The sequence below is a fragment of the Cupressus sempervirens genome, chromosome 8 (genome assembly GCF_028749045.1).
Source record: "Cupressus sempervirens isolate cs-2001-9-10 chromosome 8, ASM2874904v1, whole genome shotgun sequence".
NCBI lineage: Eukaryota > Viridiplantae > Streptophyta > Pinopsida > Cupressales > Cupressaceae > Cupressus > Cupressus sempervirens.
In genome coordinates, this window is record NC_143125.1 from 645,212,153 (window position 1) to 645,284,241 (window position 72,089).

The 72,089-nt window shown below is 33.9% G+C and overlaps 1 pseudogene; it reads right to left on the reverse strand.

Moving 5' to 3' along the window:
- Positions 1 to 26,574: 26,574 nt before the first annotated feature.
- On the reverse strand, positions 26,575 to 57,111 carry LOC149544078 (uncharacterized; annotated as a pseudogene).
- Positions 57,112 to 72,089: the final 14,978 nt, after the last annotated feature.

Consider the following 72,089-nt stretch of genomic DNA (forward strand, 5'->3'; position numbering starts at 1 on the left):
AAGTATTATTTTTGATAGAGACAGTAAGTTTTTTGGTTATTTTTGTAAAACCTTTTGGAAGAAGATGGGTACTAAATTGAAGTTTAGTTCTAAATTCCATCCATAGACAAATGGATAGATAGAGGTTGTGAATGGAAGCTTGGGTAATTTTTAGTTGGGAATAAGCCAAGTAATTGGGAGACGGTATTGGCACAAGTTGAATTTACATATAATAATTTTGTAAATAGGAGTACAAGGAAGACACCTTTCGAGGTTTTTACTAGAATAAAGCCTAGAGGAGTATTAGATTTCAGAGATGTTGCTAGTGAAGAAAAGAGAAGTGTTGCAGGAGAAGAATTTTCTGATTTTATGGAGTCTTTCCCTAAGGAAGTGAAATTGAGGATAAAACAAACTAATCAGAAGTATAAGGAGAATTTTGATCAGTCTAGGAGACATCATGTTTTTAAAGTTAGTGATGAAGTAATGGTTCATCTAAAGAAAGGAAGATTTCTAGTTGGAAGATACAATAAGTTGAAGATGAAGAAGTTTGGACATTATAAAATGTTGAAGAAATTTTATAGGAGAAATGTTTATGAAGTTGAGTTACTTGATGACATGGACATATCTCTTATATTCAATGTTGTTGATTTATACAAGTATCATGAATCAGATGATGAAGTTACTATATCAAAGGACTGTCCTAGAAGCAAATTGAAGAAGTTAAATTGGTATTGGATCAGAGAATTGGTAAGAGCACAAGAGGAAAATATTATTATGAATATCTAGTGAAGTGGAAGAACAGACCTATGGAAGATGCTTCATGGATTTCTCAATCTAAGTTGGATTTAGCTCAAGTTGTGACATCTCAATGATTTAAGAGAATTATTTATTCCAACCTTGGTTTTCTGATGCAAGAGCATCCTGAGTTTCCCTACTATTCGACATGTTTTCAATTTTTATTTTGCTGCCAAAACTAGGTTCTACTAAAACTATGTTTTTTGGTTTCTAAGTGCCCGTTGTAAAATGTATAACTAATTTTACATAATGGAAGAAGAGCTATAAAATTCAAGGATTGAAGAGGGCCTAGATTAATTTCTATTTTCAAGAGAAAAAGTCCTAACTCCTTATATTTTTGGAGATATGGAAATTCTCCCAGAACATCAAGTTTTGGCAGTTTTGCATGACAGTTTTCTGTGGTCAACTTTTGGAATGGATGCACAATTTTCTTTAATGAATCAGATGTTGTGCACTTAAGGGGTTATATAGGACCTAAATATCTACCCATAGTTCAAATCACAAGTTTTAACTCAATAGGATCTAGGATATATCATGATTTTTTTTGGAAATTGATTTCATGACAGTTAATTGCTGATGCAGGTCGACTTGTGTATTTAATTTTAGATTATTTTCATTTAATATTTGTTGAGAGCTGAATTGTGTCTTCTCCATGTGCTAGAATGATATGTAGTACATTTTGGCTAGTATAAACATATTTTTTAGGCTTAGATCTATATAGTTTTTGGATATTGAGGAGTTTTTAGACAGTTTTGAAGAGGATTGCAACATAGAATTGGAAAGTGCAAATTTTATGTTGGATTTTTGAATGTGAATGTATTTGTTTTTGCCTATAACCTAGATGGCATTATACTTGGGCATGTATGTTAAATATTTGAAGAATCAATAAAAGTATTTTACCCCTCTTCCACCTTTGGTTGTTTTTCTTTGTGTTTTCTTCTGTTACATTAACTCTTGCATGGTGGTTTAGAGAGTTAGGTGTGCCATTGGCCCTAGTTTTCCCTATCCTTCTTTGTATCATATCTCTTGTGTTAGGATTAAACCATGGACAGAAATAAAAATTATGTACAAATATAACCAATAATAGAAAATAATAGATCACACAAAAAAGAACACAAGGCACCAAGATTCAATGTGGTTCACCCAATCTTTGGACTATGTCCACCAAATAATAAGTCTGATATTACTACAATCTAGTGATTACAACCTGATTATTATCCATAATCCTATATAGTTCAATATCACTGCAAGAACCAATTTTTACATCACCACAATGAAACAATTCCTAACCCTAATCCCTTTTATACAAGTATTTTTATGCCACTTTAGGGTTACTAAAACATGTCAGCCATATGTCTGCCATACATTGGCCACAACATTAGCCTGAATTATTTTTTTGGAGCGATACCATAAACTCTAAAAGAATTGATGAAGTATGTATAGTACTTTCCTAATCAGTCACCACAAAATAACAATGATCTCCCACTTGGGGACTGATCAAGCTCCACACTAAACAACAATCTTCCATGTGGAGACTAATCCTATAGCTATACCGCTACCACATGGGGCTCCCATTGGATCAAACCACCCTAGACTATGTTGTTCTTTTATTCATGTTTAGTCTAGAAGACCAACTAAAGTAGAAGAGGAGTTTAGCTTCTCCCTTGTGACTACCTTTGTAAGCATATCTGCTGGATTATTATCTATATGTATCTTATCCAACTTTAACTATCCATCCTCTAAAACCGACCAAATGAAATGGTACCACAACTATATGTGTTTAGTCTTTGAATGCGAAGTTGAATTCTTTGCAAGATGGACACTTTGACTATCTGTAAACAAATAATTATTCCTCTAAGGGTGTCCCAATTCTTCCAAGAATAATTGAAACAATATCATCTCCTTAGCTACCTCTATAGTAGCTACATACTCTACCTCTATAGTGGATAAAGAATTAACCTTCTATAACCTAGAAATCTAGCTCACGACTGCCCCACCAATAGTAAATACACAACCTATAGTACTTCACCTAGTATCAATATTCCCTACCAAATATGAGTTAGCATAGCCCTATAAATTAGTAGTAGAGCCCCCAAAGTGTAAGAACTTATTATATTTTCCTCTCAAATATCTGAGAATCCATTTGACTGCATTTGAATGCTAAATTCCTAGTTGATTCATATACCTACTAACTACTCCAACTGCATGTGTAATATCTTGCCTAGTACATAGCATAACATACATCAAGCTTCCTACAGTTGAAGAATAGGGTACCTTGGACATCTTAGCCTCCTTTTCTTGTGTTTTAAGACACATCTCCTTAGTCAACTTCAAATGACTAGGTAAAGGTGTATTAACAACTTTAGCATTTTCCATAGAGAAATGTTGCAACATCTTCTCAACATGATTAGCTTGAGAGAGAATCAATTTTCTATTTTTTCTATCTGTACAAATCTTCATACTAGGGATTTTTTTTGCTGCCCCCAAATCTCTCATAGCAAATGCATGTGCTAATTAGCATTTTAGCCCCTTAATGTGATCCATGTTAGACCCAGCTACAAGCATATCATCAAAATATAAATATTAAATAATGTAGCTATCATCATCCAACCTCTTAAAGTAGACACAATGATCTGAATAACATCTACTATAACCATGCTCATGCGTAAAACTATCAAATTTTAGATACCATTGCCGAGGTGCTTGTTTCAAGCCATATAAAATTTTCTTCAATTTGCACACTAAGTTCTCCTTACCTTTGACCACAAATCCCTATACCTGAGCCATATATATCTCTTCATCCAAATTACCATGAAGGAAATTTATTTTAACATCAAGCTACTCTAAATGCAAACCTTTAGTAGCCACAAGACTTAAAATAGTATGAATAGAAGTCATCTTAACAATAGGAGAAAATATCTCATCAAAATCAATGCCCTTTTGCTATGCAAATCCTTTCACAACTAACCTAGCTTTAAATATTTTCCTATGTCCTTCCTCTTCTTTCAACCTAGAAATCCACTTATTCTATAAAGCTCTTTTACTTGTAGGAAACTTGCATAAATTCCACATCTTATTCTTCAGGAAAGAGTCCATTTTGTCTTTCATTGTAGACTCCCACTAAATCTTACTATCCACCTGCACAACTTCATCGTAACATTTAAGTTCACTAGCATTGTTAATAAGATAGAATACAAAGAGGGAGAATTTTTTTTTGGAGGTCTAATTATCCTTATTGACTATCTAACATTCACCAGTGTGTGTGGTATTTGTTATTGCAGTTGTTGCACATCATGAGGATGTTGGAATTAAAGGTAGAGTAACTAGGAGGGGGGGGGTGAATCAGTTACTTACAAAAATTCATCCACAGATACCTTAGATGTCTTAAAGATCTAGTTACTATTGATACTCAGTAAACATAACAAAAATGTTGTAACTTGGTAAATTAAACTATTACTTATCTTCAAGCAAACATGCATGCAATTGAAAAAGAAAATGAACATGAGAGACACCAAATTTAACATGGAAACCCAATATGGGAAAAACCACCAAGTAACTAGTCACTAATTTTTCACTCGTCTTAAGTTAGCCTTGTTAGGAGCCAACCCTATTAAAGGATACAATACACACTATTAGGTGTGACTCTATTAGAGGATATAATCACCTTGTTAGGAGTGGCCTTGCTAGAGGTCTTTAGAACAATTCAATTGAACTATCACCTTGTTAGAGGATTTACAAAATGGTTGTTAAATCAACTCTATTAAGAGATTTGAAATTATTGCTATAATAGTTAGAAAGCAACAATGAATTGACCTGAACAAGATGAAACTGAATTTGCTAACTACAAGTCTCTGTTCAGCATCATTAGATTCTCTTTTACCAAATATAGCTTTGCTACTCCTCAATGATCTCTAATCATCCTTCGAATTCGCTTCCACAATAATCAGTCTTCATATTACATTAATTCTGCAGACACTTCCACTTCACACTTAGAATTCACAACTTGATCTCTTAATTATACTATTTAGATTGTCAAGTTAGCCCATTTACATGTTACATTTACCAATAAACCATACATTAGTCAACTACAAATATTACTCTAAACAAGTAAATGTTATTTCATAAAACAATGAAATCCTTTACTGGCCAATCCTGCTCAGTAAATATTACTTCCAAAAATTTCTTAAGTTAACCTTCTTGACTTGGTTAACATTGCAAGATCCATAAAATCCTTTGGTTGCCAAGTCTACTCAGTAAGAATTGAATTCCTTCATGAGAGTTTGGTATGAACTACTTCTGCCACATTTCTTTTGATGATTGAGTGAGCTTGGTAAGAACTGTTTCTACCACACTTCCTTTGATGAACAAGTTAGCTCGGTAAGAACTGTTTACTCAGTAGATACTACAAGATTTCTTTACTAACCTCCTAGGCTCGGTAGATTCTATCCTTTTATCTTGCTAACCATCTGAGCTCGATAGACTCTATCCTTTACCTTGCTAACTTTCTGAGCTTGGTGGACACTGTCCTTTGCCTTGCTAACCTTCTGAGCTTGGTAGACTCTATCCTTTGCCTTGTTGACCTTCTAAGCTTAGTAGACACTGTCCTTTGCCTTGCTGACCTTCTAAGCTTGGTAGACTCTATCTAATAACTAATATGATATTTGTGTGACATCAAAGACAACACACAATTAAAAAATTGTATCCAACAATCTCCCTCTTTGGCATTGATGGCAACACAACATGTCATAGAAAAATGAAATTTGAAAACAAGTCTTTTAATGATAGAATACTTCACTTTCTTCTTCAACTATAGAAAACTCCCTCTTTCATAATAATCTCTCCCTCTTACACAAACTCTTATTATTTTACAAATTTTAGAAAGATATGACAGTATACTATCCCTCTTTGACAACATATGCCAAAGACAACTCTAAACAACTTAATAGCATTATACTTGATGTACTAATTCATATGCAATGTCTTCATTGGTTTGCTACATCAACTTATAGATCTTCAATTCTATTTCTATTGATGCATCACTAGAACTATATTTTAGTGAGCTTCAAATAGGGGAACGACCCCTAACTTACCTCTTAGATACAAGAATGCATCCTTAGGTAAAGGCTTTGTGAATATGTAAGCAATTTGTTCCTTTGTATAGACATATTCCAATCTTATTTCCTTTTCTTACACCAATTCTCTAACAAAGTGATACTTTATGACAATATGCTTGGTTTTTGAATGCATCACTGGATTCTTGGAGATGTTAATTGCACTTGTGTTATTACAAAACATAACAATAGGCTCTTTGATTTCTTGCTTCATACCTTCCAATAATTGTTTGAACCACACAATGTTTGAGGAATTTACTGCTGTTGCAACATATTCAGCCTTTGCTGTGGATTGAGATGTACAATTCTACTTTTTGGTTGTCCAAGAAATCAATTTTTTCCTAAGAAAGAAAGATCCTCCACTTGTGCTCTTTCTGTCATCAATATTTCTTGCCCAATCTACATCAGTGAACACCTTTAAATCTAAATTTCCTCCAAGTTTATACCATAATCCATATTCTTGAGTTCCTTTTAAGTATCTCATGATCCTTTTGATTGCCATCATGTCATTTTCTTTTGGTTTTTCTAAGAATCTTGCTACAATTCCTACTGCAAGGGCAATGTTTGGTCTTGTGTACACTACATATTGTAACTTTCCAATCATAGATCTATACAATGTCTGATCCACCTCCTTTGATTCATCATCCTTGGTAAGTTTTAATCCAATACACATACAAGTCCTAACTGGTTTGCAGTCTTTCATACCAAAATTTTTCAGTATCTCTTTGATGTATTTAGATTGAGTGATGTAGATGCCATTCTTGTTCTATTGAATTTGGAGACCAAAAAAGAATTTGATTTCAATAAACATTGACATTTCAAATTCCTCATTCATTTGTTCTAAAAATTCTTTGCAAAGAGCATCATTTCATGTGAACAAAGTATCATCTACAAATATTTTTGCCAAAAAAGTCTTATTATCTGATTCTTCCTTTATGTAAAAACTATTATTGTCATTAGTTCTTTGAAAACCAATATGAATAAGATAGTTAAGAAATCTTTCATACCATGCTCTAGGGGCTTGTTTCAGACCATATAATACTTTATTCAATTTGTAGACCATGTCCTTCTTGTTTGGGTCAACAAAACCTTCAGGTTATTGAATGTAAACCTCTTCATCCAATATGCCATTGAGAAATGCTGACTTGACATCCATCTAATAAAATTTGAATCCTTTGAATGCAACATATGCAATTAAGATTCTGACACCTTCCAATCTTGTAGTAGGAGAAAAATTTTCTCTATAGTCTACACCTTCTTCTTGAGAGTGTCCTTTGCATACCAGTCTAGCTTTGTTCCTTGATACCTTACCATCTTCATTTAGTTTGTTTTTGAATACCCACTTTGTTCCAATCACATTTTTGTCTTTGGGTCTAGGTACAAGAGTCCATGTTTTATTTTTCTCTATCTGTTCTTGTAGACACCTAAATCTGATTACACCGCTTTGGTAATCTTATTTAGCTATCTCTAAAGGAATCATTAGTTAAATTCCTATTTAATTAATCCTTTTTCCATCCCCTAGCTGATTAATTTAATTAATCATCTATAGTCCTAATTGATAAATCAAATAATCCACCATTTATCAATTAAATCCTATTCTCCCATCTAATTCCAAAACCCTCATTTATTAAATAAATCTATTTGATAAATAAAGCCCTCAAATCTAATGACCCCTAAACTATCCTAAATCCTCCATTTAGCCTAATCCACCCCATCCACCCATACTAACCTAGCTTAGCCACTAACTCACCCACCCTCATGAATGCCATCCACTTGCATATCTCTAACATCCTTAAGCTAATCCTAAAACCAAGCCTAATCCCTCCCCTAACCTTGTCACACTCCCTAAGTAAGCTTAAGACTTTCCTAAGCCAAGAAAAGTTAACAATCTCAACTCCCTCCAAAATATCCCAACCACCAAGCCTTCATTGCTCTTACAAAGCCATAAAGACTCTTACAAACCCAATGAATGCTCTTACAAGCCATTTATGAGGGTCTTTAAGGCCTTGAGCCTCCTTTGTTGACTCATCCATCCCCTTGCCTCCATCCACTCACCCTGTGACATGTGTCACTCCCTGGTTGGTGCCAAACAAGTACAATCCATGTGCTCCCCTTTGAGTGCATCTTAGCCCTCCTTAAGCTTTCATCTCTCCTTACATCTTGACCCTCCATGCCTCAAGCCCTTGGCCTATAAATTGGATCCCCTCCCAAGCCATTTCATCACAATCTATCAAGTAAAGTTATAATGCCATTTTGAGAAGCAAAAGCCATCCATCATACCCTTATAATGCCAAATTGAGAGTTCACAAAGCTACCAATTTGACATTATCCATCTCCAACATTGAAGTAATTGAGCAAGCAAATTGAGCATACATCCACATCAAAGGACACATATACAAAATCAAGGAAGCATAGAGTGTTTCCTCCTTTTGGTTTGCATTCCTTAATTTTTTTCTTTGTCTTATCATAAATGTAGCTTAATTTTATGGGTTTGAATGCTTTTATTTCTAACATTGTGTTCCTTAAGCATATAAATTATAACTCTACATTTCTATCTCTTCATTCATAGCTTCAATCCAACTTTCATTGTCTAGTGCATCTTTGACATTTCTAGGTTCAAAATCAGCAAGTAAACAAGTGCCTTTCAACTTACTTCTTGTCATTGTTCCTTCTAATTTATCTCCAATGATCTGATCTAGTGAATGATGCTTTCTGACATACTTGGCTAACATGGGCTCCTTGCCTTTTGAATGACTTGCATTGTTATCCTTCTGTGTCTCAATTTTTGGTTCTAATTCTGGTTGCTCAAGCTTGGTAGATGCTAAATCAATAGCTTCTATTTGCAACTCAAGTTCTTGTAGCTTGGTAGGTATTGAATCAATTTGAACTTCTTCTGACTTTGTTAATGAAGACTCTAGAGTTGAGGATTCCTAATTAGTAGGTATACTTGGCATTGTATTAGGTTCTATATAAACAAATCTTCTGTAGTTTTTAGGTTCCTTTTTGCTTTCTTCTTCTTTTCTTTTTGCAAACTCATCAACTTTCACATGTGCACTTTCTATGACTATGTGAGTAGATAAGTTCAAACATCTATATGCTTTGCTTTTGCAAGAGTATCTCCAAAATATTCCTTCATTACTTTTTACATCAAATTTACCTTTTCTAGATTCTTTCAAAATGTAACATTTGCTTCCAAATACTTTTAGATAAATTACATTAGGTTTGTACCCATACCAAAACTCATAGGGTGTTTTGAATGAGTCCTTTTTCAGTTGTACTCAGTTCAAGGTATGAACTGCAGTGTTGATAGATTCCTTCTAGTATTTGATAGCAATGCCTTTCTCAATCATTAAGGTTCTTGCACAATCCATGATAGATCTATTCCTTCTTTCTACTATTCCATTTTGTTCAGGAGTTCTAGGCACTGAAATCGATCTTTTGATTCCCCTTTCAATGCAAAGGTTATTGAAATCATGTGTAATGAATTCACCACCTCTATCACACCTTAAGCATTTTAGTCTTTTTCCTATTTCATTTTTTACTCTGGCTAAATACCATTTGAACTTTTCAAATTCTTCTGATGTCTCTCTTAGGCACATGACAATCATCATTCTTGAATACTAATCAACAAATAGAATGAATAATTTTTCATAAGTATAACTTTCAATGCCAATAGGTTCATGCAAATCAGTATGCACAATTTCTAGAACTTCTTCAGTTTAATAGTTCTTGCTTTTAAAACTAGTCTTTCCCATTTTACCAATTTGACAATTCTTGCATAGATCAACCTCAGGTTTCTTTATGTTAGGGATACCTCTTACTTTCCTAAATTTATTGATCTTTATCAAGTTGTCGAAGTTTACATGACATAACCTCTTATGCCATAACCAACTTTCATGAATTTGAGCAATGAAACATGAACATTCACAAATTTCAAGATAAAATAAGTTACCTTTTGTTTGAGTGCCTAGTCCAATCAGCTTTCCTTTGCCATCCAGCAATCTTGCTTTTCCATGCATAAATTTTACTTTGGATCCATTGTTGAGTAGCTATGCCACACTCAACAAATTATGCTTTAGTCCTTCTACCCAATATGCATTATCACATACAAGTTCCTTGGTTAGTGAGATTCTTCCTTTTCCTCTTACACAATAAGGTTCATTGTTACTAAATATTGCACTGCCACCATCATAGTCTTCAAAATATTCAAACTTAGTTTTATCACCAGTTGTGTGATGAGAATAACCACTATCTATGATCCATGTATCATTTTTTCTTATATGAGAAATGAGTGCCATTTCCTCATCATTATCAAACTCATCTTTCACAACAATGTAGACAATTTCATCTTCTTCTTCATCATCAGAATCATTAGAATCTTTAGCCATGAAACATGTTTTCTTAAATTTATCCTTGAATGATTTGAAGTCTTTCTTGCCATTGTACTTGTGACCTTTCTTCTCATCTTTGTTCTACTTATTTGGGCACCTAGCTACAATATGTCCAATTTCTTCACCAAAAAAGTAGATTAGAGGAACCTTACCTTTGTATTTCCCTTTTCCTCTTGAATATTTTCTTGCTAGTAGAGCTTTAACCACCTCAAGATAACTGTCTGAACTTTATTCTAATTCTTCATCACTATCTGATTGTGGATCCTTCATCTTTTTCCCTTTTTCTTTAAGTGAAAGCTTGGCTTCAAATGCTGATTCAATGTTCCTGATAGCTAGAACAAATTGTCATAGTTGTCTAGCTCAGTTGCAATCAATTTTATAACTATGGCATCTAAATTTATTTTATGATTTGCCTCACATCTTCTTTCTTGAATTGTAGAGACTCTAATTGCATAAATGGGAAGTAGAGTTCTAAGAAATTTACTTATAACTGTCTCATCATTGATATCTCCTCCAGATGCTTTGATTGCACTAACACATGCTTTAACTCTTTCAACATACTTTGCAATGTTTTTATCCTCTCTCATCCTCATTTGATCAAATTGTCCTCTCAAACTTTCTTCTTTGGCTCTTCTCACATTATCATCTCCTCCATAGATCTCTTTCAGCTTGTTTCACATTTCAAAGGTAGTTTTGCAATCCTTGATGTCATCAAATTCTTCATAACTCAGAGCAAATGCTATATCTATCATCATGTTGTCGTGAGTCTTCTTTTCAGCAATATCATTGACAAATAATGTACCAAAAGGTTCTTCATATTTTTCATCGAGGTACTTTAGCCTTGTATCACCAATAGAAGCTAGATGAAGCCTCATCAATCCTTGCCATGCTAATAAGTTGTCGCTGTTAAGTCTTGAAATTTCCCTTTTGTAAGACATCTTGATCTTTAGCTCATATCATTGAAATATTTTTCTATAAGCACCAAAAGCTCTAATACCAATTGTTGGAATTAAAGGTAGAGTAACTAAGGGGGGGGGGGAGGTTGAATCAGTTACTTACAAAAAGTCATCTATAAATCCCTTAGATGTCTTAAAGATCTAGTTACTGCTGATACTCGATAAACATAACAAAAATGTTGTAACTCGATAAATTAAACTATTACTTATCTTCAAGAAAACATGCATGCAATCAGAAACAAAATGAACATGAGAGACACCAAATTTAACGTGAAAACCTAATATGGGAAAAACCACCAAGTAACTAGTCACCAATTTGTCACTCTTTTGAAGTGAGCCTTGTTAGGAGCCAACCTTGTTAAAGGTTACAATACACACTGTTAGGTGTGACCTTGTTATAGGATTTAATCACTCTATTAGGAGTGGCCTTGCTAGAGGTCCTTAGAACAATTCAATTGAACTTTCACATTGTTAGAGGATTTACAAAATGGCTATTAAAAAAACTCTATTAAGAGATTTGAAATCACAACTACAATGGTTAGAAAGCAACAATGAATTGACCTAAACAAGATGCAACTAAATTTGTTAACTATAGGTCTTTATTCAGCATCATTAGATCCTCTTTGATGAAATATAGCTTTTTTTCTCCTCAACGATCTCTAATCATTCTTCCAATTTTCTTCCATAATAATTAGTCTTCATATTACATTAATTCCACACATAATTCCACTTCACACTTAGAATTCACAACTTGACCTCTTAATTATACCATTCAAATTGTCAAGTCAGCCCATTTAAATGTTACATTTACCAATATAACATACATCAGTTGGCTACAAATATTGCTCTAAACAACTAAACATTATTTCATAAAACAATGAAATCCTTTACTGGCCGACCCTACTTGGTAAATACTGCTTCCAAAAATTTCCTAAGTTAACTTTCTTGACTCAATTAACATTGCAATATCCATAAAATCCTTTGGCTATCGAGTTTACTTGGTAAGAATTGAATTCATTCATGAGATCTCGGTAAGAACTATTTCTGCCACATTTTCTTTGATGACCGAGTGAGCTCGATAAGAACTATTTCTGTCATATTTCCTTTGATGATCGAGTTAGCTCGGTCAAAATTGTTTACTCGGTAGATACTACAATTTTTCTTTACTAACCTCTTGGGCTTAGTAGATTTTTTCCTTTTGCCTCGTTGACCATCTGAGCTCAATAGACTCTGTCTTTTTCCTTTCTAACCTTTTGAGCTTGGTAGACACTGTCCTTTGCCTTGCTAACCTTCCGAGCTCAGTAGAATCTATCCTTTGCCTTGCTAACCTTTTGAGCTTGGTAGACACTTTCCTTTTCCTTGCTAACCTTCTGAGCTTGGTAGACTCTATCTAATGAATGATATGATATTTGTGTGACATCAAAGACAACAAACAATTGAACAATTGTATCCAAAAAAGGAGTGGTTGAAACATTATCTTTTGGAGTATCATCCAACACTACATAATCATCTTCTTTCTTCTCATGTTGTTGAAACAAATTTTTGTACAATACTTTCTCATTGAATATGACATCCCTACTTCTTAAAATTTTATGATTTTCAAAATCCAAATGCCTATAATCAAATTCATTAATACCATATCCAAAAAATATACATTTCTTTGACTTAACTTCTAGCTTGGTTCTATTTTCAAAATCCATGTGAGCAAATGCTTCATAGCCAAAGGTTTCAAGAAAAGAAGAACTCACCTTCTTACTAGTGTATGCTTCATCTAGAATACCACAACCCAAAGTAGTAGATGGTCCTCTATTAATCAAATACATAATTGTATTGATAGCCTCCTCCCACATGTGTAAGGGCAACCTAGCATGCAACCTCATGTTCTTTGCATGCTCCATTATAGTCATGTTCATACATTCAACCACTCCATTTTCCTGTGGAATCATTGGAACAATTTTTTGTCTAAAAATACCATTAGTGGAGCAATAATCTTCAAATTCATGACTACAATAGTCACTGCCATTATCAAATCTGAGACATTTTAATTTCTTACTAGTCTCATTTTCAACCAAACATTTCCATTTGTTAAAATTTTGAAATAATTTAGATTTTTTTCTAAGAAAATAAACCCATACTTTTCTAGTTACATCATCAATAAATGTAACATAATAATGAGAGCCACTAGGGGAAGATACCTGAGCTGGTCCCCATAAATGTGTATGCACAGGCTCTAATTTCTCCATTTTGTTTTCCTTTCCTATCTTCACAAAACTCACTCTCTTTTGTTTTCCATACACACAACTTCCACAAAAATTCATATTAACACATTTCAAACTTGGTAAAACATTTTTTGAATGAATTACTTTCATTTTTCACTCATGTGCTGAAGTTTATTGTGCTACAATGTTGTATTAGAATTTACAACAACTATTTGTTCCCCTGCTCAATTGTAGCAATTGTTCTTGAACATTCATTTTTCTCTGAAACAATTAAAGTAGAAGGAATAGTATAACCTATAAAAAGATAAAAGGTGCCTACTTTCACACCTTTTTCTACTACAAGGGAACCTTTTGAAACCTTCCAATTTTTATCATTAAAAGTAAATACACAATCCTCATCACCAAGTTGTCCTAGTGAAATTGAATTCCTACTTAGCCTTGGAATATGTATTACCTCATGTAGTGCTAATAATTCCAATTTTTCAACTTAATCTTCACTTTTCCCTTTCCAACAATCTAACAAGACTCATTATCCCCTAAATAAACAAGCCCGAAATCCCCTTAGACATAATCAATGAAATAAGCTCTATGAGGTGTACCATGAAATGAAGCACTAGAATCTAAAACCCATGAATCATCAATACTTTCTAAGGATAGAAGCAAAGAATCCTCTTCAGATTTGTTACTTACCATGTTTTCCTCTTTGTCTCCATCTAGTTTATCTCCTTCATTTTTCTTTTGATTCCAACAATCTTTCTTTTTGTGCCTTGGTTTCCCATAGTACTAGTAGTCATTCGGTCCTCTCATTTGAGACCTCCTCCCCTTTGAATTTTCTCTTGATTTCCCATGAATTCCAGAGTCACTTCCTCTCTCAGTCATTCTACCCCTGCTTTGTGTATTCAAAGAACTTCCTAATGTAGATCCACCTAAGGATTTCCTACAAGTTTCCTCACTCAAAATAACACATATCACATCATCATATTTTAGGGTACTAGATCCAGGAACAAAATTACTCATAGTCATTACCAAGCTATTCCAGCTTTCAGGGAAAGAACACAGAATCAAGAGAGCCCTAATTTCTTCTTCAAAATTGATACCCACAGAAGACAACTGACTAGTAATAGAATTAAACTCATTTAAATGATCTGCAATAGAACCACTTTCTACTATTTTCATATTAAATAAACACTTCATGAGAAATACCTTGTTTGAAGTGCAGGGCTTTTCATACAGTGTTGCTAGAGTTTTCATCAACTCTTCTGTTGTCTTTTCTTTTGTAATATTAAATGCCACCTATGGTGCCAAGCATAATTGAATGCTTCCAAGTGTCTTTCTATTTATAAGATCCCATTCATCATTTGACATAGATCCCTAATTCTTGGCTTTACCTTCTAACGACTTCCATAAATCCTTCTAATAAAGATAGTCTTCCATTTGCATCTTCCATAACTAGAAGTTCTGTGCATTAAACCTATCAACCCTCAACTTACCCTCACCTTCCATCGCTCCCGCTCAACCATTAGAATCCCACTAAACTATAAGACTTTTCTAGAGAGGATAACTAAAAAAGAAATTACATGCAAATATAACTAATAATAGAAAATAATAGGTCACATAGAAAAGAACACAAGGCACCAAGATTTAACATGGTTCACCTAATCCCTAGGCTATGCCCACCAAAGAAAAAGTCTAATAATATTACAATCCAATGATTACAACCTGATTAAAATCTATAATCTCTTACAACTCAATACCACTGCAAGAACCAATTTTCACATCACCACAATGAAACAGTCCCTAAGCCTAAGCCCTTTTATACAAGTATTTTTATGCTGCTTTACGGTTACAACATGTCGGCCATATGTCAACCACAATGTCGGCCATGACCCAAATTTTTTTTTAGGCTGATACCTTGAACCCCAAAGAATTTATGAAGTATGTATAGTACTCTCTTGATCAGTCACCATAGACTAACATCTTGCATCCATGGATTTTATCATGAGGTTTAATCCTTGCATTTTCATATTATCTTAGAGTCATATTTGTTTTCATAGATTAATTTTGCATTGTTATTTCCTTTCATAGATTAGATTTCCTTTCTTGCATTGCTTTGCATTATCATCATTTAGTTTAGCTTGTATTTTCATTTTCATTCATATTTTGATCTTTGAATCTCTTATTTTATGGTGTACTTGCATGGACACAAACTAGGTCAAACTAAGGCCTCCATTACAAACCCTTGCACTCCATGAATATAGAGCTATGTGCTATCATTTGAGACGCCATTCTTGAACAATCTTGAATATAATGACTCATAGAAGTGTTTCAACATTTTAGCACACACACCTAGTGTTGGAATTAACATTGGAAAAGTGAATTTTGAGAGGAGGGGTGAATCAACACTTGAAAAATTTAACCATAAAAATATTCACCACACATCCATCTCACAATTTGCATGTAAATTGAAATATCTAGCTACACATGTTCATCCATAGCATGAAACAAATAACACATAACACAATGAATTTGTTACCTAGAAAACCTCCAATGAGAAGGTAAAACTTGGGTGGGATGACATACAAAAATCTCCACTACTATAGTTGTAGAGCATATATGATGAAAGTTGAAATTGTTTGATAATAAACTATGATCCACCTTGTGAAAGGTTTTCCTTGTTAAAGGATTTCAACACTCTATTAAAAGTGTGCCTTGTTAGAGGACATAAAATCACAATAAAGTAAGCACTCAGTTAAGAAATTTATATAAAACTCTACTAGAATTTGAAACTTGTTAAGGCTACACTGTTAAGAGATTTTTACTGATTTACCTATTAGGAAACTTTAGCCTTGATCCTTTGATTAGAGCCTCTCTGCTAGATATCAAATCTCCTCTTTCCTAATGTATACTTGTGTTAGAATATTATTGCAAGCATGAATGCTGATGATATTCCTATAGGGAAGTATTATAGATATGTTACTATGATGATATGTTACATTGATGACTAATTTTGTCATTGATGTCATCATAGTAGTTTTCTATGGTATCTAAAAGAAGAATAGTGGAAAGATCAAGTTGGTATAAACAACTAGTTATGTATTCTAAAACTACTCAAGGTTATGAGAGTTACTTCTAAGTATCTAGCATATGTAGTTAATGTCAAAAGAACAAAGGATAACTCTAGAAGAAGTTATGTAAGTTTTGTTGATGTCTATTTTAAGATAGATTTTATATAGGCATGTTCTAGTAAACTTGTTATATCTCTTAGTAGAGTTGATATTTTGATGATCGAAGTTGAGGACATGAAAAATACATGTTGGTGATGATGTGGCTAAGCTTTCTCATTATAATATTGTGTGTATAGTAAGTTATTCAAGTTGCAAGGTGGAAGATTAATGTTATTACTAAGTGTAACATGTTCTTAATGTGGTTCTATAATAATTAATTGAGAAGGTCAAACAACTGACTCAAGAAATTGATTAGAGGACTTGGTATAAAGGAAGAAATTTTTTGTTTATCTTAAAAGAGATGATATGATTTTATGATTGATGATAAGCAGTAGAGTGTGGAATGTGAAGTTGAGTAGAGCAGCATGGAAGTGAAGGAAACTTTAATGCCAAGGTTTTGCTGAGTGATATGAGGTTTGATATTTGGATTTGAAGTTCTTGAATTGGTCTACAAGGTTTGATAGTGCTTGGTCCAGTTGATAGGGAAAATGAAAGAGGAAGATAACAATAAATTACTTGTTTGAGCAGTGAGCTCTTCTTGTAGTTGAAATTGCATGTTTGGGTAGTGAGCTCATCTTGCATACATTTTACCTCAACTCGTAATAGGGACTCTAGGTACTAAATGTTGTAATAGACTCCTAATAGGGTCCATTCTCTAACAAGGAATATTTATATTAGTACATCATCTTGTGGGCATCATTTCCACTAGGGTTTTCCCTCTAATCAAGGATTTCCCTACTTAACATATCTATTGTAATTTTCTATGTGCATTTTATTATTGTTCTTGTTTACTTTGGTTAAATGGTTAATTTTTATTAGAGAAGATAAATGTTTTAATTCTCAAATAACTAAATCACGCAGGCCCCCCCCCCCAAGTCATCTTGGTGGACTATTGTTTCTAAGAATTAGTATCAAAGCTTAAAGTCCTTAAAGGAAAAGTCTAACAACTTTGGGAGATCTGTGGTGAACATGTTCAGGAAAGATAGTCCTACATCTGAAAAAAGAAATTTCAAGACTCAAGTGATGGAAACTCCTGATGAGTTATCATTTTTTTGTAAAGAGCAGAGTATTGAGTTTACAGATCTAGAATCCTTCTGTTGTATACAAAAAAATAGTAGCACAAGCGAAGATAGATCTAGAATAGAAGAAGACATAAAGATAAAGGAAGGTATTGATCTACTTACAAAGAGAGAACCATAAGGTAATGAATTGTTTTTCTTGTTCGATATGTAATGTGTTTGTTCATTATGCAACTACTTGTTCTAAGAGACTAAGGAAAACTAGAAAGAGTTTGATTTCTGATGAAGATGAAGAATTTAAAGAAAGTATGGAATGATTCATGAATGATTGTGATAAGGGTAATTTGGCTAAGAAAGGGGAAGCATTAGAAGAGATAGCTTTGGTAACTTTTGTTGATTAAGAGGCTAACCATGAAAATGTCAAATTTATCATTAACAATGATTTATAGAATGAGAATTAGATTGCACAATTGAGATATGATCCTAGAGCAGGAGAAAGAGTTGGGTTGAGAAGAGAAAGAGTTGAGTTGAGAACCCCTAAACAAAATGATGTTGCAAAGAGAAGGAACAAATCAATCATAGAAGCTGCAAAAGCTATGTTTATAGAGAGTGATGTATCCAAAACATTTTGGAGAGAAGTTGTGAATACAATAGTCTATACTATAAATAGAGTTCAAGTCAAGAAAGACACAAACAAGACACCTTATGAAGTATGATTTGGTCACTCACCTGTAATTAAGTAATTTAGAATTCTTGGAAGTAAGTGGTACATCAAAAGAGATGATGATATTGGTAAGTTTGATATTAGAAGTGATGAAGGTATGTTTCTTGATTATTCATTGAAAAGAAAGGCTTATAGATGTTATAATTAGATAACTAAGACTATTATGAAAAGTGCAAACGTGAGAATTGATGAAAAATTCAAGATACAAGAGAGAATAGTTGATTACAATTTAGATGATGATATTGTCACTAAGCCAAGGAATGATGAAGTATTTCTTGAGACTAATGATTATTTGTAGAATAAAGGAGAGCCAAGGAAGGAACATATCTTGGAACCTTTAGTAGAGCCAAGAGTTTAGATAGAAACTCCCACTCTAGGAAAGAATATGATAAATAATCACCCATCTTAATAGATCATTAGAAGTAAAGAAAAAGGTGTAATGAAAAGAAGTAGAATAAATGAAGAACTACGCCTGATATCGAAAATTGAGCCTAGGAATTTAGATGAAGAATGTAAAGATGATTATTGGAAACAAGCTATTGAAGAGGAATTGAATTAGATAGGTAAGAATGAGACATGAGAATTGGTCCCTAGACCAGTAAACAAGAATGTGATAGAAATTAAATTTTTATTCAAGAATAAGATGAATGAGAAAGGAGAAGTTGTAAGAAACAAAGCAAGATTGGTATGTAAAGGTTACTCATAGAAAGAAGGAATAGATTATGAGGAGACTTATGCTCTAGTTGCTAGAATAGAAGCAGTAAGATTATTCTTAGCCTATGCAACATAGAAGAAATTCAAAGTGTATCAGATGGATGTAAATTCAACATTTTTGAATGGGGAATTGGAAAAAGAGGTAGGCATTGAGTACCCTGAAGGATTTCCCTTAACAAACAACAAGGACATAGTATGCAGACTAAGGAAATCATTGTATGTATTGAAGCAAGCACCCAAGACCTAGTATGCAAGGTTAGACAAATATTTGACAAAACTTAGATAAAACAATTTTATGGAAAGTAGTAATTTGTATTAGAAATAAATTGATGATGGTTTGATGATTTTGGTAATATTTGTTGATGATGTCATATTTAGAGGAAATGATGAGGAAAGAAAAAAAAATTGAAGAGATGAAGAAAGAATTCAAGATGAGTATGATAGGAGAGATAAAATATTTCCTAAGACTATAGATTGTACAAAATAAAGAAAGAATATTTATTTCTTAGACTAAATACTTAAAAGATTTACTAAAAATATTGGGTTTGGAAGCATGTAAACCCATTGGAACACATATGGTAAATGGACACAAGTTATCTAAAAAATATGAGAGACCTACTATTGAGTAGACTAAGTATAGATCTATGATCAGAGGATTGCAATATTTTACTGACAAGGCTAGATATAGGAAATGTAGTTGAAATTTTTGCAAGATTCTAGGCTGATCCCAAACAAGCATATTATGTAGCAGTGAAAAGGATATTTAGATATCTGAAAGGAACATCTAAGTTTGGATTATGGTATGAAATATCTAATGATTTCACTCTAAGTGCTTATATTGATGTAGATTGGGCAGATAGTATGGATGATAGAAAAAAAATAGTGGAGGAGCCTTTTTTCTTGGAGGAATATTGGTTTCTTGGTTAAGCAAGAAACAGGATTGTACATCTCAAAGTACATCACAAGCATAGTATGTTGTAGTAGAAAATAGTTGCAATCAAGTCATTTAGATGAAGTAGATACTAAAGGATATAAGGATAGAAATTAGTGAACCTATTGTCATACATTGTGACAACACAAGCATAGTAAATATGTCTAAGAATCTAGTGTTGCATTTGAAGACTAAGTACATTTCTATTACCTATCATATATTGAGAGAGATATTAATAGAAAAGGAAATTAGATTGGAGTATGTGAGCACTAAAGAGTAGATTGTAGATATTTTCACCAAGCCTCTTCCTAAAGAGACTTTTGAGTATTTGTGAGGTAAGCTTGGCGTTACGCCCCTTCCTACATTAAAATAGAAGATGGAAGAGTGCATTAATCTAAGGTAATAGAGCACCATTGTTTGTTTGGACTAAATGTTGATGCTTCTTGTATGGGGGAGTATTTATGATGGATAGATTCATCTAGAACTCTTGTTCATATTGTTTTGAATAGTTTCTTTAGACACTCAAGCTAGTAAGTATCAGTTGTTGCAGAGTTTAATGCAGAGATGTTGGTTGCTAAAACCTTTGAAATTGATGTCAATGGGGGAGAATATTTCATGAAAAACATTATGCTGAGGAAGATGTTCAGCATAAACATAGCACAAAATGAAAATTTGGTAGAAAGCACATTGAGGTATAACAATGGGGGAGAATGATTGATGAAGAGGATTTGAAAAAGAAGATCAACAATCTTTTGTTGGTATTCTTGGAACTGGATGTTTTTCATGTATTTTTCCATCAATGCCAAAGGGGAAGATTGTTAGAATATTGTTGCAAGTATAAATGTTGATGATATTCCTATGTGGGAGTATGGAATATATGGTTTTATGATACATTCATGACTGAGTCTATCTTTGATGTCAACATATCAATTTTATGTAGTATCTAATAGAAGAAGAATAGAAAGATCAAGTTGGTATAGATGGCTAGTTAAGTATTCTGACTACCCAAGGTTATGGGGGATACTTTTTGGTATCTAGCATATGTAGTTAACATCAAAAGAAGAAAGGATAAGTATAGAAAAAGTTATGTAAGTTTTGGTGACATATATTTTGAGATAGAGTTTACATAGGCATGTTCTAGTAAACCTGTTATATCTCTTAGCAGAGTTGATATCTTGAGGATCCAAGTTGAGGACATGAAGAAAACATGTTGATCATGACATGACTAAGCTTTCTCATCATAATATTGCATGTATGATAAGTTATTCAAGTTGAAAGGTGAAAGATTAATATTATCACTAAGTGTAACATGTTCTTAATGTGGTCCTATAATAATTAATTGAGAAGGTCTAACGGATGACTTAGGAATTGATTTGTGGACTTGGTATAATGGGAGGGAATTTTCATTTATCTTAAAAGACATGATATGATTTTATGATTAATGATAAATAGAAGATAGTGTGGAATGCAAAGTTGAGTAGAGTAGTGTGGAAGTGAAGTAAACTTCATTATTGAGGTTTTGTTAAGTGATTTGAGGTTTGGTATTTGGATCTAAAGTTTGTGACTTGGTCTACAAGGTTTAATAGTTATTGGTCTGGATGATAGGATAAAGGAAAAGGGAAGATAATAGAAAATTACTTGTTTGAGTAGTGAGCTCTTCTTGTAGTTGGAACTATATGTTTGGGTAGTGAGCTTATCTTGCATACATTATACCTCAAATCCTAATAGGGTTGGCACATTTCCTAACAAGGATTCAAAGTCTCCTAATAGGGACTCTATGTACTACTCCTATTAGGGTCTATTCTTTAACAAGGAATATTTACATTAGTACATCATCTTGTTGGCATCATTCCCACAGGGGTTTTCCCTAGTCAACCTATTTGGTGTAATTGTATATGTGCATTTTATTATGTTTCTATTTATTTTGGTTAAATGGCTAAATTTATTTAAAGAACATAACTATTTTAAATCATGCATAATTGATTCACACCCTCTCCACCTCTTAATTATCTTGGTGGTCTATTATTTCTAACAAGTTGACCCTCCTAATTAGATGTATCTCTTTTTTCTTTTAAGTGTTCTTATATGTTCTCTCTAATTGATTCTACAATTCATTACTCTCTCACAACCTCCTTAGTCACTGTAGATTTTCTCTATGTATTTAGAATTCTACCTTCACTTCTCACCTACATATACTATCTAAACTCTTTAGGGTTTCTCTTCCTTAAGAAGAGCTAGGTAACCTAGGGTTAGGTAGGAATCAATTATTTTGATTCATCCATTTCATCACTTAGAACATCCCTTAATCTAATTGGTCACATGTACTACATAGGGATTCATAACATACAAATGTATAAATCTTTTAGAATCGTAAAATAATCCTTTAGTTGGCCCAAAAATGGTTTACATAAGAGTTTGTACCATTACAAACAACTATGTCCAAAAAAGTCTACTCAACACTTGAAGGCTCTGATGCTTGACGTCGATTACATCTTCAATGTTGTAACTCATCTCTTGAATGACTCAACATACTTTATTTACTTGGCTCATGAGTGACTCAACACCCACTATCTACTTGAAACTATCTACATATATTACTCAGCATGCTTTGATCACTTAGCTCACATTAATTACTTTGATTGCTCTGATCACTTGACATAAACTATAAATATGACTAATTTTGTTGTCATTCATTGTTCAAAACCAATATGAGGTTAACAATCTCCCCACTTTGACATGAGTGGCAAAAAAACATTGTAATGCATATACATCTTAACTATGAGCATAAGTTAAACAATATATATACTTCACTCAGTTCCCATATGAAATTTCAAAACTTCAACATTTTGTGAAACTAATGACTTGAATAGTCATACCTCTTCAAAATTCTGTAACTCCCCCTGAGTTAACATGATGTACTATTGTTGTCCCCTATTTCAATATAAAAATTATGTACATCATTGTACTTCATTCTCATTTCCCTTTTACTTTCCCATTCCCCTTTCATTCACTATGGCTCCTCATAGCTACTATACCCTTTTTTTGACACTTATGTCATTTGGGAAATACATGTTAGAAATATAAGGTAGGCTAAGTTATTGAGAGGGGAGGGGTAAATGAATAACCAATAAAACTTTATGTTACTTCACCAATTAGTCCTTCATATATTATTTTGATCTAATTGCATGCATGAAAGAATGAAAGTAGTAAAAAATTCATAACACTATTGAAGCAAGATATGGTGATCCCAAAACCTTCCAAATAGAAAGTAAAACTATGGTGTGGATGATACCCACAAGCTTTAGTACTAAAATATAAAGTTAACCTATGAAGGCTTACAATTGACCAGTTCTATTGATCTACCTTATTAGAAGAAATAAGGACCCTTGTTAAAGGATTTACAAACATACAATGAATTATATAATTAGTTAAGAGATTTAGCAAAAGATAGTTAAGTCCACCTTGTTAAGGGATTTAACTAATACACCTATTAAAATGAGTAAGTGGCTGATCTTTGATCTGCATTTCAAATTTTTTTGAATGAGATTCCTTGTATTTCAATGATCACTTGACTATGATAGAAAAATCTTTGTTGTCCCTTATACTTTTTGTAGCCTTCAAATTACACTCATATACTTCTTATATCTTCATAATTACATTAATGGATATGATATAATACTTTATATATATATATATATATAAAACAACTTACTAGACTTAGCTACAATACCAATCAAATCATAATTCACAAAGTTAGCCCAAATACTATAACTTGGGTTCTAAAGAAAAAATCGACGATGTTTTGATACACAACAAGCACTATCAATAATCAAAAAACTCTGGCACTTAGTTGAGCTCAAAGCTCAATCCATATTGATCATTTTTTATTAGCTTGAACTCCATTAGAATTATGTGTGTTGGTGTTTTGAAATGCTACAATTTTGAAATTACCCCAATGAGAAGAAGACACATCTAGGGGCAGCTAACTCCCATCTTCAACATGCCATTTCAGACACCGGGCCGACTATAAGCCTTGACCCTTCTTCTACTTTAGGCTCTGCAAAACCTAGGTGGGTGAACCTCAGATTCAATCAATAAGGTACTAGAGCAAAAAAATACTCTTGAATCTAATAAGAAGATTTAACCCTTATTTCTCCTATTAACTCATGCAATGACCTAGATCTATAGTAGCTAAATGAAAATCTATGAAATTCACAAGCTGAGTGAGGGCATTCTATTGTAGCTCTTCAACATAAAAGGGAAAAACAATTTATTAATAATGTCGAATTCAACATAAATACAAATGTACAACAATAAGAACTAATTGATCCTATAACTTATTAGTGCCTAATCCATTGGGCAATTTTATGAATTCAATACATACATTTGTGATACCAGGACATATTTCATATACCAAAACATTAGATCTATCCTATCACTTTGTGAATTAGACATCAATGTTCATCAAGACCTCGTTCTCATGAAATATCCTTCTCAAATAACTAGCAACCCTATCAAACACATCAAACAGTAACTTGGCCCTTTGTTCCAAAAGAAAAATATATCTAAATACAACCTTAAATGGATGCAAATGGATCTCAATTTTTTGTTCCTAGACCACATAAGACTACAAATTACTGAGATAGGAGACTAGAATCAGAATGAAACTAAAGAAATTCTTTCTCATTTGTATTCATTTCCTTGAATCTATACATTAAGATGCATAAAATCAAAACATAAACACACCTAACACATTAGAACTAGTTGTATTATCTTTCCTACTACTATTCATACAAGAGAGAATATGCTGAAGAAAATGTGGTGTCATAGTATTGGGAATACATCAAAATCAAAACCAAAACATGGTTTCATAGTAGTGAGTAGTTTTTCTCCAAAAAAAAGGAACCAACAAGTTTCACAATGAAAAACTAGAACCCCTTACAATGGATGAGAGAAAGAAAGATATAGAAAAGGGTCAATTCCTAGATTTGATCTAAAGATGACATGTGTCCACCTAAAACTCCCTCCTTTGCAATGAAAGGAATCTCTCTACTCTCTTTCCCCTTTGATCTAATTTGGTTTTCATCAATATTTTGTAACTGACTTGAAAAATCTCCTTTTTAATGATGAAAACCATTCTATTTGCCAAAATTTTGAAAATCTCATGAAATGTTGGTAAAATTTGGGTTTAAACTGAATATACATAATCAAAATCGACCCCAACTTCATTCTTACTATGTTAATCTAATGCTCTAACTAGATTTTAAATTTTTACCAATTCTACTGAGAAGGCCCCAAATTTTACATTTTTGGCTATAACTCGAACCAATGAATTCCTATGCAAAAACTAACCTCATAATTGGAAAGTTCATCTTCTCTCAATTTCAGTGATATATAATATTCCTATACTCACCTCTCAAAAACCCCTTGAATCTTAGTTTGAAAAAATATATCTTTGATATATGACTCAGGTCTACACTTTTAAATTTTTTTTATTTTTTTATTTTTTAAAAGTGAAAACTTTAGAACATAACCTTTTTTGATTTAAAAAGAATTCTAAACATGCATCTCCTCATAAAATAATTAAAAATCACTCTTTGAGATTCTTGAATTTTCTCTTATTAAGCATTTTGGGTCAAACCCTGTTGACTGAGTTTGACACATGTTCTGCTCTTATTGGTCAAACCCCTACCTCTTCACCTACCATCGAGTGCCATGTGGTACCCTCTAATTGGTCTGCTAGGCACCACCACATGGCAGCCTCTCATTTTCTCATAGACTGCTTTGTCACTTGATAGGTCATTGTGCCACATCATCCTTCAGGACCCACTTCCATGTGGTAGCTTGGCACTTGCCCACATTTCTTAACTTCCACACATCTTTGTAATGCAGGCAAGTGCTCATCATTCGATCTTGCCACATGGAAAAATTTGGAGAGCCCATTTCAGAGCTACCTTGTCAACTGCATCCAAGGCCTCCTGACATGTATCAGCTAGGCACATTCCTGCATGCATAGTCAGAAGCTACTAATTGTGCAAGTGGGGAAGCACCATCATGACATGTTTCCCTCTGCCATGTGGCATCTCCTAAATTCGCACTAGCTTGAAGGTCTCTCTAACACTTGTCATCTCCTAGTTTTCCTATAGGTCACCACATGTCGATCTTTGATTTGTTCTTAGGTCCAATCAACATGACATTAGTACTTTGGTTCAAAACTTTCCTTCCATCCAAATTTGATCATAGGCAGGTCCCTCTATGCTTAGTTGTCTTTTTTTTGAAAAGCTTGTGTCTTTAAGACACTTAGCATTCTAGTGCTTTAGTATATAAAAAAATGAAGAGTACTTGAATTGCTGCATGTGGGACTAAAGAGTTACATCCATTCCCACCCTTGCATCTACTTTGTGTATGGGAGTCCTTTACTACCACAAGTTGCTCGTTGGCCTTTTTATATGTAGCAGCTTCCTTGATGCTGCGATTTCCTCAAATTATGTACTTTATTTTATGCTCAATCCTACAGTTTATTTAAACTATCTATGCTCTTTCTAGACTTGTCATAGCAGTCAACATTATTTCATAACTTCTCATTCCAATCAAGAAAGCTTCTTGGCTTTTCTAGATGGTCAGTGCTCTTTCTTGACCTTTCTGATCTATCCACACTTGTCCTTGACCTATCCCACTCGTCAGTACTACTCCTCAAATTCTCTAATATGTCTGTGCTATGTCTAGACTTCTTATGCCAGTCAATTCTTCTTCTTGAAGGTTCAAATTGATCTATACTCCTCCTAGATGGTTTAGAATGATTGGTGCTTCTTCTAGAACTATTCCTCAGAAAAGGTGATTTTTCAACTGTTGAAATAAATTTTCTCAGATGTCTTATATAATCAAGATAGAGCTCCAAATTGCAATGATTTCCACCTTTCAGCCATAGTGGCTCATACTTCTTCTTGCACAGATCCCAAAATTTCTTACCATGGGAGAAATCAACAACTTCATCTGATGTTCCATGCATGATGAGCATAGGATAGTTCACAAGAGAGATTTTATCAATATTCTTCTAGATATCAAACTAGTAGGTTCATTTTACTGGGTACATAACACGTAAGCTAGAGAGTATTAGGCTATGGAGGACAACTACTCTTAGATGAGGTAACTACGTTGCTAAGTCCAAAGTTAGACCACCTCCCCTACAAGCTTTGTTGCTCTATTTCCAAATGCCACTTAGTGCTACTATCAGGATGTGTAGTCCCACAACAATTACAAACTCCATGAAATGCAAAGTTTACATTGCCACAACAATGTCACATCACAAACCTTGTGTTTGGACAAAGCCAGTCTCCTTGTTTCCATGCTTTTCCAATAGTTTCTCCATTGTATTGAATTGACTTTTGAATCAACCCTATATGGAGACACCATCCATCATATTTACCAATATGGGATCTTTTTGTAAAACATCAAAATTTGACACCTACATTCATCTAAAATAGTTTTAACTGATCGAGTTCTTTTGAAAACTCTAAGGCTACCTTTAGCATTCCCTTGAATTCTAGAAGCTACTTTACCTGATGTTTTCTGTGACAATCTCCACTTTTCTCTCCTCTAAATCATGTATTCAGCATTGAGATACAATTTTTTATTTTCATCATAATAAAAAATGGATTGAGTTTGTTAAGTCATATTTTGCTGTGAGGAGATTACCATGCCGTATTGTGCATCATGTATTTACTTGAGTCATTGAGGCATAAAAAATAAATCATGTTTTGGATAAATGGCTTATGATTATGTTGTTTTTGTATAGCTTATAACCACAATTTATTTAGATGAAAACTCAAGATCCATTCCTAAAAATGGATGTGCCTTTGAAAATACCTTTTGAAACCTTTGGCATGAGATAAACATTGTAGGCTTTTTATCAAAAGATGAGATTCCTCATTGAGCTACAAACCTCACACAAAACTCTTCCATCTCAGTAATCAACTTTATTATGTGGTGCCTCATTCAAACTGTAAATCCAAAAAATCATGCTAAGGACATGACTAAGAAGAATACTATGGTGATGCTCATCAATAGATAACATTGCTCGAAAGAGGGCTTTTAACATCATCACCAAATTTGCTTCCTCAAAAGGGTTTTCTAGCATCAATATTATTAAGATCTTATATGAAATGATCATAACTTGTGCAATTTCCCTCTTTGAAATATTTTCATTTCTCAAGAGTTTTATCAATTTGATAAGATTAGCCAAACCCCAAAGTGGGGTAGACTAAATGGTTTTTCACTTTCAAACAACTGAACTGGAAAATTGATCTATTCACCATATGATAATCAATGGAATTAAATTTGAGCACTAATTGATTCTTAAAACTCATTTCACTTCTTATCCACAAATTTTGAGTTTCTACTAATAGGGCATGTTAGCTGGCTTTAAAACCTAACCCTAACAGATAACTAGGCTCTGAAATCAACAACACTGAATCTCTATTTTGTACACTTTTACCTTGTCAAATCTTGTCTCATGATGAATTCTTAGTCAAAATATATTGACTTCCAAAGTTGCTCTTTCAAAACTTCCTACAAGAAAACATGTCAAAAAATAATAAATCGCATTTTGATATGGCTTCGAAAACTAGGCAAACTGACACTTGGGAAGATGAAAATTGGGGCATTGGTTCACTGTCATGGGGAGAATATAAAATTTTGACTTGGGCTCATGATGAATAACAGGACGCATTTGGAAAACAATCAAAGTGGGCTACTCAGAATTTGCATACTGGAAACACTAGTAGAAAAGCATTTTTTGCAAATGGAATTGACCTAGGAAAGTGTGCAAATGGATTCGTTGAGACTTAAAAATTGGCACACATAAAAAAAAATTTAGAGTAAAATGCAGTGGTATGATCCATTCGATCTCATCTATCACAAATTTTGAGATATGACATCACAAATAGGGGTACTAACAAATCTATATTTCTTGACACAGGTAAAAAGTTAGAAATTGTGTTTGGAATAATGTTTGAAAACTGATCAAATAGATTCATCATTAGTTCAAAATTGAAATGTAGTAAGTATCTAACCTCTATAATACAACACAAAAGGAATTTTCTCATTTTATTCAACTAGGTCAAAATTATAACAAGTCCAACAAGGCTTCCCAGAACTCAGAATAAATTGCATCAACATGATATCAATAAATGACCAAATTTGTGGGATTCAAAACCTAGACTAATGGATTCAAAATGACTCAAAATCTGAAACATAGGTTCACTGGTATGGACACTAAATACTCCCAAAGCAGTGAGTCATGAAACATTATTGGGTGCAAGATATTCAGTTGCAAACACAGGCTCCTATCACTATTTGACACTTAGGCGAAAATGTAAATTTTACAAATGCTCAAAATGAGACTTCACAAAATGAATCAGAATGACAATTTAACTTCATGAAATGAGTAGAAACACTAAATTTGAGGTGTTAGAAACATTAGACACCTCTTAAGCTTCAAATGGATAGCCAGGTACACATTCATTTAAAATCACTTATAAGGCTTAATTTTTTTAATGGTACTCAAAATTGGCGCTTTGATTTTGAGTCCCAATAGTGTGACTTGATCAATATTAAGAAACTTGGTAGAAACTGAATCACTCAATTGACACATTATGACTTGGTCAACACTAGATTCACTTCATAACAATCTAAGCTTTGTAGACACTATAGAGCTCAGTTAACATTATAGAGCTCGATTAATATTGAAGTCTTCATCACTTCCATTAGTTATCTTAGTAGAAACTATTATGCTTAAGCTATATTGTTAATTGTCTCTGATACTTGGTAGATACTATTGGCTAATTTTTACAAAATAAATTTTCATAAAGTTAGATATAAAAATCAGAATAAGTTATATGTCTTTCCTACTAGGGTTTTGTTTTTTATCTTTGCATTTTTAAAACCCTATGAGAAACCCTTTAAAAATAAGGCTTTGTGTTCTAATTAAGCATGCTAGGCCTTGTCCTTTTTAAATTTTATTGGGCATGCAATTTTTGAATTCAAAATATTCCTTCTCGATCCCTTTCAAATCCTACCTTCCTATTTCTTGTTCCCAAAGTGTTTATATTGTCAGTGCTGGAGAAGGGACTAGCTAGAAAAGGGTACAATCAACATCATTGGGGTTTAGTATTTTATAGCAAGGCACATGACTAGAAAATAAAAATGCCCTACCAATAGTGATATGGTGCCTAACTAGAAAATAGAAAGGGTGACAGACTTTGAAATAGACAAGAATCATACAATTCTTAGTTGATAATGAGGTTGTGCACCTTTATTAATTTGTTAGAGGCATTGATTTTGGTAATGATGATGGAAATGTAGAGATCTTCCCAGCATCAAATTTTTAACAGTATTAAGGAGGTCGCTATGTCATGATTAGGAAAATAAGGAATCTCACCAATAGCAACATAGCACCTAATGGGGAATATGAAATATGGCAAAGCCCAATCTTATTATGTCACAAAAGGAATTAAAATATTGAATTATTTGCCAACTTGTTAGGTCATTTCCAAGCCATACATGACATGGACCACACTCAAAAGGAAAGGGCAGATGAAAGATTATGATTGTTGTATTAAATTTGAATCAACGATCATCACCAAGTCACTATTGAGAGCTACACACCTTTTATTCAATGTGACATGGTGACTAAAGGGAAGAATACACAGACCCATTATAGTTAATATAATATCACATAATTCTCACCATCAGATCAAGTTCAGATCAATGGTAGTGATTTCATCCCTATGGTGAGTTGCTCGTTCTTTAAGGGTAGCAACATAGTGACCAAAGAAAGAAAAGGAGGGACCCACCACAGTTGTATTAAAACATTTATCAAAGGCACATCATTAGATTGAAAGGAGATCAATGATTGTCACTATGATACATAGATAAAGTGCTCACTTTTTATGCATAGTGATGTAGTGTATTAATAATACATGTTTGCAAGAGCTAGTGGGTCCAATTTACGTCACCAAAAATGAAGGAAAAGCATATGTGGAGAAAGTTCATTTGGTTTACTTCTAGCATGGCAAGTGGAAAATAAGTCATTCTTATTTTCACTCCTAAATCATTGCAATTTTCTAAGATCAATGGCGCAAATTTGAAGATAGAAGGTGGTGCTACTCTAGTTTCCCTTACAATTCATTTATGAGGAATGAAAGCTCCTTGTGTGAGTAAAAAATAGAGTATATTATAGAAAAAATTTCCATTTCCATCCCACACAAACAAGATTTCAAGCTTCCAAAAAAAAGAGTTATTGAGAGTTTGTGTTGGACATGATCAAACATGAAAGAACTTCCATTTCTTCACAAAAAAATTGCAGAATTGTAGAGCAGGATAAGTAGAGAATCAAGTAAGTTCCTATGCACCATACTTATTGAAGCAATTTAGTTTTCCACAAATTGTATTCAATATGCCTCCAAAGAAGGTTTTCTCAGGTCAAAAAGACTATTTGACTCGAAATATCCATGATGATCTCCTCGAATTACTACTTGAGTCCACAAATGTAACTGTGAAAGTGAAAAAGTTAACCTCTTTAAACCCTAGACTCAAAATTGTACACAAGTTATATGATAAGGGAAATTGGGTTAGGGATGCTAAAACTTCTTAAACTCTACTTTCATTGTTTAAAAAATGATTCTCAAAAAGAAATTTATTTGCCCCCCATGCAAATGTCTAGAATTTTGATTTGGGAAATGTAGTGGTTCCTAGTGTCTTTATGGACTATGACCTCTTAGAGCTTGTTACAAAAAATTATGATTCATCAATCAGAGTAGTGAGAAGAATTGATGGTGAGATTCTAATCACAATCAACCCTAAGGAAATTCAAGAGGTATTTGGCCTAGAGCCATTGATAGACTATCATGTAGCCATTGACCTACAAGAACTAGAAAAGGAATATTTGTCAAAGAAGGATGTGATTAGGTAGGGTGCACTAAGGGCCCATATAGGCACAATTGGAAATTTTCCTATAATTACAACAACCTTTCAAAAAAGAGTATTTCACTACCCAGGTTGTGGAGCCATACATGACTTTATGTATAGTTTTTGGTGAAGATGAACAAAATTTTATGCACATAAATTTTATGTATATGGTCAATCCGATTTCTTCTTTTTGTGTTGATGTTATTTTTTATTTTACCTCCTATTTAGCACAAGAAATTCACATAGGCCTGGTGGGGATTGCCAAAGGCAAGGTAGATAAAAATTTTGTTCACTATTCTTTTCTGATGCATATGTTTTTTTTTAAAGGTGTAGCATATTTTGGTAAGGAAATGAATTTGAACAAAGAACAGGATAAAGATGCACTACTAGTCTAGTTACTGATATGACTTGGGATGTAGAGAATGCTAGTTTTGTCAAATTTGATAGGTACTTTGCTTCAAAATTGAGATGCTTATTATTTAGGGGCAATCCCAGAGTCCTTAAGGCATTGGTAGACATTATCAAGCCCATGGACAATCCTATTGGTTTGAAAGTGTCTCATAATTGGGGAGATATTATCCCATACTATGTTTCAACTATTTTTAGGATTTATGGTTTCAAAGGAACTCCTGATGTATTACCCCACCAGGTTCCTTTAAAGGTAGGGGTAGCTAAGTTTTTGTGGTAGTTAGGAGTAATGGAGGAAAATAATTTGGTGAAAAGGGGAAGAGGGTCAATTTTCCAACTTGCACTATAGATCACCAATTTGTGATTACAAAAGGTAGCTAGCTATTCCTTTATAAAATACTAGACCAATATAAGATGGTTGTGTCTCATTCCCATTTTTGTGACACTGAGAGATCTATGAATTGGCTTTTAGGCATAGAGCTAAGCTTGGAAAAATAAAACATGAGCCATGTTACCCTAAGGACATAATAAGAAATGAGTTCTCATTGTAGGAGCAAGAAACCAATAAAGAAAAATGGAGGGTTTTCTGAAGGATTTTGGAGTTTATCCATTGTTTAGATGGAGATTATAATCCTTTGGATAATGCTAGTACAGAGGTAGATAGAATCAATAAACTCATGATTAGTTTTCTTGAAATTGTGGAAACTGTGAATGAGAAAAAACCATTTTTTTATTAATACTTATCCAGATAAGGCCAAAGAGGTTATTAGGAGATTGTCATTCACTCCCAATGTAGGGGTAGGACATTTGATTGTCCAAAAGAGGTCAAGTTATACTCTGATACAAGATAAGAAGGCCACTATGGATAAGGGTAAACAAATAATAGGATCCACTAGTGTTGTCTTGGAAGAGAGACTTGATGAACCCTCCCCTAAGAGGCAAAAAATAATAAAAGACCAAGGTCCTCACATTGAGGAATATTCACCTACATAATCCCCTTTAAAAATTTAAGAGGACCAACTTACTAGAGAGAAAATTGAATAGCGGGGGTCCTAAGGAAGAGTTTTTATTACCCAAGAAGAATTAGATGAGGAAAACCTCCAAGAACCTCCCATGCAAAGCCTTGATTTGATAGTGGAAAATTATAAAGGAAGGGAACTAGGGCCTATGATAGAATAAGCTAGTCATCAATTTATGTTAGATGATAGTCTTGTTAAGTCCAAGGCCTTCCACCAGTTTGCATGGAGAGAAAACATAGAAAAATATGAGGAAAGGTGCAATAAATTAAAGATTGATCATCCAAAAATTGAAGATGTAGCTATTCAAATCCAAATTAAAGAAAAAATGATAAAGGAATTTAAAAATCTAACCCCTAAAGAAGGGAGAGAAATGGTGAGAGCATTAGGTGTTTTATTGCTATCTAATTGGGATATTACAAATGCTCTAATTTTTAATTCTATTTCTAATAAGTTAGGCATACTAGATTAGAACAAACAAAAAATGAAAGGTTCCACTTTTAGTATAGAGCAAGTTGCCTTGGTAATTTGGTCAATTAGGAAAGGGTCTAGAACAATGTCTTTGCAATTAGATAGTACTAGGATGATTGGAAATATAATTGTCAAAAGAGTGGCAGATGCCACCCATGTAGAGGCTACACATATGAATGTTGGAACATATCACTTAGTTTTGGCTACTATAGAGAAAAAAAAAAAGGCAATGTCTAAACTATAGAGTAAATATGAAATTTTTTTAGAAGCTTATAATAAAGAAGTTCAAAAGAGAATTGAACTTGAGACTAAGGTTTCAGGATGGTCTACTAGGTCTAGGATCACATACCCTCACCCACCAATGGAACCTTTAAAATCCACTCCTCTTATTGAGATATACAATACACCAAAAAGGCCACAATATTATATAGTTGAAGACTTCAAAGAGGAGAAGAGAAAATTTTGGGCTTTACATGTAGAGTTAAATGTGCAGTATGAGGACAAACTAAGAAAGGCTCTCATGTATCTGATGGATAAAATTGAATGGTGATTGCTTTATGATCAATTAGCAAAAGTAATAAACACGTGGGATGAAATAAAAGAAAGTGACAAGGGCTTGAAACCTATTATCAATAAGTGGAGTAAGAGGAAAGAGGAAATCACTTTCTTGTGCTACTCTATTATACGGTCTTCACATTATCACATTGAAATAACTTATGATCTTTCTCATGATCTCCCATAATTTGGTGATAAAAGAGTTGTGCTACAAAGAAGAATTGTTAGCTATTTGGATAAGTACAAGAGTAAGAAATTTGATTTATTCCCACTTGCTTTGGATAAGAAAAACAAATTGAAAAATAAAGATGAATGGGCTAGAGAATTAGATGAGCTATTTTGTTTAAGGATGAATGAAGTCATAAATGAAAAAGGACTTGCATGATGGGCAGCTACAATAGAAGAAATAGTGAAGGCCTAGTTATTCTTTGATTCTTTAAAGCAAGATTTTGTTAGTATTGATAAAGAGGTAGAATATGTGATCAAAAAGCAAAGTAATATTCTGTAGTTTAACTAGCCAGATGACACCCTCTTTGACAAATGGATGGATGATATTACTTTTGATGAGTAGTGGGAAGAGGTTGAGAGTGATGATGATGAGATGAATCAATATGTAATATAGATCATTCATACACCTTCAAGATTAAAGGAGAAAAGAAGACAAAGAATGGAAATCATCTCATGTGGAAAATACCTTGTGCTAGATGGATGATGTGGTAGAAATGAAACCAAATATAATTGTCCCCTTGATAGTACATGATGATGCAAGTGGAAATGCCAGAGTAGAGGTGAATTAACAGGAATTAGAGCTTGAAACATCATTGGCAAACTTGATAGCTACATACATTGAGTGCTCAGAATAACTAAAATCCAATCATGGGATTTGTAGCATTTGAAAATGTAATAGAAGAGGGGACTACCAAAGGAATAATCTAATACTTAAGTTTTTATGTTACATAATTTTTTGTCATTTTGTGATAGCTAAATGTAAATATCTTTTGTCCAGTTGACATCTGTCAGTTCTCTGTGCCTCAAGTTTGTTGCACCTCACTCTATCTAAGTGAGATTCCAAGGCTAGAGAAGGGTCCAATTTATTAGTGTAAAAATTATGATGTATTTTCTTTGCCAATACCTAGGAATATATTGATGTTACAGGGGTCTAATGTTTTGTCTAGAGTCATCCTAAGTTTTATTACAATTGTATACAATTTTCAAAGGAGATCAATACAAAGTTGAATTGTCCCTATATCTGTTCTTGTTGAATTTTGTCTCCATCATTATTACTTGGTCATTTTGATGTTATGTGAGAAAAGCTTGTCCAATTGAATGCAATTCACTTAGATTGTATATCAATTCATTATTGCTATTGATTCAATGAATTAATTAAATGCTCTAGTGAATTTGGTAGGGTTGCTAAGGTAATAGGAAGGATGTTTGTAAGAATGAATTTCAACAGGAATTGTTGATAGTATTGCTTGTAATGCAATCAATTAGATCTATAAACTGAAGTAGACTTTGAATCCCAATGGATGAGGCACTGATTTAGTTATTCTAGTCTACAGATAGAGAAATCATGAATAAGCACCAATTCTAAAATCAAAATCAATTTTATTTTACCATTTGAAGAGTTTTCAAAGAGGGCCAACTCTCTTTTACAACTTATTTTTGAGTCTTAGATAGCTACTATTTTCAAGAATATTTGTAAATCTAAGGAGAATTGTGACCAAACATGTTTATAAGGGATGTATATCATCTTAAAATGTCAAGGAATGGATGAAATATGTATATGTTAGAGATAGAAGATGAGAATCATAATTAAACTAAAAGGATTCTCATACAACAACATTCATTTGAATGATCCCTTAGGTATACCCACCTTGGTTCTGCAGAGCCTAAAGAGTAGAACATCTACATTGATTTTGTTGAAGTTGGGTCTAGATATGAAGCATATATAATTATTTATAGGAAGTAATTGATCCTTAGATTATTGTTATCTTTATCATCTTGGTATTAAGTTTTATTAATTAATAGTTGATAAACACCAATAAAATGGTGACTTTGTTGGGGAGTTGTTCAGTACATGTGTGAGAAGTCTTATAGTTTCTTTGGTCATGTTGTGTACATGTATGTCAGATCATTTTAGTACTATTTTTGGTTGTGGTGGACTTGTTTTAGTGACAAACCTTGAGAATTAAGAAAGAAAAGGAAATTCAAATGCCACACATGTACCTTGACATATACAGCCCTTTCAAGTGTCTTATCTATCAAGAAAGAGTTGCAGTCTTATGATTCTTGTGATTGTTTCCTTTGTATGTCATATATGTTCATATTGTCTTGTGTCCTTTCCCTAAAGTTAGGAGATATTTTATTGTTACTTTTTCCCTAAGAATAGGGTGGTGACTTAGTCAAGATTTTGAAGCTAGTCCTTATTTGATAAGTAGTAAATATGGCTGGCAAAAGGAAAAGCACAAGAGCTTACACAAGAGCCAATCCTAATGTACCAATGTATACTGACTTACCTCAAGGTGGTAGGAAGACCCTAAATAAGAAAAAGGTAGACCCAACACCCACATGGAAACCAAGAGGTAGTGTATCAGTTAATTCTTAATACCAACTAGTGGTAGGGAGAGAGTCTTCTTCACTTAGCTCTGAATACAAAACCACAAGACTCTTAGGAGAAATATTTTGTACCCCATTACTAGATGAAAGAATCTATCAGGACAAGAATATGTCACTAGTAGGGAATGCATCCCCTAGGCTAGATCTTATAGGCGAGATGAATCATAGGTTAGGATTTAGGAGTGCATTTGAGGATCCTTTTAATCCTAGAGTAGTCCCATACATGGAAACTAATCTTATAGATCTAGATGATCCTATTGATTTAAAAGCCACCTCTGCAGATCCTAAAGAAGTACAATCAAAGATAGGAGTTTTGAAGAAATGGGTTGCTAAGAAAGAAGCTAAACATGCTCATCTAGAAAAAGAAAGAGAGCAATCCACCTTAAATGCCATTGTTGAAGAGATAATTTGCTTAGAAGAATGGAAGAAATAACTTTAGTCCTTCATGCTAATGTCTTTGGAGATGTAAATAGTTAGAGAACCAAATTTCAGGAACAAGAAAAACTTCTAATCCAAAGACAAGAACCTATTATTTCCCAAGTTCAACCCTATAAGCCTATCCAAAATAACTAGGTAGAACCTACTATCAAATAGATAGATAAAGGAAAAGGCAAAGCTATAGGAATCTAGATAAATGAGCCTCAAGTAGTAGAAAGTAAATTTATAAACCCTCTTATGTCAAAGTTAGATCTAGATCTAGAAAAGGCTAGGAAAGAGAAAGAAGATCTTGCAAAGGAACTCGAAAAGATTGAGAATGAAGCCTAGGCTGCAAAAACTAGGAAAAAAATTTAGTTCATAAAGTCTAATTCTGCATTTGCTTCATGGCCAAACTCATCTACCCTAGCTACAACCCAATAATTTCAAATTAGGGAATATCTCAATCTGCCCCTACCTCATCATCCACCATTAGTACTCAATTCCCTGCCATCCAACCTCAACAATCTCAAAGTGTTGTTCTCAACCAAGCCAATGTAGGAAGCACCTCAAATGTTGCTAGTTTTTAGAAGAAGCCTATCTACATGAAAAAAATATAGACAAATGTCATTTTTAGGTATTCTTGGTTCTCCACACCCTATATCTTTTGATTTAACACTAGTACATTTGACCTCATTTTTTGACGAATATTGGTTGAAATTTCAACCTAAGTTGGTTGAAATGTCGACCAACCAATTTGTCAAAAAATTTCTCATTGAAATTTTGACCAACTCACTGATTGGTCAAAATTTTGACCAATCCATTTGTTGAAATCTTTTCAAAAGCCCTAGCATAATTTCTACCAGGCATTGGCCAGAATTTTGACCAATGCCTAGCAGAAAAATACAAGGCATTGGTCAATATTTTTACCAATGCTTGGTAAAAAAGTACTAGGCATTAGTCAAAATTTTGACCAATGCTTGGTGGAAAAATATAAGGCATTGGTCAAAATTTCAACCAATGCTTGGTAGAAACTTGCTAGGCATTGGTCAAAATTTTGACCAATGCCTAGTTAAAAATTTTGTTGAGGAATTTTATAAAACAATTCACATGCCTTGCCTATGATTTGACATTTTTCATTCATTCTACACTCACATAATGATGATGGATTATAGAGAGTGGTCTAAAATGATTATTCTAAAAGGCACACACAATCAAATCCAAAATGAACTTGCATTACAAATGGATTGTGGAAATATGATATTGTTAATTTTACATGCATGTCTACTAGGACAATCACAACTTAAACATATATATAATCTCATCAAATCTATTATATATATGTTTAAGTTGTGATTGTCCTTGTAGACATGCATGCAAAATTAACATGTATCAGATTTCCACAATACATTTTTAATGCAAGTTCATTTTGGATTTGATTGTGTGTGGTTTTTAGCATCATCATTTTGATTCACTCTCTATAATCCTTCATTAGCCAGATGAGAGAGTGTAGGATGCATGCAAAATGTCAAATCATAGGTAAGGCATGTGAACTATTTTATAGAATACCTCAAAGAAGCCAAGAATATTGAAATACTTACAAGGGTAGGGAAGCCAGCTAGAGAATTCTTGATGAAACCCACAAGGTTTCAGTTTCTCATAAAATAGAGTTTAGCATTAAGTGGTACATTTAGATTTTGTGTATTATTGAAGTGAGACCTAGCATTTTCCACCATAGCTAGCTTACTTTTGTGGATCAGAATGATTTTTAGAGCATTTATATCTCAAAAAGTAACTTTTTTCTTAAAAAATCCAAATATATCAAATTCAACAAAAAGATAAGGCTAGCCATAAATTTTAAGATGCTCACCTTTGAACAAGATGGAGTAACAGGAATTTCATTGCTAGGTGAAGATTTCTAAGCTAAATTTGTCTCATAAGTAGACCCCAAAACACACACATAGAAGTCCAAATGGAGAAGGCCTCCTTCCAAGTAGAGAAGAGGTGGTATTACATCTAAAGAAAATATTAAAACCTATCATACCCCACTTAATGATATTTTTAGAAATGACCATCTTAGTCTATTAGACAAACCACTAAAATATTTTAAAATTGTGATTAATACTCAAATTTCATATGCTATATAAGTAGCAATCAAAATATTCTCCAACCTATAAGAAATGAGTGCCAACCCTAATAGAATAGCAACCTCAGGAACTAATGTCACTCCACATTAAATTGTTAGCACTATGAGGAGAAATAGAAAGGATACCAAATAACTCTTCCTGATTAGCACCCACTGGCTTCAATGTTCCTCAGAAAGACAACTAAGATCAGACAATTTAAATAGAATTTCACCCAAGTCGATGAAGTGATCAAGGTTTTCCACCCCAAGATGCTCCATGGACAAAAAGAGGCCACTTAGCATGAGATATCACAATGGTTTGTGGCCTAGAAGTAGATCCTCCCAACATCTAATGCTATATTTTCCAAGGTAGTAATCCCCTCATCAAGTCACTAAAACCAACAAGGACATGGCTTGATGTGCACCAAAGTGGGTCTAGAAATTAATAAGGTAGTGCTCTATAAATTACACCATGCAAGAGTTGGAGAATATTTTGTTTAGTGGTATAGTTATGATATGGCACACAACCATTTTGCAACCACACTGGTAGCAATCCCAAGAAACAACATTCAAACTAATAGCAATGTGCTCATGCAATAACAATTGTGCAACAATCATGAAAATATTGGGACACTTTAAATAAGTTAAAATACAAATGAAACACCTCCAAAATTGAGGGGACACTATGAGAAGGATCTAAATATCCCCCTTCCAATAGAATTTATATTCAACTTGATTAAGATGAAAAAAATAAGATGACTAAAAATAGGCTGAAAATTTTGGTGGATTTCTTTTATGCTCCAAGTTTAAGCTTCTATATTTCAAGATGTCAAGTTGATACTATGTTTGAGTCTACTATATTTATCTGTAAAAATATTAAAGGAACCTTTGTTGATAAACAAGATGTTAATTGAGAAAATTTTCTCCTTGTTCTCTTTTAGCTACTAGAGATCTAAATTCATCATTAATGATTTTGGAGTTGACGGAAATAGTGGAATAGGGGCTGCAAAACTTAAAGCTGCTAGGTTTCCTTTCATTCAATAGGGAGTAATGTTAAAAGTTGTGATTTTTATGCTCTAATTGAAGTTCCACTAACATTGTGTGAAATGTCTTCTTGTATGGAAGAAGAAGATGCTCCTCTTAAAAGTGAAGGGAAAAATTTGGCTTTGATTGGTTTATACTTAGATGTAAATTGAAAGCAAAGAAGTGTGATTTTTTAGAAGATTGCTCAATTTAATTTTTAGCATGCTTTAATAGGCTCTAAGGATAATTCTATTGAATTGAATTTGGCATCAATTTTCAGTTGAAAGCCCATAAAAAAATTATTTTTCTTTCTTTCTCAATTTAATGAGTGTGGAGGATGATAGGACTGGGTCAGTTTTGGCTTATTGCCAAGTTCTTATTTTTCAGCTCATTCAAAATAAGTGGAAGTTTTAGGTTTCTTAGTGAGGAAAGAATATAAATTGCTTGGACCCAAGGAGTAGGATTCAACTATTGCTTTTCTTATGCAAGATTTAGGAGCCATTTATGTTTGATTGTTATAGCTTCTTAGTTCTAGTTTGGATAGGATACTCATTTTTGTAGCCTCTCATAAGAATGCATTATTATCTTCATCAAATTAGTGAGGTGAAGCACATATCATCTGTGTATTGATGTCTTACTAGCTTTAAACTTTACATGTCTTTATAGAGAAAAATGTAGAAAGAAAATTCCTTTCTTGCTAAAGATCCTTAACAAAAAAATTATGGACATTGACATGGAGCTTGTATCTCACACTTCATAGAATTTACCTATTAAAATTCATGACAATATTAAACTTCATGTATCTCTGTATTAAGTTTTAACTCACTATAAATAATTAAACATCAGAATAAAATATTAGTACTAAAAAAAATGTATATGTGTTCTTTCATTTATAAATAGGAAGTCCCTAATCTAGGAAAAAAATGATATCAACAAACACACAAGAACCATCTCTTGTTAATGCACATATTGCAAAATCCATTATTACTATCATAATTAGAACTTGAATTGTTGAAACCTATTTATAAGCATATATTACATCTATGAAATAGCTAGAAATTCAACATTTTTTTATGTTTGAAGTGAAGATCTGAAATGAAGTACAAAATATATACCTCTCTAATTTCTTGGATAACAAACTACACGTGACTATAACATAAAGTATCATACAAGTGAATTCTTTGGAGTTCTCAGCTTTTTGGTATAGGTAGGATGACCTCAAGAGTTGTGTTCCCATTATGAAATACAACTAATTTACTCCAATAGCCAACATAGCATTGCTAGCTTGCAATAGTTACTTAAGACAAAATTAAAAAAATATTAAGCTAATGAGAAATCACAATAGGAATTTCTCAAAAATTTCTAATTTAAATCAATGTCGTATACCCCTTCATTGACATAGCTTTGATGATCTACATATAATTGCAAAGCCTCCTCAGCTAGAGTAGCCATGTATACAAGATACACACACACACACACCATTAAACATGTCCTGCCTTTACCTGGCTGTTTGGATATTTTAAAAATGTAGTGCACTGTCACATATCAATAGCCCAATATGAAAGGATGGATATAATTTAGCAAACTCAAGTCACAAGGAATCCTAAAAATATATGTTATATTATCGACATGCACTATTGAGAACTATAAGCCTTAGATACCAACATGGAATCAACATAGTAAAGGAAACATGCTACACTTATATGAAATGCAACCATTAGTGACAAAATAGAAACTAAAAGTAGTTAAATGAAATTATCAAATTATGTCTGATATTTCAGGTCTAGGTTATAGAAGAATGATAAATATTAAACAATGTGTAGGATAAGTTAGGGATTACTAAGTGCAATTTTAAATAAGGTTTGACATAATATTTGATCAAGCATGTACCTTACAACAAGGTGTTTATTAAAATACACAACTAAAGCTCACAAAATAAATAGTGTTGTTAATAACCATAGTGTAGGTTTTAGTAGTTAATAAGTGCAATGGCATTTCAAGGGAGGCTTGACACAATTTTTGTATCAAATCTATACCTTATTAGAAGGCATTTAAAAAAAAAAAAAAAAGTTCCTAGAATAGTTAACACTATTAATAAACAATATTGAGCACCATGGCTCTGAAAAACTTCCCCATTCTAATTTTAACAGTGTGTATATTGGCTATCACTACATACATGAGCCATCTTCCATAGGATCACTTCTTGGGAAGGAATCTTTAACTAATTACAAAGAATTATTTGTTCTAATAAATTGTCCTCTAAACTTTGATTTCTCAAGTTAGCAGATGAGAGATGAAACCAAATATGTTATCAAACTCTTATGCTTTACTAACATGTCAATCTACCTATAAGGAAAAATAGAAAATCAAATCAATCGCAAGGTCTTTAAAATGACATTCTAGCAATCATAGGCACCATCTAAAAGATCCTTTTTAGCCTAAAAAGTTCCACTTCTGCCATAAATCCATCTTAATTGAAATTCATCAAACAAGCCAATGAGTTGTAGAGTAAGAAAATTATGTTTTCATCATAGAGGATTGCTATTGTAAATATCCAAATAAAATCATTTTCATGAGTTAGTCTTCCAATAGAGTCAATCTTCCCCGCTATGCTCTTAAAAAACCAATTTTCTCAGCACCCTTCATGTTCATTAATTCTAGTTTTTCAAACTAGAAATGAATATTGTATTGTCAAGCACTTGTGTCCTCCACTAAAGTCTAGCTCAACAAATCTCCACTTTTCTAGTGTTTCATTAAGATTGGAACTCAATTTTAAACATATCAAATAGAGGGAATTTTTCATCACTTAACTTTGTCTTCTTATACAAGAGTTTTGCATTACTTCCATAATTAAAGTCTAATAATTGATGAAAAAATGCTTATGTTTTGTCACAAAATCCTTCCACTTTTCAGCATATTTCTTGACAATAGATGTAGTACTTTTTATAATAAAGAATAATAACAAAAGAAGCAAAAAAAGAAGTGAGAATTATCTTTTATATAAAGATGTCATCTCTTATGAATTGCTTCATTTCCCAATCCTTGCATTGCATTTTCTTTTTTTTCATAGAATTTGTAGTTTCCAAATCAACTTGTGCATTCATCCACATATTGATAAAATCTCACAAGCTAAAAGACTAAATATATGAAAGGATGCAAATAGAGATTGCGACATATAAAATTCATTATAAAAATCACAAAATACTATAACAACTAGAAAGGCTCCAAAGACTTCCTCAGAAGAATATCATTCACGGAACCATCAATATTAGGTAGTCCAAATTGAAAGATGATAGTACTAGCTGCTCTTAGACTTGTTCAATAACAAGTACCTAATGGCAATTTGACTAACCCAATAATCAAAACCACACTCCACATATAGAAGATACTAAACAAGGGTAAGATTAAATCTTACAGACACGGGGCTCCAAAGAACCACATAATATAATCCATTGACAATTATGAACTAGAGCCCTATTGAGTATATGCAATAAAGTAATATTTCTTGGTATAATGGAATACAAATCTAAATCAAATTTATTTCAAAAAATTGGAAAACTAGAATAAATAATATTTCAAAATATACTCATAATACTGAACTTCTCTGTAAGGAAAATTAGAGTATGAAATCACTATAGGTGAAAGTAAAACAAGAACTCCACAATCAAACTCATTTGAAAGAGTTTCAACGAAGTGCTAATGCCCTTTCATATAAATCTAGGGACCATTTCATGAAATCCATTATAAATGCAACCAATAATAGTTCATGTAGTTCATCTTTAATATCAACAGAGAACATATTTACAAAAAACAATCAACTAAATACCATGTTGATGTACAAATAAGTGTTCAATATAGGAACCTACCTTTTGGACATAGCCCTCAATGTATCACAACATATTGTTCGAATATAGGTAGTGGGTAAGGTTTGGAACAAATCCAAATCAATCACAAACATTTATCAGTGGACGAGCATCTGGAAGTCTTGCTTCCATAGGGAAGTTCTATGTCTTTTCAACATCATAGAAGTTTGACTCCCTTGTAACATGTTCTACCTCCTTGATTTGTCTAGTTTTAGCTGCTACTTCAATGTATTTGAAGTAAATTTTAGGATCCTCACCACCAATGACATCCAAAATGAAGTTTTCCATATAAGCATCAATTTGAAGTCAAATCAAATGGATTTCAAGTAACAAAATAATATAAGTGATAATCCCATTTCAAATCACCTAGAGCTCAAATATGCACCCAAGAAGAAATAAAGCCCTTCATAGGACTTGAATTGTTCAAACAACTTGATGCATGAATCTATACCCAAATATTTAGAATGTTCTTTTGTAGTCTGTGAGACATGAAAGAAAATATCAAAAACAAAGATAACATTTATCTTTTTCATATACACCCATTATTGATTTGAAATGTGCATTAAAGTTGCAAGATTTTTACTTGGACAATGATTTGGAGATTTCTCCTCAAATTAACAAGGAGGAGATCTTTCATGCACTCCAATGCCCACTTTCTAGAAAGGATCCCAGAGAACTCAACAAGGGCCTAAAAAGTTCTAGAATTAGTAAGGGAAGTGATAGTTTCTATTCAATTTCAAGAGCATAGGATGTTTCAGAGACCTATGGCTTAATAGTGTGGGTGTTGGCAGTGACACATTTGATATCAAGTAACTCAATATAGTCCTATAACCAAACTTAAAATATTAGTGATGCATAAAGATTTCCTAAGAAACCATTTGACATAAGGAAAAATGGAGTAAACCTAAAACAAATTTCCACAAAAATTCATATAGACAATATTTCATACAAAATATTTAATCTATATTAAAGTTCAAGTGTACTACCAATGAATCACCTACCTAAAGTGCATGCATATATAAATCAGCTTTCTCACACAATTGTGCTATATGAGGATGGTCATAGTGATTGAAAATTCTATTTGCAAAGATAGCATCAACCACAATAATTTCTACAATCGACAATGTATAAATAGTTACATTTTCATGCTTACAGTCCTTGCAACACTGATAGCTTGCCCTCCTTTCAAGCTTAGTCTCCTTGAGTCTCCATGCTCAATGTACTAGAGTAATCATCTCTTCATGATCACTTGTAGAAGTAGAGCCTCTATGCTCTTCCTTCTCCTAGATGTCTTCTCCTTGACACCCTTCTATCCAATTCTCAATTTGGCACTTCAGCAACAATAGCATCAGCGATATTTGCTTCTTGGTCTGCAACTCCTTAAATAGAAGTCTTGGAGTTCCTCTCCCACTTGATTCCTCCATTGTTTAATTTCAATTTGTATGGATTAGGTAGGATTCATTGTATCTAACCCATACTTTGTTTCCTCTAGAAACTTCTTGAATAATCCTTTTAACTAGGCCCAAAAATGGTTTACATAGAATTTTGTCGCACCATCTCATCATCCTTATCCTACATCTGGTTCATAAAATTCAAGGTAACCACTAAGTGGACTTAGATTTGGTGAATCTTTGTTATTTAAAATAATATAGAAGCTCGACACTATTGAAATACTGGTGCTCGACACATACTATATTTTTCTTGATGCTCGACACCTGAAGATCAATCGGCACAAACTATAATTTTTTGTTGCTCAAATCTAACTAAGAATTTTTGCGACTTCAACTAGCTTTCTCAAAACCCACTAATGAACTTAGTTTAAGCATTGCAATCAACCTTGTTACAACCTATTCCTCCAATATTTCTAAGTGTGACCAACCTCTATATCTTTGAGTATGTTATTAGTACATCCTTTAACCATTGTCTTAATTAATCCTTGCACTTCATTACAACATCATAACTCAACCTTTCCCTTATAGGTACTCTTGTTACATCTTGTTAATCAAATCCTCTTCATCAATAAACTAAGTGATAGTACTTGGATCTTATAAACAAATGTCATTCCTATAAGTAGCAAGTTTGACATCAATGAGAAAAAAATGATTGAAAACAATAATCTCCCTTTTTGATCTTCAACAATGAGCTTTTTAATCAGATTTCCAACAATCTCTCTCTTTGGAATTGATGGAAAACCAAGCTAATCAACCATTAGACTAAACTATTCAACCACAAGCTAACTAGGTTAGAATAGTAAGTCAAATGCCAAAAAGAAATTTGTGTTACCATCATCATCAGTTTTCACATTATCCTAATTACTTCATTTATGGTTCTCCCTCTTAGCTACTGTAACCTTGTTCTTTGTTTCTCTCCCTTTGTATTGCTCATCTTCTACTATTTTGATCAAGTTCTTCTTCTTTTCTATCAACTATTGATCATTTCTATCTACTTCTCCCCTTATCTTATTTTGATTAGTTTTTACATTACCTTGACACTTATCCCTCATACTTTTGATCACATGTTGTGATCAATTGTCTACTTCTCCCTCTTTGACAAAAATGCCAAAGACAATTAGCATATTAATATGCAAGTGTAGCTTTTGTAGGTTCATTCAATTTCTCCCTTTGTCACCTTGCTTATGAATAATTTGGAACTTTAACACTTCAATTACTTTAGGCATGAATCCTAAAGTAGATATCCTCAACATCAATGTGTAAAATCTTCAACAATTAGCTCATTTGATGTAGGGCATTCTTGTTTTTTCTTCAAGTAGCCTTGGTTAGGGGTATCATCCCTAACTTACCTCTAAGATACTCAAAAAATCTTTCAGTAGTGCTTTTTTGAAGATGTTAGCAATATGTTACTTTGAGCTAACATATTCCATCTTCACGTGTTTGTCTTCCACCAATTCTCTTACATAGTGATACTTGATTGCAATGTGCTTGGTTTTAGTATGCATTATAGGGTTCTTTGATATGTTAATATAACTTGTATTATCACAATAAAATATCATAGGCTCATTTACTTCTTCCTTCATACCTTGCAAAAAATGTTTGATACATACAATATTGGTGCAATTTATGGTAGGTGCAACATATTCAACTTCTGCTATGGACTGTGAGGTGCAACTTTGCATTTTGCTAGTCTATGTAATCAATCTTCTTCCCAAGAAAAGTACTCTTCCACTAGTACTTTTTCTGTCATCAATGTTACCTCCCCAATATGCATCAGTGTAGGCTTTTCGCTCAAACTTTTCACTCCTCTTGTAATACAAAACAAAATCATCAATTCCTTTTAGATACCTTAGTATTGTCTTTACTACCATTAAGTGATTCTCTCTTGGATTTGTAGAAAACCTTGCCATTATTCCAATAGCTAACGCAATGTCTAGTCTACTATGTATAATATATTGCAGCTTTTCAATCATTGATCTATACAATGTCTAATTCACTTCAACAAACTCATTATTATTGAATAGCTTATGTCCTATTTCCATTGGCGTGCTGACTGATTTTGAATCTTCTAATCCAAATGTTTTGAGTATCTCCTTGATGTATTTGGATTGATTCAAAAATATGCCATGCTTCAATTGATGTACTTGTAATCCAACAAAGAACTTGGTTTCTCCAAACATTGACATTTCAAATTCATGCTTCATATGATCAACAAAATATTTGAATAAAACATCTTTTCCTCCAAATATTATATCATCAACAAAGATTTTTGATACCAAAATGTCTTTACTTTTTTCAACTTTGATGTATAAGTTGTTTTTTACATTTGTTCTCTCAAATCCTATCTTTACAAGATATTTGTCTAGTCTCTCATACCATGCTCTAGGTTCTTACTTCAACACATAAAGTGCTTTGTCTAGCTTGCAAACCATATCCTTGTTCTTGTTATCTAAAAATCCCTCTAGTTTCTCAATGTAGACTTCCTCTTCTAGTATTCCATTTAGAAAAGTAGACTTGACATCCATTTGGTAGGCTTTGAAACCTTTGTAAGCAGCATATACAAGTAATGTTCTTACTCCTTCTATTCTTGCAATAGGGGCAAATGTTTCCCCATAATCCAGTCCTTATTCTTGTGCATAGACTTTGCAAACTAATTTGGCTTTGTTTCTTTTTATCTCACCATTCTCATCAAGTTTGTTCCTAAACACCTATTTGGTACCAATTACATTCTTATCAATTGGTCTAGGAACTAAGGTTCATGTTTTATTCCTCTGAATTTGATCTATCTCCTCTTCCATAGCTTTATACCAGTCATCATCTTGTAGTACATCCTTCACTATTTTGGGCTCAAACTTGCTTAGCAAACATGATTCATTCCTTAGTCTTTTTTGTGTCATTGGTCTAGCATCCTTGTCACCAATGATTTGATTAGCAGGGTGATGTCTTCTCACATACTTGGCTAACCTTCCTTCTGTCCTTTCCATGTTTGATACTTCTACTTTAGAGTCATTTTGTTCTTCTTCATTTGGTACTTCATAATTTCTCTCATTTGTACTATTTTTAGAATCAAAATGTGCATTTTCTACATTTTACAGCTCAGCTTCTAAATGCAGCTCGACATTCACTGGCTATGACTCAGCTGATACTAAAATTTGTTGCCAATTTCCAACTTGATTTGCAGCATTTTCTTCAATAGTCATTCCTTCATAGAAGTATACAAAGGATCTATAATCCTCTAATTTCTTAGACTCATCAACTTGAACTTTTGCATGCTCATCAAAGTTTACATTTTCACTCTCCACATTCTTGTTAGTGTTAATGTTCAAACACTTATATGCCTTACTTCTAGTGGAGTATCCAAGGAATATGTCTTCATCACTCTTTGCATCAAACTTTCCATTTGTATTATCTCTAAGAATATAGAATTTACAACCAAATACTTTGAAATGTTTAACATTGGGTGAGTTAACATAGCATAGTTCAAAAGGTGTTGCATTTGTACCTTTCTTGACTTGAACTTTAAGTTCTTAGATTGCAGTGCTTACAACTTCTCTCCACTGCTGTAGTGCAATATTTTTCTCGTTCATCAAGGTTCTAGCATTGTCAATTACTGACCTATTCCTTGTTTTAGCAATACCATTTTGTGGTGGAGTCCTTGGTGCTAATGTTTTCCTTTTAATGCCTTTGTCATTGAAAAATATTTTGAACTCCTTTGATGTAAAATCACCTCCTCTATCGAACCTGGCATTTTAGATTCTTTCCTATTACCTTCTCAACTCTAGCCAAAGACCACTTAAATATTTGAAATGCATCAGATTTTTTCTTCAAGAACATAGCAGTCATCATTCTTGAATAATCATCTACAAATAGCATTATGTATTTGTCTCCTAGGTAGCATTGCACTTCTATTGGTCCACATAAGTCTATATGGACTAACTCTAGTACTTCTTTGGAAGTGTATGCTTTGCTTTTGAAACTAGAATTAGTCATCTTCCCTAATTGACATTGTTTACACATTGCTTTTTTAAGTTTCTTCAATTTTGGTAACCCTCTGACTTTAGTCTTCTTGTTGATGCTAATCAAATTGTCAAAGTTGACATGACACAATATTTTATGCCACAACCACACATCATCAAGTCTAACAAAAAGACAAGTTGCATCATCAATATCTAGATAAAATAGATTACTCCTAGTTTGTTCACCTTTTCCTATCAGATTTCCATCAGTGTCATAGATTTTGGTAGTTTTGTTTCCAAATTCTACTTTGCAACCTACATTGCCTAACTGTGATACACTCGACAAGTTGTAGTTCAATCCTTCAACATAGTATGCATTATCACATGAAATTTTCTCTGTAAGTTTGAGCCTTTTCTTTTGATTTCACATGGAGCATCATTACCAAATCTAACACTATTTCCATCCTATTGAGTAAAGGTAATGGACTTACTTTTATCTCCTGTCATGTGATGTGAGCATCCAATGTCTATGTTCCACTTGTCATTCTTGTTCACATAGTTAATTGATGTTGTTGCTTCATCTTCATCTTTATCCAATTCATCCTTCATATCCTTCATGGCCACATAGACTACATCATCATTCTCATCATAATCTTTTTCAACAATGTAGCATCTTTTTCCTTTTTCCTTGTAGTCCTTGCTATCATCTTCTCTCTTGTTTATATAATTGTTTCCTTCTTTGTAGTTCTTCTGTGTACATCTAACAGCAATATGACCTACTTCATTGCAAATGAAACATATGATAGGGAGCTTACCTTTGAATTTTCCTTTTCCTCTATGGAATCTCCTAGCCAGTAGTGCTTCCAACTATTCTACATCTTCCTCATTTGTGCTACTATCACTAGATGCATGTTTTCCCTTTCTTCTCTTCTTGCTTGATGTCTCCTCCTTAGTGTCTTTTATCATGATCTTGGCCTTGAAAGAAGATTCAAGGTTCTTAGGTCTGTAGTTATCAAAATTGGACAATTCAAATGCAATAAATCTTCCCACTATTCCTTCAAAGGTTAGTGTGTTTCCTTGTACACACCTTAGCTCTTAGATGGCTGAAACTCTAATAGCATAAATAGGGAGTAGAGGTCTTAAGTATTTTTTGATGACTATTTCTTCTTCCAATTGACCACCTAGACTTCTTATTGCACTTACCACTTCTTTAATTCTAGTAGCATATTGAATAACATTCTCACCCTCTTCCATTTTCATGTCATCAAACTTTCCTCTTAGGCTTTCTCTCTTTTCTTTTTGGACACTTTGATCTCCTCCATAGATATCTGATAAGGCTTTCCACATCTTGAATGTAGTGTCACAATCTTTGATGTCATCATATTTTGCATAATTGAGTGTAGAGGCAATCTCCAAAATTTCTTGATTGTGATCCTTCCTTTTGCTCAAATCATTTGTAGTAAGAGGTCCTACTAGATTTACATGTTTTGTTCCAATTGAGGTTTGTGCATAGTCACCTATTGATCCAAGGTGCAATTTCATTAGACTTTGCCATGCAAAAAAGTTGTCTTTGTTGATATTGGGAACTTCTCTCTTGGACATCTAGATTTCCCTATTTCTAGTACTTTGAAATTAAATTAGTAGATGGCTCTGATACCAATTGTTAGAAATTCTTTAGAATAATCAAGCAAGGGGGTTGGGGAGTGTGAATCAATTATTCAAAGTCCAAATGTCCTATTTGGGAAAAACCACTAGTAACATGCTACTTAATTCTTACTCCTCTGAAGTGATACTCTATAAAAGGCCTACCCTATTAAAGGCATACAACACACTATTAAATGTGACCTTGTTAGAGGATTTATCCACCCTATTAGAAGTGGGCCTAGTTAGAGGACTTTAGAACATTCACTTAGAATGCCACCCTATTAAAGGATTTACAAATGGCTACTAGGCCAACCTAAGTCCATAAGATTTCCATGTCTAATATAATTTCTAGAGAGTATTAGAAAATCTTTGACCTGATTACAACATACAACTTAACTTGTAGATCTCAGATCACTTCTTTAGCCCATACCATTGCCTAGCTTACAGTCTCTACAACACTGATAGCTCTCTCTCCTTTCAATTTTAGTCTCCTTGAGTCTCCATGCTCAATGTACTAGTGCAATCATATCTTCATGACCACTTGTAGAAGCAAAGCCTCTGTGCTCTTCCTTCTCCTTGACACCCTTCTATCCACTTCACAATTTGGCACTTCAGTAGGAACAACATCAGCAACATTTGCTTCTTGGTCTATGACTCCTTAAATAGAAATCTTGGAGTTCCTCTCCCACCCAATTGTTCCATTCCTTAATTTCAATTCATATGGATTAGGTAGGATTCATTATATGTAAACCATGTTTTGTTTCCTCTAGAAACTTCTTGAATAATCGTTTTGAATTCACCCAAAAATAGTTTACATAGAATTCTGTGCCACCAGTTCATCATCCATATCCTATATCTGGTTCACAAAATTCAAGGTAACCATTAAGTCAGCTTAGATTTGGCAAATCTTCATTATTTAAAATAATGTAGTAGCTGAGCACTATTGAAATATCGGTGCTCGGTACATACTATGTTTTTCTTGATGCTTCGTACTTGAAGATCACTCATCATACACTAGAATTTCCTGTCGCTTCTCTCCAATTGAGAATTTTCTTGGCTTCAACTAGCTCACTTGACACCCACTAATGAACTTAGTTTGAGCCTTGCAATCAACCCTATTACAACTTATTCCTCCAATGTACCTAAGTGTGACCAACCTCTATATCTTTGAGTATGTTATCAATACATCATTTAACCATTGTCTTAACTGATCCTTGAACTTCATTACAACATCATAACTCAACCTTTCCCTTAGGTACTCTTGTTACATCTTATTGATCAAATCCTCTTCATCAATCAACTAAGTGATAGTACTTGGATCTTGTAAGAAAATTTCATCCCTACAAGTAGTAGGTTTTACATTAATGAAAAAATAATGATTGAAAATAAAAATCTCCCTCTTTGATCTTCAACAATGAGCTCTTTAATCAGATTTCCAACAAGAAAATCCCTCCACACTAGTAACTAACTATAACTGCCCCTTTACAGGTGTCCACTTCCTCCAATTGCACTATTTATCTATCTCAATTGCCTTGCATGGTGACTGGAGAACTTCTGAACTATGATTTCTTGGGGTTCTTCTTGTCTCCTATTTTTTTTTTCTTCTACCTACAACTACTCTCAAGCAACTCTTTTTCTCTAGTTTTGTCTTGGTAGCAACCTATCTTGGTGTTCTCCTATTACTCGAGGCATCTCTACTTTTATCATTTTCTATGGTATTTATCTTCTATGGTATTTCCCATATTTGGCCTAGTTGAGGGTTATTTTCCCTAAAGCCTTAATTTGACCCAAGTTTTCTAATAGCCCTAGAAAGGGGTAAGACCTTAAAGAAGTGGAGTCTACTTGGAGAGACAGTGGTCAACATTGGGTAAGGATGGTAACCTTGCTTGTCATCTTGCAGTGGGTTGGGTGCTACTAGGAACTTAAGAAGATTTTGGTGGATTAAGGCTATAGACTCTGCATCAATTAAGGTGAGATATAAGCACATATTTTGGGTAGCTTAAAAGTTACACTACCTCAACTTGGTGATGCAAGCAATTGGCATCCAAATAAAGTGTGTGAAAGAAATAGTGTACATTATTCAAGCACATCATTATTTTCTTTTGGAGTATTATGATTTTAGGATATGTAGATGATGAATTGATTAGGTTTTAGACCCTTTCAAATAAAAGTGGTGGAAATGGTGACTTATTGGGATGAGAAGATGAGAGGTAGATGGATTTGGGTTTTGCAATTCCTTGGTATGTTAGTTTGGGCTTCACATGGTTTCAAGAATACTATAATATTCTCTACTTAACAAGGCTAACCATGTGAAGGTAGAAGCTCATTTGGCCCCACCCCCCTCCCTCTAACATCAATCTAAATTACCCATTATCATCTAACTACATACTTCATTCATTCATTCATCTGTTTATGAACTATAACATTCAATCAAAACAATCACATAACATTCATTAATATGATATAAAATTCATTAATCACAAAACTAACTAGGACTTCATTAACACATAACAATATTTGTTAACATAAAATAAAAAATTATTATTAATACACATAATTCATAGATAAATAATTGAAATAAAATTCTTTCATTATCCAACAAGGTTTATTAAAAAGCATTTTTAAAACATCATTTCTTCTTTCTGTTTTTCTAAGCTCTCTTAAGAAAAGCACTCATAGGAGCATACATACCTTCCTCATTCTCCTCCTCTTTTGGAAAATGTAATGTCAAATTATGATGGCTCCTTCTCTTTGGAGGAGTAGGAGGTTGCTACACTAAAAGGGGCTCTATTGCATGAACAAGTAAATGGGATAAATTGACATACTCTTTTTGTTTTTTTATCTATTACAAGTCTGTAATTAAGTACTAGTACAACATAACATGATTTTTCTTACCTAAAAATTCCACATCATGTACATTAACATTTTGATCCACCACCACGTCAACATTTTAAACACTTCAAATGTCCTCCACTCCTTCACCATGATGCTCAACATGCTATGAAATATTCAAAAAAAGGATACACATCAAATTGCAATTGAAGATGTTAATTTGTATTCATAATTGCATAATTAATTTCCAATAGAAAATTAATAACTCCACCACTATAATACACATCATGGCTTTTGTCACAATGTAATGAGCCTTGCTCAAAATTGATCATGAATTACCCTTATTTGCTACCTGTAATTTTGTCAAATAGTTCATGTGCAACCTTGTGGCTTGCTGATATAGCATTTCCATTTAAAGTTGCTTGATAGAAATGATTACTAAGATTGTTTCAAACACTTCTACAATTACTATGCAAGCTCCTTAATGAAATATTATGCTTTCCTTCACCTTTTATTGCATTTAGATAAACTACTAAGAGAATATGATACATCTACAACAAAGACATCTTTACAAACACTTTGCTTACAAACACAAGATTTGAATATAAAACTATTATTTTTAACAACTACTAATTCTCCTCTTCCAATAAAATGAAAATATCAAAAGCCAAGACTCTAGTATCATACATATGAATGAATGCTTAGTCTGATATAGATTGCCACCTACAATTGTAGCATCTAAATAACACATAATATGCATGAATGAACAAAGGAAACCTAGTTATGTTGCAGCCTCCTTAAAATATTTGATTCTTCAAAATGAGGTTGCCAAACACGTCCAAAATGATGTGCCCAAGCTACTAGAAGGACTACGGACTCACTAAAATTCTTATTTGATTTTTGATGCTTCCAAAACATGAAATCGACCCTATCTTTAGTGTGCCCAGCTTGCTTTGAGGTTATAAAAAATTTGTCCCTCCTTGTATTAGAAAATCATCCACTTAGGAATAGGTATTTGGGATTGTAGCTTGATGGCGCCTGGTTCTTGAAGTCACTTTCAGTCTTCAATGAAAATGCAATCAATATCGCCAAGTATGATGCCCTCAAAAGCCCAATGCAAAAGTTTGAAGCAGCCACCCCTGTTCTAACATAAAAATTAATATAAAATAATCTGCCATACCTCCAAGCCTCCAATATCTTCTAACATGATCAACATAGCCCTAGAAATGAGGCATACCCATCTCCAAGAGAAATCAATCTAGATATGAGATAGAATGAATGAAAATGTTCCTCCAATGGTGTCCCTATTTTACTTCAGACTTAGCTTTAGATTTTCCCAATGAAGATCTATCCTTATCCTTCAAATATTTGATGCCACAAACCCTACTCTTCAATACCAACCAACTCCTATATTTGTAGTCTTCAAAATTTGGCCTTAGGCCACAAATTTTTTCCCTAATGAAGTGACTGAAATATCACCTCCAATCTACAATAATTTAGGTGACATTTCACACCCTCAAAATTGCTATCATTGGGAGTTTTCATTCCCAAAGACAAGTTGATTATCTACAGACCACTTGGCTTCACAAATACTCAAGAAGAAATCATAAATCATCAATATCAAATCTTCCTACCTCAATAGTGAGACCTCAAGGTCTATTTATGTTTTTTTTTCCTCCAGAGATCAGCCTCAATAAAATAATATTATCTTTTTTGTTGACTTCTAGAAGATTTCAATATTTTTAAACTTTTTTAGTTTATAAAATATTAAAATATTATATTATTAATAAAGTGCATCTCAACATCAAATTATAAAATAAGGTTTCCATAAATAGAAACAATAATGATATATGATGGAAAACCTTACTCCAACCAAAAACTAAGCCAAGTAATCATTGAATGACTACCAGATGACTCTCTCACCATACCTTTTTAGCCTACAAGAGTCATTAATAGGCTAATCCTACTAATGTCATTGTTAACTAGACGGGGACATTACAGTCTACCCCTCCTAAAATTGCTTGTCCTCAAGCAATTCACCACCTGGATCCCACAAGAAGAACTGCATAATATCCTTGTCATCACCAAACAATCTCTACAACATTTGTTCAAACTGAAACTATTGTACCAACTCAATGTTATCATCAAGTGTTGTAGAAGTATAAGCCTCAAGTAGAAACAAGCCAAGAGACTTGTCTCCTAACTTCATACAAGCTAAAATATCATCCCAACTATTTAGCACATGCACTCTTGAATTGTGCATGAAGAATAGGTCATGTACATGAGAATAAAAAATGAAGTCGTGAGCATTCCTCACCATGTACGCCTCTAAAATCTCCTTTGTGAGCCCCATTTGCAATCTTGATGCACTGGTAGGATCACAAGTACTATCAACAATGCTCATCTCAAGATTGGAATCAAGGGAGCTATCATCATCCAAGCCATAGAGTGGATTATCATATGACCAAGTGGCTTCCACTTTGAACAATGGATTGAGAATCATCTCAAGTTTGTCCTGAATCACTTTCTTCTTTCTCTTACTATCCAACCCTCTAATAGAATGCAAGCCTCCATCCATAATACCCCTGAATACATGCCTCCTACCATCAACCTCAAAAGGCATTTCCATCATAGGTACATCGAGGGTAAATACTCCCAAGTCTTGGAACCACTTTATTCCCAAAACTATGTCCATCTCTCCCATGTTGATCACATAAAAATTTGAATGTAACTCATAGTTGTTCAATCTCAAGGTTAGATTAGCAACCTTTATGGTGCATGTGAGAGTATTTCCATCTACTACTCAAACTTTGAATCCATCAAAATCCTCAACTTGAACTCTACACTAACCTACAAAATCTCCCTTAATAAAGTTATGTGTCGCACCAGTATCAAGCATAGCAATGCAACATTGTCCATCAACTATCCCTCTAAACCTGAATGTAATCTCATCCTAAAAATTGGTAATAAATGCCATGGGAGTAGAAGTCTTCTCACCCTAATAAAGTTTTGAATCAACCTACTAATCAAATTCATCAGAATTCGAGTCCTCAAAGTATGCCCACATGAAACAATTTTCCTTGCCCTTAGGCCTCAAAGGGCAACCATGATCCTTGTTATGAGGCTCCTTGCACCAATAGCATAAGTTTCTCTTCCTCAAATCTTCTAATGTCTCCTCATCCATCATAGGTGCTGATTTCTTTTTCTTTTCTAATTGTTGAGGAGTATCATTTCTTGTTGAAGGGTTTTCCTTATGAAAGTTCTTGCTCTTTGGTGCTACAAACTCCATGCTCCTAGCCTTCTTCATTTCCTCCTAAAGAGTAAGAGGATTATAGGCTTTTATCCATCCTCTCATAGGCTCTACTAAGCCTTCAAAAAGTAAAACTACCAACCATCTCTCTGAGATGTTGGAAACCATCACTAATAATCTCTAAAATTCTCCAATGTAACTCTCCAAACTCCCAACTTGCTTGAGTAGAGCCAAATCTTTAAAGAATAAGTTTAGGTCTTTCTTGTCAAAGCATTCCACCAATCTATCCACAAAATCTTCATAAGATTTGATTTGATTATGGTGCAATGTAACTAACCCATGATACCACCATTTGTGCATTGCACCCTCCAAATGCAAAGTGGCATACTTAATGGCTTCCTCTTTTGTCATGGGTCAAAGAGCCAAGAAAGTATCCAACATATAAATCCATGACTGTGTAGTAGTTTTTCCACTTCCATAAAACATAGGTAATGTAAGCATATGAGTAGCTTGCTTGAGATCCTTATTCTTATTGTAAGGCCTCCTCTCCTATCAAGACCTATAGTAGTCCATCCTCATTTGTACAAAATGATCAAAATGCATGAGCTCTCCAACTCCTGGTGTCAATAGTTACCATTCATCATGAGTAGCCATATATGCATCAGCAAAGTTAGGCTTCTCAGCATCTTCAACATTCTCTTCTACTACACATTCTCCTCTCAAGAAGGTGGGTCATGTAGGTCTATCTACTATTTTGGAAAGAGTTCTATGAACTCTAGGTGATCCCACTATACTCCTATTATCCCCTTGCTCCTGATTTTATCTATCCTATTGGTTCATGCACTCAACCACAGTGGTGAGTGCCTGCAAAGCCTGAGCCATTCACTCTTATCCTATAACCATTTTTCTAAAAAAATTTGTTGTTTCCTAATCCTCATTCCTATTGTCTCTTGGTGGGCTATGTTCTTTCCTATCACCCATGGTTTCTGGCTACCTATCAAAATTTTGTTCCCTATCAAGCAAAGCTTGCCTGCTAGTGTAAAATCTATGGGAGCCAACCCTAGGTGGTTTCATGTGATTTCTAAACCCTTAGGATGGCAGGATTTAGCTCTGACACCACTATAATGAGCCTTGCTCAAAACTGATCACAAATTGCCCTTATTTGTTACTTGTAATTTTATCAAATAGTTCATGTGCAACCTTGTCACTTGCTGATATAGCATTTTTTTTTGAAGGTCCTTGATAGAAATGATTGCTAAGATTGTTTCAAACACTTCTACAATTACTATGCAAGCTCCTTAATGAAATGTTATGGTTTTTTTCACCTATTAATGCATTTAGATAAAATACTAAGAGAATATGATGCATCTACAACCAAGTCATCATTACAAACACTTGGCTTACAAAGATAAGATTGTTAGATTGTGGTGACTAATCAGGAAAGTACTGTACATACTTCATAAATTCTTTGGGGCTCAAGGCATAACCCTAGGAAAAATAATTTGGGGCCTATTTTATTAGGATTTTAGGCCAACATGAAATTATTAATTATAACCCTAAATTAGTAAAAATACTTATATAAAAGAGCTTATGGTTAGGGATTGTTTCATAGTTGTGATGCAAAATTGGTTGTTGTGGCAGTATTGAGTTGTAAGGGATTATGGATTGTAATTGGGTTATAATCATTGGATCATAATAATATCAGACTTGTTGTTTGGTGGACATAACCCAAGGATTGGGTGAACCACATTAAATCTTGGTGTCTTGTGTTCATTTCTATGTGATCTATTATTTTATGTTATTGGATATATTTGCATGTAATTGTTATTTCTATTTGTGGTTTAATCCTAACATGTGGTATTAGAGCAAGGTTGATTTTTTAGTTATCCTCTACAGGAAAGTCTCATAGTTGAGTGGGAGCAATGGCAGATGAGGGTAAGTTGAGGCTTGATAGGTTTAATGGGAAAAACTTCCAATTATGGAAGATGCAAATGGAAGACTATCTTTATCAGTAAAATTTATGCAAGTTGCTTGCAGGTAAAAGAGCTTTATAGAATAAGTGGGTTTACAAGTTGAAAGATGATAAAGGAGGTAAGAAACAATTTAAAGCTAGGTTAGTTGTGAAAGGATTTGCATAGAAAAAGGGCATTTATTTTGATGAAATATTTTCTCCTATTGTTAAGATGACTTCTATTTGTACTATTTTAAGTCTTGTGGCTACTGAAGATTTGTATTTAGAGTAGCTTGATGTTAAAACAACCTTCCTTCATGGTGATTTGGATGAAGAGATATATATGGCTCAGCCATAGGGATTTGTTGTCAAAGGTAAGGAGAATTTAGTGTGCAAATTGAAGAAAAGTTTATATGACTTGAAGCAAGCACCTCGGCAATGGTATCTAAAATTTGATAATTTTATGCATAAGCATGGATACAATAGGTGTCAGTCAGATCATTGTGTTTATTTTAAGAGGTTGGATAATGACAACTACATTTTTTTATGTTTATATGTTGATGATATGCTTGTAGTTGGGTCTAACATGGATCACATTAAGGGGTTGAAACACTAGTTAGCACATGCATTTTCTACAAGGGATTTGAGGGCAGCAAAAAAAAATCCTTGGTATGAAGGTTTTTAGAGATAGGAAGAATAGAACATTGACACTATTCCAAGCTAATTATGTGGAGAAGGTGTTGCAATGTTTCTCTATGGAGAATGCTAAAGCTATTAGCACACTTTTACTTGGTCATTTTAAGTTGACTAAGGAGATGTGTCCCAAGACACAAGAAGAGGAGGATAAGATGTCCAAGGTAACCTATGCTATAGCTATAGGAAGTTTGATGTATGCTATGGTATGTACTAGGACAGATATTGCACATGTAGTGGGAGTTATTAGTAGGTATATGAGTCATCTAGGAATTGAACATTAGAATGCAATCAAATGGATTCTCAAATATTTGCGAGGAACATCCAATAAGTGTTTACACTTTGGGAGCTCTACTACTAATTTATAGGGCTATGTTGACTCTGATTTGGTAGGGGATATTGATACCAAGCAGAGTACTACAGTTTATGTATTTACTATTGGTGGGGCAGCTATGATCTGGGTTTCTATGTTACAAAAGGTTAATGATTTATCAACTATAGAGGTAGAGTATGTAGTTGCTATTTAGGCAGCCAAGGAGATGATATGGCTTTAGTTCTTCTTGGAAAAATTGGGACACCCTCAGAAGGATAATTATTTGTTTACAAATAGTCAAAGTGCCATTCATCTTGCAAACAATTTAGCTCTGCATTCAAAGACCAAACACATACAGTTGTGGTACCATTTCATTTGGTTAGTTTGGAGGATGGACAATTAAAGCTAGAGAAGATCCATACATATGATAATCCAAAAGATATGTTGACAAAGGTAGTAACAAGGGATAAGGTGAAATACTCTTCAACTTTGATTAGTCTTCTCAACTAAACATGAATAAAAGAATAGTAGACTCCAGGGTGGTTTGATCTAGTGGGAGCCTTATGGAGTAGTGACATAGCTACAGGATCAGTCTCCAAGTGGGAGATTGTTATTTAGTGTGGAGCTTGATCAGTCCCCAAGTGGGAGATTGTTAGATTGTGGTGACTAATTGGGAAAGCACTGTACATACTTCATAGATTCTTTGGGGCTCAACGTATCACCCCCAAATAAAATTTGGGCCCTATTTTATTGGGATTTTGGGCTAACATGAAATTATTAATTATAACCCTAAAGCACTAAAAATACTTTTATAAAAGAGCTTAGGTTTAGAAATTTTTTCATAGTTGTGATGTGAAATTGATTCTTGTGGTAGTATTGAGTTGTAAGGGATTACAAATTGTAATCAAGTTATAATCACTAGATCATAATAATATTGAACTTGCTATTTGGTGGACATAGCCTAGGGATTAGGTGAACCATGTTAAATATTGGTGTCTTGTGTTCTTTTCTATGTGATCTATTATTTTTTTTTATTAGATATATTTGCATGTAATTGTTATTTCTTTCCATGGTTTAATCCTAACAAAGATCTGAATACAAAACTATTATTTGTAACAACTACTAATTCTCCTCATCCAATACAATGCCAATATCAAAAGTCAAGACTCTAGAATCATACATATGAATGAATGCTTAAGTCTAATATAGTCTACCACCTACAATAGTAGCATCTAAATAACATATAATGTGCATGAATAAACAAAGGAAACCTAGTTATGTTGTAGCCTCCTTAAAATATTTGATTCTTCTAAATGAGGTTTCCAAATAGCTCCAAATTGATGCACCCAAGCTACTAGAAGGACCACGATCTCACTGAATTTCTTATCTATTTTTTGATGCTTCCAAAACATGAAATTGCCCCTGTCTATAGTGTGCCCAACTTTCTTTGAGGTTATTAGAAATTTGTCCCTCCTTGTATCAGAAAATTGTCCCCTTAGGAATGGGTATTTGGGACTGCAGCTTGTTGGTGCCTAGTTTTTGAAGTCGCATTGAGTCTCCAATGAAAATGCAATCAATATCTCCAAGTATGATGCCCTCAAAAGCCCAATACATAAGTTTGAAGCAACCAACCCTATTCTGACATAAAAATTATTATAAAATAATCTACCAAACCTCAAAGCCTCCAATAACTTCCAACATGATCCACATAACCGTAGGAATGAGGTGCAAACATATCCAAGAGGAATCAATCTGGATATGAGCTAGAGTGAATGAAAATGTTCCTCCAATGGCATCCCTATTTTACTTTAGACTTAGCTTTAGATTTTCCCAATAAAGATCTATCCTTCTCCTTCAAATATTCAATACTACAAACCCTACTCTTCAATACAAACCAACTCCCATATTCATAGTCTTCAAAAAATGGCCTTAGGCCACAAATTTTTGCCCTAATGAAGTGACTAAAATATCAACTCCAATCTACAATAATTCAGGTGATATTTCACACCCTCAAAATTGCTATCATTGGGAGTTTTTTTTCTTAAAGACAAACTAATTATCTACAAACCACTTGGCTTCACAAATACTCAAGAAGAAATCATCAATCATCAATATCAAATCTGCCTACTTCAATAGTGAGACCTCAAGGTCTATTTATGTTTTTTTTTTTCCATTAGAGGTTGGCCTTAATTAAATAATATTATCTTTTTTTTGACATCTAAAAAATTCCAATATTTTTAATTTTTTTCACTTTATAAAATATTAAAGTACTATATTATTAATAAAGTGCATCTCAACATCAAATTATAAAATGAGGTTTCCATAAATAGAAACAATAATGATATATGATGGAAAACCTTACTCCAGCCAAAAACTGAGCCAAGTAATCATTGAATGACTACTATATGACTCTCTTAGCATGCCTTATTAGCCTATAAGAGCTGTTAATAGGCTAATCCTATTGATATGTCATTGTCAACTAGAAGGGGGCATTACACATGGGTAGGTTTTGTGATAGGATATGAAGGTTGCAGTAAAATGTTATTCACATTGTTATGCATTCAATTTATGTTTAAAGCTAATACCAAAAAAGAATCTTCTCAACTATTCAATTTCATTTACTTTTCATTTGACCAATTTACCAGTGAGATATCATTTGGTGCACTGGATTCTTGGGCAAGATTTTTTGATTCTTCATGTAGGTGTGCAAGCACGACTTTATAGCCTTCCTTCAAGAAAAATTTTCTATCTTCATCTCTAAGCTCCACATTGAATTCTGTGCCCTATTTTTTTTTCTTAATATCATTTGTTTTCCACGTGTGGTTTCATTAAACAAAAGTGTTTGCAACATTATATAAAAAATAAATATGAAATTTCATTGCTCCTACTTACAAGTCGAGACTAGAGATTCATATAGCCACTCGAGTCAAGTTTATGCTGGCCAACCTTTTGTATTCTCACTTTTGTAGCCATGGATGTGTCTTGCAATCTATGAAAAATTTCAAACATCCTAGATTACATATTTACAAATATCAATAATTGTAGACACCTAAATTTGTCCAAAACCCATTCCTAGCCAATTAAATAAATATTCATTATTTATTTAATTATCCTACCTTTAATTAAATAAATTTACATTTATTTAATTATATTCCCCTTTCCTTGATTTAAATAAACTAAGATTTATTTAAATCCTAACCTATTTCCACTTGCATCTAATCCCTTTCACTTTAATTAAGTATGTCATTTACTTAATTAATTCTCTCCTAATCCCACAAGGAATTAAATATTGCATTTAATCCTATTTGAGCACATGGCTCCTACATTTAACCCTCACCTAACCTCACTAGCCTACCTAACCCATCTTGCTAAACCTACCCACTTCCCTAATCATGCTTGCTTTGCATAATCATCCTAGCTAATCTCCTCTTAATCCTAAGTGTGTTCTCACACATGTGTGAGGAATCCTCACACATGTGTGAGAGATGTTCACACTTTCCTCATCCCTCATGTCTTGCATGCCTCTTGCACACTTGTCCTCTTGCATGAGAGTTAAGGTGTCTCACACATGTGTGAGAAGCCATGCCTTCTCACACTTCTTGCACACTTGTCGTCTTGCATGAGAATCAAGTTGTCTCACACATGTGTGAGAAGCCATGCTTCTCACACCTCATTGATCATGTCACCATCAAAGGTTGCTCATACATGTGTGAGCATATTGCCCCCTTTGAATGGTCAAAACCCTAATCCATATGGAGTCTACTTGTCCTCTACCTCATTGACACCTCATCAATCCTGAGAGATCGTAGCCCTCCATCTTGCATTCAATCTTAGCCATTCATTTTTCTATAAAAGGAGAGCCCTCTCCTCATTTTTCACAAGCACCTTCTACCTCATTGTTATGCTGCTGGATTTGTGAGAAACCACATCCCATGAGCAATGAAATCATCTACACTTGATGGTTTCATGAGGTTTGCATTCATTTACATGTCTTCTTTCATATTTTGAAGTTTTGCATGATAATGTAGGAATATGCATTAGTTTCTTAGTGTTATTTCCTTAGTTACATTTTTATGCAACACATTTTTGGCATGCCCGGAGGGACCCACTTCACGGGTTCAAACTAATGATCTAATGTGTTTTTGAGTGTTTTGTGAGTGTTCAAGCTTGTAGGTCAAAAGCATGCATTTGGAGATCAAGTTTCATGGGGAGCCTCTAATCAAGTCAAGGAGCTCATCATTGCATTTGGAGGACATAAGGGAAGTTTTTTGACATATAACACTCTATGTTTCATTTCTTATGGCTTTATTTCCAAATTCTAAGGTACATATGCATTAAATATTCGTTATTAGGAAAAAATTATAATATAAAAAAGGGGGGGGTGGGGGGGTTGCTTTATTTTATTAATACGTTGCTTTTATGTAGAGTATTTTTCAAAAAAAATAAAAAATAAAAAAATATAGGGGTTTAGTTTAATTAAAAATAAAAAATCAAGTTTAAAAAAACAAAAAAAATGGAAGTACCATTTATATATGTAAAAAAAAAAAAAAAAATTGTTTGTTAGTTTCTTTTTAATATAAATCAAAAGTCAAATTCAAAAATTCAAATTCAAAAATTAAAATTAAAAAAAAAATTAAAAATTTTTTAAAAATTTTCAAAAACAAAAAAATATATATAATAATAAAATCATTTTTTATTACGTAGGCTTAGCACCCATAGGCGCCACCAGCGGCGGTGCCCACAAGTGCTGCCCTGTCCCCCTCTTCCCATCTCCTCTCCACCTCTCTGCACCGTAACTCCCGCATAACACCCTGCAACACCACTCTCCCCGGCAGCTTCCCCTTCTCCCTCCACCAATGACGACCCCTACTCCTGCCGACCCGCCCCCCTGCATTTTCCCACCACCGCACAAAATTCCCCCACTTTGGCTCAGCTTGTTGCCCGCTCTGCACCCTCCCACTGGCGCTGCTCCACCCACTCCATGTTCGCTGCTTGGCCCGCAGCCTTGCACGCCACCTCTCTACATTTAGCCGCCCGCTGCCTACTGACCAAGGAACCCATTCCACCGCTTTCAATGCCACCGTAACCCTCAATCACTGTTGCCCTCCCTCTCGCAACCATCACCTCCAACGCCCACCTCCACTGAGTGCTCTGCCTCCTGCTACCCTTCGTTCGCCACAACGGTCCCCTTTCCTCCCTGTGGCCACTCACCAAACCACCCTGTTCCAGCATCACCTCTGCTCAACCCTAACCGCTCTGCCCCTTCCATCTCTGCCTCCACTGGCCTGTAATCCCCCATTTCCTTTTTTTTTAATATATATATATTTTTTTAAATTTTAAAATGCAAAGGGTAAACACTAAAAAATCAAAACTTTATTCTCTTTGCTATCTTATTTTTACAACATAACAGTCCTCGTTTTTACTAACAAGTTTAGCGGGCCTTCTTTTTTTCTTTTTTTTTCAAAATGTTCAAAAACAAAAAAAAAATTGCTTGACGTTCTCTTAACCATCAAATTTTTGCTAACAGTTCACTAATGTCAGCATTGCATCAGCAGTTCACATGCATTTCTAAACCATAAGGAGTAACATTCACATTTTTGCTCATAACTTGAGCATATGAGCTCCATTTTTGCAAAACAAATATCGCCGGAAAGCTAATTCCGAGCCCGTCGTCATTGTTCTAGTTTCATGAGATTTTGATATTGTTTATATCTCTATTTTTCCTGTCAAAGACCAAACTTGGTGCTAACCTTTTCATTGCAGGGTTGTTTCGCGTTTGTCCTACATTTTCGCTGCCTTAACTTGTTGTTTTTGTAGGGATATCTTATCACTAATCATATTTCTTGCAGTTTTTGCCTTAATTTTATTTTGGAATGAACATGTATGCATAAACATTCATATTTGAATGCATGGTTAAATGCTAAAACAATCAAATTCAATCTTGAATGCCTTAAGGGAATGGACATGTATGCTTAGGTTAGCAAACATTTCAAATTGGTGCTTAAAACAAACTCACACAATCTTGAATGCCTTAAGAGAAATTTGATTTCATTCTCAACATTTTTCTTATGCACATGCTCAATTTACTTTCTTGTTGATGAATCCGCATTTAATTTACATTGATGATGATTTCAAGTTGGAAAGAACATTGTATGCTTTAAACACGTGTGTCTTCAAGTAGATTACAAAACTTAAAATTTAATTGGGAATGAACGCGTGTCTTTTTGAACCCCAAGGCCACTTACGTGTTCTCTCCCCTCGTTCTTTCAAGTGATCTTGGGTGCACAAGAAATAAGTAGTCTTGTTTTTTTATTTTTTTTTAGGAGGCCTGCTTGGGGATTTCATCACCCCTTGGGATGACCTCAACTCTAGTGTTCTGGAGAAGTATAAAAATCGGGAGGTGAATCAAAAGACACCTCTCTTGGAAGCATAATATTGTCACTCTTGGCTAAGCCCCAAAGAACTTTATACCTTTGGGAAGTGAAGGAGGATATTTGGGTTACTGTCTCCCCCCAGTTGTGTGGTAGTATTTTCTTTCATCTATAGATTTGGGCCTCACATACTTTGCGTATATCGAGGACGCCCTCTAGTTGAACCTTGTATATCCTAGTTGAAACCTTATATGATTGTTGGTGTGTTTGACGTTCTTGAGTGTTTGAAACAAACTTTCCTTGTACATATTTTCTTGTTTGATTTTGCATCTTAAAACCTAAAAATCCAAAAAAATCATAAAACTTCAAAAAACTCAAAAAAATCAAAACAATTTCAAAAACAACAAAAACATGTCTTGGTCTAGGTCTTCTTAGTCAAGTTGTCCACATCACTTCCACATCACATCTTCTCTCCATCAAATTCATCACACTCATACATCTCGTCTTCATCATTCAAACCATTTTCTTGACATCTTCATCATCTCTCTATTCGTCCACATCAAATCCTTGTCATTCAATCTACTTCCTAATCTTCATCCTAGTCATGATTCATCATCATCCAGCTTCAATTTCCTCTGCCAATCTCATTATGCATTCATAATTCAATCCTCCACATCATCATCATTCTTCTAATCCAATCCTTTGTCAAATTCATTCCTTTCTAATCAATTCTTAATTCAATCCATTTACATATTCTTCCATAATCCATCTTCCTAATTTCATTCGTCTTACTCTAATTCAACTTTTCATCAAATATTCTACTTTGGTCATAGGAGTATTTTCATAAACATTAGACTTTAATTCAAATCTTGCATTCACTTGTTTGCCATATCATAGGGTTTTTATCAAATCAAATCAAACCCTAATTCAATCAAATCTTATTCAATCAAATCAATATCAAATCCAACTCAAATCAATGCAAAGTCCAAAGCTCCTAGTCCTAAGTTCATATTTCCTTCATCATCCATCTTTCTTCTTCTAACATCTATGGATTTGAATTTTCTTAATCAAATGGTTGACAATCTTCAAAGACTATATGGAGTTATACCTCTCGTTCAACCTACATCTCAAATCCATCCTCAACATTTCATATCCAACTCTCATCCATCTCATGTTCATTATTCTTCTACCTTTGACAAGGGAAATCCACTTCATTATCCTTATGCTACATACAATTCCATTCCTAGCCCCCACACATCCTCAAACACAAATGACCTTGCCATGGAAATGGAGCAACTAAAGAATTATCTCTTAGCAGGCCAACAACAAGAGGCCGCCTTCCATGCCATGTGTCCTCTTCCCCCATGTTTCGAAGATCCTAGTCCTCATGTCCCATCCAACAACAACCCTCCATGCAATCCCTTAACCATAGTTCAACCTTCACATGATCCTCATCCTCCAAAATCCACATCATTCCCACCTCATAAGGGGTATTTCTCATCATTCTTGGCTAAGCGTAAAATACAAAATGAAGAAAGCCAATCACCCAAAGTTCTTCCTCCAAAGCATGTCACTATATATTCCTCTTCTCCTCTAGATCTGAGCATTTCTCCATCCCATCGTTCCTCTATCCCTCAAGATCCATTTATCCCTCCTAGTGCATCTCATGATTCCCTTCCTAACCAAGATTAGGACATTCCATGTACTATGCACATTACTGCTTCCATTCCCTCTCACAATTTTACATCCGTCGATCCTCCACTTCATACTGAAGTTCCTTCCACTCCATCCACTCATATTCCTTCATGTCAAGATCAAATCACTCCATCTCATGATTCCATCCGCTCTATTCCATCTCATGATTCACTCATTCCACTACATGATCCTCTTCTAAGTCAAGATCAAAGAACCCTTTCATATGCCTTTCATGATCCCATTCCATCATAAGATCCTTTTATCCCTCATGATCCCCCTTGTGATCCAAATCCTCCACATGATCCTACCACTCATGAACCCCATACACCTGGACTCACATCTTGTTCTAAAAATGCTAAGTATCCCATTGAATAAATAATGTCTCAAGATGTTGGTACACCTTCCATAATTCCTCCATCCAAACCTAAAGCTTACCATCAGTCATCTTCCAAGTCCATTCTAGGTCCTTATCTTCCATCCATTCTAGGTCCCTATGTTCCAAAGCCAAACCCTTCATCCCTTCCATCCATTTTGGGTCCTTACGTACATCCATCTACCATATCCATGTTTTCCCCTTCATCCCCTACTAAAGCTCAACAAAGGCACACATCCTTGAATTCCTTCCAACATTCACCATCCATGCGCTCTCCTTCATGCACCCATACCATGGCCAATGGAAGCAAATTGGATGCCAAAGAAAAAGAAAATGGACATAAAGTCAAAAATCCAAAAAAATCAAAGGATCAACATGTCCCCTCTAAAAGACATGTCCAAGAAATGAAAAATCTGATTCAAAGCAAAATAAAAAGGCTACAAAGGCTGAAAATAAAAAATGTAAAATTTTTGTGGATACCAAAGCTACTTAATGTAGCAATGAATCTCAAAGAAAGATTCCAAAAGGCATCCAATTTCGCTAATCCAAAGGCTTCCCTTATTCCTAAACCATCTGAGTTTCCATCTTCCACATCCATTTTGGGTCCTTATATACCCAAATCCACCTTTCAAAATTTGTCATCTCCTTCCTCCATTTTGGGTCCCTATACCCCTAAATTCAAACTTTCTCCTACCTATCCCCCACAATTTCTTCCTTTCCATCACCCTTCATGGTGTGTGCCGATGACGATCTTTTCGACTCCTTCATCCACCCATCCATAAGTCTTCCAACCTAGCATTCATCAACCATGTCTTCCTCCCTCCTACTCCACCCCCTTAATCCAAACTTTTTCATAAGCCATTTTCCTCCGTTCACTACCCTATCAACATCTATGAGAAAATAGTAAAAAGTCCTTGAAAATAACATAGAAAAATAGAAAAAAAGAACAATATCAAGGGATACCATCCATGTAAATAGATGCTTGAGTCCTCCCTTCATTTTCGTATCATGTATCCATAGCCTTCCACTTCTGCTTATCCATCCATTCACATTTCCTCTTCTGCTTGCACTCTACACTGGGGGCAAGCTCTAGCCATACCACTCTTACATACATACCTTCTATGCTTCCATCCACCATTCATTATCCTTTTACATCTTTGATCTTGACTTTCACTTTCCTTTCTTCCATCCATACGCTCACTTGACATATCCCTTGTGCATTATCCACACATTTTCCTACATACTTCCATAATCCTTCCATACATTTAATCTTGACATATTATCCATCTGTTGCATTCCATACTCCTTGTGATGTTCATTTCATCCATTTTCCATCCATACTCCTATGTATTTCCATTCCCCTTTCATATGTCCTTGATCTTGGTTATCCCTACCTTTCATCCACTTCACATCTCACATTCCATCCATATCCTTCATATCATTACCCCTTTTCCATACCCTCCCTCCCATATCCCTTATTCAGTCACTTTCATCCCCATGCTCGTGATCCATACTAGATGCACAATACCATAAATGTTCATACATGCTTTGGCAGAAGACATGCCTTCTCTTACTCCATATGCTACGCCTTCATGCCATTTTCCTATTTTCATGCCTTCTCTTCCCCCATACGCTAGCTTTCGCACCATCTTTCCCTTTTCATGCGTCCTTTCCTACCACATTTTCTTCCATATTCCTATCCTTGGTATGAGGCATTTGGACTCCTTCGAAACATGATCCTTGGCCCCGCATTTTTTTCGCCACCATATCATTTGGCCCCTCATATCCTTTCACTATTCCTTGCATCCACCAACATCACGTTGCTTCTCCTCCATTTTACCATGCCTTGACTCTCCCTTGTCATTGGTCCCATTCTATTCATTCTATCTCACATTCATTCAATCAATTCATTTCTATCCATTCTATTCCACATTCATTCATATCACATTTAATATAATTCTTCCAACTCACTTCAATCAAATTCATTCATCCTCTAATTCAATCAATTTTCAATGCTTCTAATTCTTTCACATCAAATCAATTCTCATCTCATCATTCTTCATCCTATCAACATCATTCTTCCAATCTCATCCACGTTCATAAAATCAAAAAATCAAAAAAATCTCAATCACTATGCAATCAATACTAATTCAATCAATCTAATCTTGTAATCTTGTACATCAATCTTTAATCAATTCATCACTTTGACCCAATCAGCTGCTAATCCATTAATCATATTCAAACATCATTATCATGGGATGAATCCTTCCCAATCCTTGGATGTGCATTACACTTAGCATTAGCTTTGCCATCCTTAATCAATCATCATCAATCAATCCATTAATGGGTTTTTTGCTTGACTAGGGGCAAAATGGTGGTTTTCTTTTGGTCTTTTGTGCATGGTTGCTTGATTACTTGTATGCATTAGCATTTTTTGCATATATCATGGTCTTTACATCCTATTGTCCCAAGAATCATGATCTTCCATATCATGGTTTCACAAGACATATGGTTGTATTAGACCCTTTTTTTTATCACGTACTTGACACATTGTCATCTTGGTTCCTCATACCTTGGTGCATAGTATTAAATACAATATCAAACTTAGGCTGTTCACACCATTGCAGCATAACTTCCTTCCATCTTCCTTGCATTTCGAGAGAACATCTGTGTTCTCCTAACTCGCATGTCCTCTTGAGGGAGCATACACTTCAATCCTCGTCATCCTTCCTCATCCTTTCATGACTGGGGCATCATGCTACTAGTCTTATCCTTTCAGCCACTATATATTATTCTTCTTTGATATAACATTACTAATGCTATATCAAAGAGGGGAAAAATGTAGACACCTAAATTTGTCCAAAACCTGTTCCTAGCCAATTAAATAAATATTCATTATTTATTTAATTCCCCTACCTTTAATTAAATAAATTTACATTTATTTAATTATATTCCCATTTCCTTGATTTAAATAAACTAAGGTTTATTTAAATCCTAACCTATTCCCACTTGCATCTAATCCCTTTCACTTTAATT